The sequence below is a fragment of the Somniosus microcephalus genome, chromosome 4 (assembly GCF_052327205.1).
Source record: "Somniosus microcephalus isolate GS21.2 chromosome 4, FLI_Smic_1.0, whole genome shotgun sequence".
NCBI lineage: Eukaryota > Metazoa > Chordata > Chondrichthyes > Squaliformes > Somniosidae > Somniosus > Somniosus microcephalus.
In genome coordinates, this window is record NC_140990.1 from 98,691,009 (window position 1) to 98,760,102 (window position 69,094).

Below are 69,094 nucleotides of genomic sequence, written 5' to 3' on the forward strand. Positions count from 1 at the left end.
TGACTCTTGCTCCACTTGACCCCCTCATTCCTCAGAATCTGATTCAGCAATGCCTCCTCCCTCGTTGGGCCAGATATGTACTGATCAAGAAAGTTCTCCTCAACACACTTCTCTACCCTTTACACTATTACTATCCCAGTCTATATTAGGATAATTGAAGTCCCCTATTATCTCTACTCTATAGTTCTTGCACCTCTCTGTAATTTCCCTGCGAATTTGTTCCTCTATATCCTTCCCTTTATGAAAGGGAAATTGAGTTTAACAAATTTATTAGAGTTTTTTGAGGATGTGGCTAGTTGGGTAGATGAAGGGGAACCAGTGGATGTAGTGTATTTGGATTTCCAAAAGGCATTCGATAAGGTGCCACATAAAAGGTTGTTACGCAACATAAGGGCTCATGGGATTGGGGGTATGTATAAGCATGGATTGAGGATTGATTAATAGACAGAAAATAGAGAGTAGGAATAAACGGGTCATTTTTAGGTTGGCAGAGGCTGTAACTAGTGGGGTACCGCAAGGATCATTGTTTGGGCCTCAGCTTTTTATAATTTATATCAATGACTTAGATGAAGGGACCAAATGTAATGTATCCAAGTTTGCTGACGATACAAAGCTAGAAACATCGAAACATAGAAGATAGGAGCAGGAGTAGGCCATTCGGCCCCTCGAGCCTGCTCCGCCATTCAATGCGATCATGGCTGATCATCCAAATTCAGTACCCTGTCCCTGCTTTCTCCCCATATCCCTTGATCCCTTTAGCCTTAAGAAATATATCCAACTCCTTCTTGAATATATTTAATGAGTTGGCCTCTACTGCCTTCTGTGGTAGTGAATTCCACAGGTTCACCACTCTCTGGGTGAAGAGAATCCTCCTCATTTCTGTCCTAAATGGCTTACCCCTTATCCTTAGACTGTGACCCCTGGTTCTGGACTCCCCGACCATCGGGAACATCCTTCCTGCATCTAGTCTGTCCAGTCCTGTCAGAATGTTATAAGTTTCAATGAGATCCCCTCTCATTCTTCTAAACTCCAGCGAGTATAAGCCCAATCGACCCAATCTCTCCTCATACGTCATTCTTGCCATCCCAGGTATCAGCCTGGTGAATCTTCGCTGAACATCCTTCCTCAGATAAGGTGACCAAAACTGCACACAATACTCAAGATGTGGTCTCACCAAGGCCCTGTACAACTGCAACAAGACATCCTTGTTCCTGTACTCAAACCCTCTCGCTACGAAGGCCAACATACCATTTGCCTTCTTAACTGCCTGCTGCACCTGCATGCTTACCTTCAGCGACTGGTGCACAAGGACACCCAGGTCTCGTTGCACTTCCCCTTCTCCCAATCTATTGCCATTCAGATAATAATCTGCCTTCCTGTTTTTGACACTAAAGTGGATAACCTCTCATTTATCCACGTTATATTGCATCTGCCATGCTTCTGCCCAATCACCCAACCTGTCCAAATCATCCTGGAGTTTCTCGGCATCCTCCTCACAGCACACACGCCTACCCAGCTTTGTGTCGTCTGCAAACTTGGAGATATTACATCTAGTTCCCTTGTCTAGATCATTTATATATATTGTGAATAGCTGGGGTCCAAGGAGCGATCCCTGCAGTACCCCACTAGTCACTGCCTGCCACTTGGAAAAAGTGACCCGTTTATTCCAACTCTTTGCTTTCTGTCTGCCAACCAGTTCTCTATACAAGTCAATACCTTGCCCCCAATCCCATGTGCGTTAACTTTACACACTAATCTCTTATGCGGGATCTTATCGAAAGCCTTTTGAAAGTCCAAATACACCACATCCACTAGTTCTCCCTTATCTATTTTACCAGTTACATCCTCAAAAAATTCCAGTAGATTAGTCAAGCACGATTTACCCTTTGTAAATCCATGTTGACTTTGTCCGATCCTGTCACTGTTTTCCAAGTGTTCTGCTATTACATCTTTTATAATGGACTCTAGCATTTTCCCCACTACCGATGTCAGGCTTACCGGTCTGTAATTCCCCGTTTTCTCTCTACCACCTTTTTTGAATAGTGGGGTAACATTAGCTACCCTCCAATCCATGGGTACAGTTCCAGATTCCATCGAATGTTGGGAAAGTTAGCTGTGAGGAGGACACAAAGAGCCTGCAAAGGGATATAGACAGGTTAAGTGAGTGGGCAATAAGGTGACAGATGGTGCATAACGTGGGGAAATGTGAGGTTATTCACTTTGGTAGGAAGAATAGAAAAGCAGAATATTTTTAAAATTTTGAGAAACGATTAAATGTTGGTAACGCTGCTCACGATGCGGACTCCTCTACATTGGGGAGACCAAATGCAGATTGGGTGACTGCTTTGCGGAACACCTCCATTCAGTCCGTAAGGGTGACCCTGAGCTTCCGGTCGCCTGTCACTTTAATTCTCCGCTGCACTCTCACTCTGATCTCTCCGTCCTCGGCCTCTTGCACTGTTCCAATGAAACTCAATGTAAGCTCGAGGAACAGCACCTCATCTTTCGATTAGGCACTTTACAGCCTTCTGGACTCAACATCGAATTCAACAATTTCAGATCATAACCTCGGCCCCTATCCTTTTTTTCCCATTTATTTGATTTTATTTATTTATTTATATATATATTTTCTCTCTCCCACATGGCAGCTGTCTTTCATTCTGCCAGTGCCATTTACACTTCATCTAGAGCCATCCTTTGTTTCTTAACTTGTCCCATTACCATCTCCTTTTGCCTTGCACCATCTCTTAATGTCTCTTAACCTCTCCTGCCTTCCATCCTATCACAGACCTTCCCCTTTGTTCTTTCCTCCCCTCCCCCTACACTTGCTTAAAAACCTGTTTGATCTCCAGCTTTTTCCAGTTCTGATGAAGTGTCATCGACCTGAAACGTTAACTCTGTTTCTCTCTCCACAGATGCTGCCTGACCTGCTGAGTATTTCCAGCATTTTTTGTTTTTATTTCAGATTTCCAGCTCCGCAGTATTTTGCTTTTGTATTAAATGCTAGTGTTTAGAGAGATTTAGGTGTCCTCGTACAGGAAACAGAGAGTAGGCATGCAGGTACAGCAAGCAATAAGGAAGGCAAATGGCATGTTGGCCTTTATTGCAAGGGGGTTGGAGTATAGGAGTAAGGAAGTCTTGCTACAATTGTACAGGGCTTTGGTGCGACCACACCAGGAGTACTATGCACTGTTTTAGTCTCCTTATCTGAGAAAGGATATACTTGCCTTGGAGGCAGTGCAACAAAGGTTCACTAGATTGATTCCTGGGATGAGAGGGTTGTCTTATGAGGGGAGATTGAGTAGGTTGGGCCAATACTCTCTGGAATTTAAAATAATGAGAGGTGATCTCATTGAAACATACAAGATTCTGGGGGGATTGACAGGGTAGATGCTGAGAGGTTGTTTCCCCTGGCTGGAGTGTCTAGAACTAGGGGGCATAGTCTCAGGATAAGGGGTCGACTATTTAAGGCTGAGATGAGGAGGAATTTCTTCACTCGGGTGTGAATCGTGGAATTCTCTGCCCCAGAGGGCTGTGAATGCTGAGTCGTTGAGTATATTCAAGGCTGAGATAGATAGATTTTTGAAAACTCGGGGAATCAAATGTGGAGATCGGGCGGGATAGTGGAGTTGAGGTCGAAGATCAGCCGTGATCTTATTGAATGGCGGAGCAGGCTCGAGGGGCCGTATGGCCTACTCCTGCTACTAATTCTTTTATGTTCTTGGTCACTGACACCAATCTCCTCCTGTCTGATATAAAGCAACCCCACAGTCACAGAAACCAATCTCCTGTCTGGTATAAACGAACCCCACAGTCACTTTCTCCAATCTCCTTCTGTCTGATATAAACCAACCCCACAGTCACTTTCTCCAATCTTCTCCTTTGTTATATAAACCATACCCACAGTCACTGATCTGATTATCCTGTCTGATAAAAATCGACCTCACAGTCACTGACACCAATCTCCTCTTGTCTGATAGACACCAGCTCTACAGTCACTTTCATAATGTGGAAAACTGCCCAGTTATGTCCTGTCCACAAAAAGCAGGACAAATCCAATCTGGCCAATTACCGCCCCATCAGTCTACTCCCAATCATCAGCAAAGTGATCGAAGGGGTCATCGACAGTGCTATCAAGCGGCACTTACTCACTAATAGCCTGCTCACTGATGGCCAGTTTGAGTTCTGCCAGGACCACTCGACCCCAGACCTCATTATAGCCTTGGTCCAAACATGGACAAAGGAGCTGAATTCTAGAGGTGAGGTGAGAGTGACTGCCCTTGACATCAAGGCAGCATTTGACCGAGTGTGGCATCAAGGAGCCCTAGTAAAACGGAAGTCAATGGGAATCGGGGGGAAAACTCTCCACTGGCTGGTGTCATACCGAGCGCAAAGGAAGATGGTTGTGGTGGTTGGTGGTCAATCATCACAGCCCCAGGACATCGCTGCAGGTATTCCTCAGGGCAGTGTCTAGGCCCCACCATCTTCAACTGCTTCATCAATGACCTTCCCTCCAACATAAGGTCAGAAATGGGGATGTTTGCTGATGACCGCACAGTGTTCTGTGCCATTCACAACTCCTCAGATAATGAAGCAGTCCATGCCCGCATGCAACAAGACCTGGACGACATTCAGGCTTGGGCTGATAAGTATCAGGTAACATTCGCGCCACTCAAGTGCCAGGCAATGACTATCTCCAACAAGCGGGAATCTTAACACTGCCCCTTGACATTCAACGGTATTACCATCACCAAATGCCCCACCATCAGCATCCTGGGAGTTGCCATTGACCAGAAACTTAACTGGACCAGCCACATAAATACTGTGGCAACAAGAGCAGGTCAGAGGCTGGGTATTCTGCGGCGAGTGTCTCACCTCCTGACTCCCCAAAGCCTTTCCACCATCTACAAGGCACAAGTAAGGAGGGTGATGGAATATTCTCCACTTGCCTGGATGAGTGCAGCTCCAACAACACTCAAGAAGCTCAACACCATCCAGGACAAAGCAGCCCACTTGATTGGCACCTCATCCACCACCTTAAACATTCACTCCCTCCACCACCGGCGTACCGTGGCTGCTGTATGTACCATCTACAAGATGCACTGCAGCAACTCGCCAAGGCTTCTTCGACAGCATCTCCCAAACCCGCGACCTCTACCACCTAGAAGGACAAGGGCAGCTGGCGCATGGGAACACCATCACCTCCAAGTCCCACACCATCCTGACTTGGAAATATATCGCCATTCGTTCATCGTCGCTGGGTCAAAAACCTGGAACTCCCTCCCCAACAGCACTGTGGGAGTACCTTCACCACACGGACTGCAGTGGTTCAAGAAGGTGGCTCACCACCACCTTCTCAAAGGTAATTAGGGATGGGCAATAAATGCTGGCTTTGCCAACGACGTCCAGATCCCTAGAACGAATTTAAAAAACTGCCACAGGTTCCCCACAGTCACCAATCTCCTCCTGTCTGATATAAACCAACTCCACAGTCACTGACACCAATCTCCTCCTGTCTGATATAAACCAACTCCACAGTCACTGACACCAATCTCCTCCTGTCTGATATAAACCAACCCCACAGTCACTGACACCAATCTCCTCCTGTCCGATATAAACCAACTCCACAGTCACTGACACCAATCTCCTCCTGTCTGATATAAATCAACCCCACAGTCACCGACACCAATCTCTTGTCTGATATAAACCAACTCCACAGTCACTGACACCAATCTCCTCCTGTCTGATATAAATCAACCCCACAGTCACTGACACCAATCTCTTGTCTGATATAAACCAACTCCACAGGCACTGATACCAATCTCCTCCTGTCTGATATAAGAACATAAGAAATAAGAGCAGGAGTAGGCTATCCAGCCCCTTGAGCCTGCTCCGCCATTCAATAAGAACATGGCTGATCATCGACCTCAACCCCACTTTCCCGCCCGATCTCCATATCCCTTGATTCCCCTAGAGTCCAAAAATCCATCTATCTCAGCCTTGAATATACTCAAAGACTCAGCATCCACAGCCCTCTGGGGCAGAGAATTCCAAAGATTCACAATCCTCTGAGTGAAGAAATTCCTCCTCATCTCAGTCTTAAATGGCCGACCCCTTATCCTGAGACTATGCCCCCTATTATTTCATGATTAATATTCTGTCCAACGGTATAGCTACTGTTTGGTGGGGGTAGTATATAGGCCCCTGTGTTTTCTGCCCCTGGTTATTCATTATCTCCACCCATACTGACTCTACTTCCTAATCTTCCGAGCCGAGATCCTTTCTCTCTACTGTCCTTATGTCATCCTTTATTATCAAGGCTACACCTCCTCCTTTTCCATTCTGCCTGTCTTTTCAAAATGTCTACTACCCTGGAACATTTAGTTCCCAACTTTGGCCACCTTGAAACCCCGTTTCTGTAATGGCTATTAGATCAAACCCATTTATCCCTATCTGTGCCACTAGTTCGTCTATCTTGTTACGAAAGCTTTGTGCATTCAGATAAAGATCCTTTAATTTAAATATTTTACCATTATTCCCTGCTTTGACCTTATTCTCTGCTGCACTGTTACTGTTAAATTCTCTGCTCCTTCTTGTCAAACTCTGCATATTTTTACCAAAATCGCTACACTGTTCTATTGCCTTGACCTTTCTCTTTAGATTTCTAAATTTCACTTCACCTGACCCTTCCCCCCCCAACCTTTTTTTAGTTTAAAGCCCTATCTATAGCCCTAATTATTTGATTTGCCAGGATGCTGGTCACAGCCCGGTTTAAGTGGAGCCCGTCCCAACGGAACAGCTCACACTTTCCCCAGCACTGGTGCCAGTGCCCCATGAATTGAAACCCCTTCTTCCCACACCACTCTTTGAGCCATGCATTTACATCCTGATCCACTTGGCTCTATGCCAATTTGCGCGTGGCTCAGATAGTAATTCAGAGATTATTACCCTTGAGGTTCTGCTTATTAATTTAGACACTAGCTCCTCAGACTCCCTCAGCAGAACTTCATTCTTAGTTCTACCTATGTCGTTGGTTCCTACATGGACCGCGACAATTGGATGCTCCCCCTCCCACTCCAAGTTCTTTTCTAGCCGCAAGTAGATATCCCACAGTCAAAGACCCCAATCTCCTCCTGTCTGATATGAGCAAACCTCATAATCATTTACACCAATCTCTTCCTGTCTGGTATAAGCCTAGCCACAGTCATGGACATGAATCTCCTGTCACATACAATCCAACCCCATAGTCACTGACACCAATCTCCTCCTGACTGATATAAACCAACCCCACAGTCACTGACACCAATCTCCTCCTGTCTGATATAAACCAACCCCATAGTCACTGACGCCAATCGCCTCCTGTCTGATATAAACCAACATCACAGTCACTGACACCAATCACCTCCTGTCTGATATAATCCAGCACCACAATCACACCAATCTCATCCTGTCTCAAATAAAGGATCCCCACTGTCACTGACGTCAATCTCCTCCTGCCTGATATAAACCAACCCCACAGTCACTGACACCAATCTCCTCCTGTCTGATATAAACCAACCCCACAGTCACTGACACCAATCTCCTCCTGTCTGACATAAACCAACCCCACAGTCACTGACACCAATCTCCTCTTGTCTGATATAAACCAACCCCACAGTCACTGACACCAATCTCCTCTTGTCTGATATAAACAAATCCCACAGTCACTGACACCAATCTCCTCCCGTCTGATATAAACCAACCCCACAGTCACTGACACCAATCTCCTCCCGTCTGATATAAACCAATCCCACAGTCACTGACACCAATCTCCTCCCATCTGATATAAACTGTTACGTCCGTGTAATAATAAGAAAAGGACTGCAGAGAACGGTACAACAGGTGTTTACTCAACGTGGTTCAAACTGCAACTGAAACAACAGATTACTCCTCAGTGTTATATACAGGTGTGGTCACTGCCGGTACTACAGTATACATGAGCTGTAGAAAGTAGTTCCCCCCTTAAAGGTACATACATTACAATTCCTCCCCTTTTAGATTAACAGTACCATAACACTCATTTAACAAATAAATATCAAACTAATTACAATTAACACTTTTAACATGCAACATTAGCTGAAAATAGACTGTTTATAAATTCAGTCTTTGGGGAGGCTTCCTGATCCTTTCTGGATAGCGCCTTTCCCGAGTGTCTTGCTCTTGGTGCGGAGGCGATTCTGGCCCCCCTGTCGTCGGTTGGTTCATCAGCTTCCGATGCTACTGTTTCTAGGGTAGATGCTACCTGTACGTCGGGTTCATCACCAGGTACGTATGGGCGAGGCATGGGGTTGACTCGTTCCTGTGACTCTAGGATCTGGTCAGCACGGCGTCTCACGATGCTCTCCCCAACGCCCACTGTGTACATTAGTGGCCCCTGCCGTGTGCATATCGTTCCTGGTTGCCATTTCTCTGTTCGGTAGTCGCGGGCCAAGACTGGTTGCCCTACATTGAAGCTCCTTGTCGGCTTCTCATTGATGTGCTGGAATTGCTTACTCTCAACATCTCTTCGTACATTTGGTCTGAGCAAATCCAGACGAGATCTTAACCTTCGGTTAAAGAACATCATGGCCGGGGCCTGGTTGGTGACTGCATGTGTCGCATTTCTGTAGGCTAACAGGAAATTGTCCACCTTATGCTGCAGTGGAATGTCGTCATCGCACATGGCCTTTACTGCTTTTTTAAAGGTTTGTACGAACCTCTCAGCCAATCCATTTGTGGCTGGATGATACGGGGCGGATGTGTAATGCCTTACCCCATTCCTTTTCATAAATCTTCGAAACTCTTCGGACACAAACTGTGGTCCGTTATCAGAGCAAATCTGCTCTGGCAAGCCGTTCCTGGCAAAAATGGTCCGTAGGACTGCAATAGTTTTCTCCGTGGTGGTGGAGGACATTTTGATCACCTCAGGCCATTTCGAGTGCGCATCCATGGCTATTAAAAACATTGAGTCCATGAATGGACCAGCAAAATCAATATGCACCCGTTGCCATGGAGATGATGGCCACTCCCATGGGTGTAGAGGGGCATGTGGTGGTGCATTTTGGACCTTCTGGCATCCTGAGCAGCTCCTTGTCAGGTCCTCGATTTGCTGATCGATCCCCGGCCACCACACATAAGCCCTAGCAAGGCTTTTCATTTTCACCCCTCCCAGATGACCTTCGTGAAGCTCATTGAGCACTCTCTCCCTTAACTTGGGTGGAATTACCACTCGGGATCCACACATCAAGGTCCCCTGGCATACTGACAGCTGTTCTCTTCTGGATGAGAATGCTGGCAACAGTGAGTCACCATGTGCTGGCCATTCCTTCACCGTCAAACCATATACCCGAGACAGTGTCGGGTCATTTCGGGTCTCCTTCTCTATACCAGCGTTAGTTACTGGCAAGCATTCAATTATAGTCGAATGAAATATTTCGACAGGATCCACTGCTGGTGCTTCCTCCGCAGTAGGCAGTGGCAGGCGTGATAGCCCATCAGCGTTTCCATGCTGTTTCGTGCCCTTATACTCGATTTCATATTGGTGCGCCCCTAGAAAAAGGGACCATCTTTGTAGCCGTTGCACAGTCATCACCGGAACGCCCTTCTTTGGATTAAAGATGGAGACAAGTGGTTGGTGGTCAGTCAGCAAGGTGAACTTCTGCCCGTGCAGATAGTGATTGAACTTTTTCACTCCCCACACTAGGCTGAGGGCCTCCCTGTCAATCTGGGCGTAGTTACGCTCGGCTGAGGTTAGTGACCGAGACGCAAAGGCTACTGGCCTCTCCGAGCCGTCCGGGAATTTGTGCGACAGCACCGCTGCAATGCCATAGGGTGATGCATCACACGCCAACTGAATTGGTAGTGCTGGGTTGAAATGAGCCAACACCTCTTTTGATGTGATCAATGCTTTGCTCTTCTGGAAAGCTCGTTTACATTCGTCACTCCACTTCCATGGTACCCCCGTTTGCAGTAGGGTGTTCAGTGGGTGTAGTATGGTAGACAAATTCGGCAAGAACTTATGGTAGTAGTTCACCAGCCCGAGGAACGACCTCAGTTGTGACACATTTTCCGGTGCTGGAGCCTTGACTACTGCCTCAATCTTTTCAGGGGACTTATGTAACCCCTCTTCATCAATAACGTGGCCACAATACGAGATCTGCTTCTGGAAAAACTCGCATTTGTGGCGATTAGCTCGGAGCCCATAGTCCTTCAATCTAGTGAGCACCTGCTCCAGGTTGGCGAGGTGATCACTGTCATTTTCGCCCGTGACCAGGATGTCATCCAAATAACACTGGGTCCCTGGAATCCCTTGCAGGACTTGTTCCATTGCCCTTTGCCAAATAGCCGGAGCTGATGCTACCCCGAACACCAGCCGGTTGTATTGGTAGAGACCTTTATGAGTGTTGATCGTGAGGTACTGTTTCGAGGCTTCTTCTACCTCCATTTGCAGGTACGCCTGGGCCAGATCAATCTTAGTGAAGCGTTTCCCTCCAGATAGCGAGGCAAAAATATCTTCAATCTGTGGAAGTGGATATTGTACAGTGTGAAGGACTGGGTTCACTGTCACCTTAAAGTCCCCACAGATGCGAACCTTCTTTGGTTCCCCAGGCGCATTACTCAACGACCTCTTCATTATAGGAACGATGGGTGTAGCCCACTCGCTCCAGTCCACTTTGGACAGTACTCCTGAACGTTCCAAACCTTCCAGCTCTGCTTCGACGGCTGGGCGGATCGCATAAGGTACCGGTCTGGCCTTAAAAAACTTTGGGCTTGCATTTTCCTCTATTTTGATCGTCGCTGTTATGCCTTTTAGTGTTCCGAGTCCCTGGTGGAACACTTCTTGTGCGTCAGTTAGCATTTTTGACAGTCGTCCAGGTGTGACGTCGTCATCCTTTTTGGCATCTACAGTCAGTGCTTGTATGGAATGCCAATCTAGCTGTATCTTCCGGATCCATTCACGTCCTAGTAGTGGTGGTCCTCCATCTGGCAATACATATAGGTCCATTTTTGGTGTTTCCTTGCCGTTATATATAACGTTCACCCTTATTTTTCCTTTGGGGTAGACTTTTTGCCCCGTGTACGTCTTCAAGACAATCTTTGTATCTCTCAGGGGTATATGTGAGAATAGCTGCTTGTAGTCCCTTCGGTTTATGACTGTTAGGACTGATCCTGTGTCCAATTCCATTTTCACTTGGACTCCTGCTATCTTGAGCGTGACCCAGATAGTTTGGTGATCCTCCGTTTTGATCACATTATGTAGTTTCAGACAACCCAGCTCCTTGCTTCCGGAGTCTGTATCACTCTTCTGTTCGTCTGAACTACTCTCCGTCACCTTATGTACCTTCTTGTACTTCTCCTGTGGAGATTTCTTGCTGTTGGTTTTCTTTCCCGACCTGCAGACTCTTGCTATGTGTCCTACTTTTCCACACTGTCTGCACACTTTGTCCTTGAACCAGCAATCATTATGGTCGTGTGTTGTTCTGCCGCAGCGATAGCACTTCACTGTTCCGTATGACATTTCATTTGTGCCATATTCTTGCAGTCTCCATTGTATCTCTGCAGCGCCCCGTGCTGCTGCTTCGTGTGATACTGCAATGCTGAAAGCCTTGTCCAGCGTGAGATCCTTTTCTGATAGAAGCCGTTTCTGGGTTCCTTCACTTTGAAGCCCACACACAAACTTGTCCCTTAAAGTATCTGCTAGTCCCGTTCCAAACTGGCAGTGTTTCGATAGCTTGCGCAGTTCCGTTAAATACTCAGCATTACTTTCATCTTTATGCTGGTTCCTTTTGTGAAACTTAAATCTTTCTGCTATCAGCAGCGGTGTGGGGTTTAAGTGGTCCTGTAGGATTGACACTATGTTTTCAAAATCCTTTTCTACTGGCTTCTCTGGGGTTACTAGGTTTCGTAGTAAGCCATATGTTTTTGCACCCATTGAATTCAACGATACCAGCGCTTTCTTGTCATCTGGCACTTCATTCGCCTTGCAGTATACTTCAATGCGTTCGACATATGTTGTCCAATCTTCGACTTCATTGTCGAACGCTGTGATACTGCCACTCTTCGGCATTTTTGGGTGTGGTTAGACTGGCTTAAAATGGCGTCTCCCGCGCTTTCCTTTCTTCCCCGCTGCGGCTTAAAATGGCGTCTCCCGCGCTGCTGCCAACGCCGCTCTCGGCGGTCCTCGTGGCAAATGGCGACGCCCTGTGGGTTTCGTGCGCTGCTCCTGCGCTGCTGCCAACGCCGCTCTCGGCGGTCCTCGTGGCAAATGGCGACGCCCTGTGGGTTTCGTGCACTGCTCCTGCGCTGCTGCCAACGCCGCTCTCTGCGGTCCTCGTGGCAATGGCAGCGCCTCACGTTTTCCTGCGCGCCTCTCTCCCCCGTTGACGTTGCTCGGCCCTTGACCACCGGCTGCGCTCTGCTCTCTCTCGCCTCTCTCCCCCGTTGACGCTGCTCGGTCCTGAACACCGGCTGCACCCTGTGCGCTCTGCCCTCTCTCTCTCCCCCGTCGACGCTGCTCGGCCTTTTTCTGTGCTGCTCGGTCGGGCTCTAGCCCATCGCTGTCCGGGAAAGGTCTGCGCAGTACCTGTTGCCAGCCCGTTTCGCTGGACCACCGTGACTGGAAAACCAAGCCTGGCTCTCGACAGCCTCCCTGCGATGCTCAAATCTCCGCTGGATGACGGGGCGGTTGCCCGTGGTCGACGCCCGTGCTTCTGGACTTGACCTTCTTCCACTGTTCTCCAGCAGCGAATCCCTGGGAGGTGATGCAGAGTTGCAGGTAGGTTCGAACTTGCTCGTCGCCACTGTTATGTCTGTGTAATAATAAAAAAAGGACTGCAGAGAACGGTACAACAGGTGTTTACTCAATGTGGTTCCAACTGCAACTGAAACAACAGATTACTACTCAGCGTTATATACAGGTGTGGTCACTGCCGGTACTACAGTATACATGAGCTGTAGAAAGTAGTTCCCCCCTTAAAGGTACATACATTACATAAACCAACCCCACAGTCACTGACACCAATCACTTCCCGTCTGATATAAACCAATCTCACAGTCACTGACACCAATCTCCTCCTGTCTGATAAAAACCAACCCCACAGTCACTGACACCAATCTCCTCCTGTCTGATATAAACCAATCTCACAGTCACTGACATCAATCTCCTCCTGTCTGATATAATCCAATCCCACAGTCACTGACACCAATCTCCTCCTGTCTGATATAAACAAGCCCCACACTCACTGACATCAATCTCCTCCTGCCTGATATAATCTAATCCCACAGTCACTGGCACCAATCTCCTGTCTGATATAAACCAATCCCACAGTCACTGACACCAATCATCGCCTGTCTGATACAAACCAACCCCACAGTCACTGACACCAATCTCCTCGTGTCTGATATAAACCAGCCCCACAGTCACTGACACCAATTTCCTCCTCTGTAATATACAGGAAACTTTCTGGTATCCGGCACTGATGGGACCGAGCTGGTGCCGTACCATCAAAACTGCCGTAGAAACCAGCGCTAATGTTAAAACATACGGAGCTTTGGAGCTCCGTGTGAATCAACAAACCCCGTTGCTTAGCAACAGGTTCAAAACAGTCGGCCGGAGCTTAAAAGCGTCTCTGTAGCTAAGCAACAGCTTCAGCTAGACCTTGCAGAGCCTGACTGGAAAAAAAAACCATCGAGTAGTTAAAAGACTTACAGGAAACAGCTCCTGAATTTTGCCGATAGATAGAGCTTTCTGGACATTTAACCTCTGGTTAAACGAAAGTTTCCTGTAATCGAATCCCACAGTCACTGACACCAATCTCCTCTTGTCTGACAGAAACCAGCCCCACTGTCACTAACACCAATCTCTTCCTGTCTGATATAAACCAACTCCACAGTCACTGACACCAATCTCCTTCTGTCTGATATAAAAATAAACCACAGTCACTGAAACCACCCACAGTCACTGAAACCAATCGCCTCCTGTCTGGTATAAACCAACGCCACAGTCACTTTCTTCAATCTCCTTCTGTCTGACATAAACCAATCCCACAGTCACTGACGCCAATCTCCTCCTGTCTGATATAAACCAACCCCACAGTCACTGACACCAATCTCCTCCTGTCTGATATAAACCAACCCCACAGTCACTGACACCAATCTCCTCCTGTCTGATATAAACCAACTCCACAGTCACTGACACCAATCTCCTCCTGTCTGGTACAAACCAACGCCACAGTCACTTTCTTCAATCTCCTTCTGTCTGATATAAATCAATCCCACAGTCACTGACACCAATCTCCTCCTGTCTGATATAAACCAACCCCACAGTCACTGACACCAATCTCCTCCTGTCTGATATAAACCAACACCACAGTCACTAACACCAATCTCCTCCTGTCTGATATAAACCAACTCCACAGTCACTGACACCAATCTCCTCCTGTCTGATATAAACCAACCCCACAGTCACTGACACCAATCTCCTCCTGTCTGATATAAACCAACACCACAGTCACTAACACCAATCTCCTCCTGTCTGATATAAACCAACTCCACAGTCACTGACACCAATCTCCTCCTGTCTGATATAAACCAACCCCACAGTCACTGACACCAATCTCCTCCTGTCTGATATAAACCAACCCTACAGTCACTGACACCAATCTCCTCCTGTCCGATATAAACCAGTCACACAGTCACTGACACCAATCTCCTCCTGTCTGATATTAAAAAAACCACAGTCACTGACCGCAATCTCCTCCTGTCTGATATAAACCAATCCCTCAGTGGCGGACACCAATCACCTGTGACATAAACCAACCCCACAGTCACTGACACCAATCTCCTCCTGTCTGATATAAACCAACCCCACAGTCACTGACACCAATCTCCTCCTGTCTGATATAAACCAACACCACAGTCACTAACACCAATCTCCTCCTGTCTGATATAAACCAACTCCACAGTCACTGACACCAATCTCCTCCTGTCTGATATAAACCAACCCCACAGTCACTGACACCAATCTACTCCTGTCTGATATAAACCAACCCCATATTCCTTGTCAGTAATCTCCTCCTGTCTGATATAAACCACCCCTATAGTCCTTGTCAGCAATCTCCTCCTGTCTGATATAAACCAACCCCATAGTCCTTGTCAGCAATCTCCTACTGTCTGATATAAACCAACCCCACAGTCACTGAAACCAAACTCCTACCATCTGATATAAACCAACCCCATAGTCACTGACACCAATCTACTCCTGTCTCATAGAAACCAACCCCAGTCACTGAAACCAAACTCCTCCTGTCTGATATAAACCAACCCCACAGTCACTGACACCAATTTCCTCCTGTCTGACATAAGCCAACCCCACAGTCACTGACACCAACCTGTTTCTGTCTGATACAAACCAACCCCACAGTTCCTGAAACCAAACTCCTCCCATCTGATATGAACCAACCCCACAGTCACTGAGAGCAATCTGCTCCTGTCTAATATAAACCAATCCCACATTCAGTGACACCAACACCTCCTGTCTAATATAAACCAATCCCACAGTCACTAACACCAATCTCCTCCTCTGTGACATAAACCAACCCCACAGTCACTGCCACCAATCTCTTCCTGTCTGATATAAACCAACCCCACAGTCACTGACACCAATCTCCGTCTGTCTGATATAAACCAGCCCCACTGTCACTGCCACCAATCTCTTCCTGTCTGATATAAACCAACCCCACAGTCACTGACACCTATCTCCTCCAGTCACATACAATCCAACCCCACAGTCTCTGGCACCAATCTCCTCCTGTCTGATATAAACCAACCCCACAGTCACTGACCACCAATCTCCGTCTGTCTGATATAAACCAGCCCCACTGTCACTGCCACCAATCTCTTCCTGTCTGATATAAACCAACCCCACAGTCACTGACACCTATCTCCTCCAGTCACATACAATCCAACCCCACAGTCTCTGGCACCAATCTCCTCCTGTCTGATATAAACCAACTCCACAGTCACTAACACCAATCTCCTCCTGTCTGATATAAACCAACCCCACAGTCACTGACACCAATCTCCTCCTGTCTGATATAAATGAACCCCACAGTCACTTACTCCAATCTCCTCCTGTCTGATATAAACCAACCCCACAGTCCTTGACACCAATCTCCTCCTGTCTAATATAAACCAACTCCACAGTCACTGAAACCAAACTCCGCCTGTCTGATATAAACCAACCCCACAGTCACTGACACCAATCTCCTCCTGTCTGATATAAACCAACACCACAGTCACTAACACCAATCTCCTCCTGTCTGATATAAACCAACTCCACAGTCACTGACACCAATCTCCTCCTGTCTGATATAAACCAACCCCACAGTCACTGACACCAATCTCCTCCTGTCTGATATAAACCAACCACCCCGTCACTGACACCAATCTCCTCCTGTCTGATATAAACCAACTCCACAGTCACTGACACCAATCTCCTCCTGTCTGATATAAACCAACCCTACAGTCACTGACACCAATCTCCTCCTGTCCGATATAAACCAGTCACACAGTCACTGACACCAATCTCCTCCTGTCTGATATAAACCAACCCCACAGTCACTGACACCAATCTCCACCTGTCTGATATAAACCAACCCCACAGTCACTGAAACTAAACACCTCCTGTCTGATATAAACCAACCCCACAGTCACTGACACCAATCTCTTGCTGTCTGATATAAACCAACTTCACAGTCACTGACACCAATCTCCTCCTGACTGATAGAAATCAAGACCACAGTGACTGACACCAATCTCCTCCTGTCTGATATAAACGAACCCCACAGTCACTGAAACCAAACTCCTCCTGTCTGATATAAACCAACCCCACAGTCACTGACACCAATCTCCTCCTGTCTAATATAAACCAATCCCAAATTCACTGACACCAATCATCTCCTGTCTAATATAAAGCAATCCCAAAGTCACTGATACCAATCTCCGTCTGCCTGATATAAACAAGCCCCACAGTCACTGACACCAAACTCATCCTGTCTGATATAAACCAATCCCACAGTCACTGACACCAATCTCCTCCTGTCTGATATAAACAAACCCCACAGTCACTGACACCAATCTCCTCCTGTCTGATATAAACTAGCCCCACAATCACTGACACCAATCTCATCCTGTCTGATATAAACCAATCCCACAGTCAATGACAACAATCTCATCCTGTCTGATATAAACCAACCCCCCAGTCACTAACACCAATCTCCTCCTGTCTGATATAAACAAAATCCACAGTCACTAACACCAATCTCCTCCTGTCTGATATAAACAAAATCCACAGTCACTGACACCAATCTCCTCCTGTCTGATATAAACCAACCCCATAGTCCTTGTCAGCAATCTCCTCCTGTCTGATATAAACCAACCCCATAGTCCTTGTCAGCAATCTCCTACTGTCTGATATAAACCAACCCCACAGTCACTGAAACCAAACTCCTACCATCTGATATAAACCAACCCCATAGTCACTGACACCAATCTACTCCTGTCTCATAGAAACCAACCCCAGTCACTGAAACCAAACTCCTCCTGTCTGATATAAACCAACCCCACAGTCACTGACACCAATTTCCTCCTGTCTGACATAAGCCAACCCCACAGTCACTGACACCAACCTGTTTCTGTCTGATACAAACCAACCCCACAGTTCCTGAAACCAAACTCCTCCCATCTGATATGAACCAACCCCACAGTCACTGAGAGCAATCTGCTCCTGTCTAATATAAACCAATCCCACATTCAGTGACACCAACACCTCCTGTCTAATATAAACCAATCCCACAGTCACTAACACCAATCTCCTCCTGTCTGATAGAAACCAATCCCAAAGTCACTGACCACCAATCTCCGTCTGTCTGATATAAACCAATCCCAAAGTCACTAACACCAATCTCCTCCTCTGTGACATAAACCAGCCCCACAGTCACTGACACCAATCTCCTCCTGTCTGATAGAAACCAATCCCAAAGTCACTGACCACCAATCTCCGTCTGTCTGATATAAACCAGCCCCACTGTCACTGCCACCAATCTCTTCCTGTCTGATACAAACCAACCCCACAGTCACTGACACCTATCTCCTCCAGTCACATACAATCCAACCCCACAGTCTCTGGCACCAATCTCCTCCTGTCTGATATAAACCAACCCCACAGTCACTGACACCAATCTCCTCCTGTCTGATATAAATGAACCCCACAGTCACTTACTCCAATCTCCTCCTGTCTGATATAAACCAACCCCACAGTCCTTGACACCAATCTCCTCCTGTCTGATATAAACCAACTCCACAGTCACTGAAACCAAACTCCGCCTGTCTGATATAAACCAACCCCACAGTCACTGACACCAATCTCCTCCTGTCTAATATAAACCAACTCCACAGTCACTGAAACCAAACTCCGCCTGTCTGATATAAACCAACCCCACAGTCACTGACACCAATCTACTCCTGTCTGATATAAACCAAACACCCCGTCACTGACACCAATCTCCTCCTGTCTGATATAAACCAACTCCACAGTCACTGACACCAATCTCCTCCTGTCTGATATAAACCAACCCTACAGTCACTGACACCAATCTCCTCCTGTCCGATATAAACCAGTCACACAGTCACTGACACCAATCTCCTCCTGTCTGATATAAACCAACCCCACAGTCACTGACACCAATCTCCACCTGTCTGATATAAACCAACCCCACAGTCACTGAAACTGAACACCTCCTGTCTGATATAAACCAACCCCACAGTCACTGATACCAATCTCTTGCTGTCTGATATAAACCAACTTCACAGTCGCTGACACCAATCTCCTCCTGACTGATAGAAATCAAGACCACAGTGACTGACACCAATCTCCTCCTGTCTGATATAAACGAACCCCACAGTCACTGAAACCAAACTCCTCCTGTCTGATATAAACCAACACCACAGTCACTGACACCAATCTCCTCCTGTCTAATATAAACCAATCCCAAATTCACTGACACCAATCATCTCCTGTCTAATATAAACCAATCCCAAAGTCACTGATACCAATCTCCGTCTGCCTGATATAAACCAGCCCCACTGTCATTGACACCAATCTCATCCTGTCTGATATAAACCAATCCCACAGTCACGGACACCAATCTCCTCCTGTCTGATATAAACAAACCCCACAGTCACTGACACCAATCTCCTCCTGTCTGATATAAACCAATCCCACAGTCACTGACACCAATCTCATCCTGTCTGATATAAACCAACCCCACAGTCACTAACACCAATCTCCTCCTGTCTCATAGAAACCAACCCCAGTCACTGAAACCAAACTCCTCCTGTCTGATATAAACCAACCCCACAGTCACTGACACCAATTTCCTCCTGTCTGATATAAACAAGCCCCACAGTCACTGACACCAATCTCATCCTGTCTGATATAAACCAACCCCCCAGTCACTAACACCAATCTCCTCCTGTCTGATATAAACAAAATCCACAGTCACTGACACCAATCTCCTCCTGTCTGATATAAACCAACCCCGCAGTCACGGACACCAATCTCCTCCTGTCTGATATAAACCAACCCCCCAGTCACTAACACCAATCTCCTCCTGTCTGATATAAACCAACCCCAAAGTCACTGACACCAATCTCCGTATGTCTGATATAAACCAACCCCATATTCCTTGTCAGTAATCTCCTCCTGTCTGATATAAACCAACCCCATAGTCCTTGTCAGCAATCTCCTACTGTCTGATATAAACCAACCCCACAGTCACTGAAACCAAACTCCTACCATCTGATATAAACCAACCCCATAGTCACTGACACCAATCTACTCCTGTCTCATAGAAACCAACCCCAGTCACTGAAACCAAACTCCTCCTGTCTGATATAAACCAACCCCACAGTCACTGACACCAACCTGTTTCTGTCTGATACAAACCAACCTCACAGTTCCTGAAACCAAACTCCTCCCATCTGATATGAACCAACCCCACAGTCACTGAGAGCAATCTGCTCCTGTCTAATATAAACCAATCCCACATTCAGTGACACCAATCTCCTCCTGTCTGATAGAAACCAATCCCAAAGTCACTGACCACCAATCTCCGTCTGTCTGATATAAACCAGCCCCACTGTCACTGCCACCAATCTCTTCCTGTCTGATATGAACCAACCCCACAGTCACTGACACCAATCTCCTCCTGTCTGATATAAACCAACTCCACAGTCACTGAAACCAAACTCCGCCTGTCTGATATAAACCAACCCCACAGTCACTGACACCAATCTCCTCCTGTCTGATATAAACCAACCCCACAGTCACTGACACCAATCTCCTCCTGTCTGATATAAACCATCCCCAGAGTCACTGACACCAATCTCCTCCTGTCTGATATAAACCATCCCCAGAGTCACTGACACCAATCTCCTCCTGTCTGACATAAACCAACCCCACAGTCACTGACACCAATCTCTTCCTGTCTGATATAAACCATCCCCAGAGTCACTGACACCAATCTCCTCCTGTCTGACATAAACCAGCCCCACAGTCACTGAAACCAAGCTATTTCTGCCTGATATGAACCAACCCCACAGTCACTGACACCAATCTCCTCCTGTCTGATATAAACCAATCCCACAGTCACTGACACCAATCTCCTCCTGTCTGATATAAACCAATCCCACAGTCACTGACTCCAATCTCCTCCTGCCTGATATAAACTGTGATAAATCCATGTAGTGAGACAAGGAACTCGAAGAGGTGAGGTACTGGATTAATATGAGTACTTTATTAAACGACTGTGAAACAACCAGGCATGCCTGCATCCAGGCATTGCACCCTTGCTGACCTTAGGAGGAAGCTAACCCCTGACCTTAACAGGAAGCAAACCCCTGACCTTAGCAGCAGCATTGGCTACAGCACCATCTGGTGGATAACCTTAATCATAACATCCCAGATTACGATATCCCTCCCCCCTTAAGATTTCAGTATGAATTTCTTAACAAACAACCATTCGTAAGGGTCACATAAGAAGTCTCCATTCACCATGTTCCATACTTGACGAATCTAACAGGTCAGTATCAATCTCTCTGGTGGCTTGTGAGACCTTTGTGAACGTCTAGCAGTAAAGTCCCTGCTTGTTTGTGGTGAAGCCACCAGCTGCTCCTGAGCAGTGCTCGGAGTATCTGACTCTGCAACGATGGTTTCCTCTTGACGAATGGGTTCCTGTGGAATTGTCTCTGTCCCTGGTGGTGGCACCACAGATGCACTTGGATAACTGGGGGCAAACCTGTCCTCAGCCATTGCATCTGAAACCTTCGTTTCAATTTCCCCTTGTCTGGTAAGTATCTGACCTACATGTCTGCGTACTACCCTACCATCACCCAACAGGACCTTTGTGATAAACCACTGTTATGGTTGTTCACCGTTGATGTTGTTGTTGCACACTGTTGTACCTATGCATGCCTCAGCATGTCTCTGCTGGCTCCGCCCCTGGCTCCACCCACAGGCCCAGGTATAAAGGTGACCGCTCTGCAGCCCCCTGCCTTCTTGGAACCCAGTCAACCACGAGAGGCATGCTCTGTTCTTTGCTAATAAAAGCCTTTAGTTACTCTCCTAACTCTCCGTCTTTTATGAGTAATTGATAGCGCATCAATTTTATTAGCAAAAACAAAATGTCGACAACAAACGCTGAGCAGCAGGCTGCTGCACGAAACGCTGAGCAGCAGGAGCTGCTGCGAGCCCTCAGACCAACATGCCTGGACCTAGACCCCCAAGAAGCGGGTTCGGCTACCAAATTCGCGCATTGGCTGCGTTGCTTCGAGGCCTACCTGCAAGCCTCAACTGTGACCCTGGACGAAAACAAGTTGGAAATCCTGGCCTCAAAGGTGAGCCACCAAGTTTATACAATAATCCAGGACGCGACGACCTACGCGGCGGCTATCGATCTGCTAAAAGGGCAATACGCACGCCCGGTAAATACGGTCTATGCCCGGCACCTCTTAAGATCCCGCAGACAGTAGCCCGGGGAATCGGTGGAGGCCTTCCTACGGGCACTACGGATACTCGGCCGAGGCTGCGATTGCAAAGAAGTATCAGCCGCAGCACACACGGAGGGACTGATCCGAGATGCTTTCGTTGCGGGTCTAAGGTCCGACTACTCCCGGCAGAGACTGTTGGAAAAGGGAGAAATGGACCTGAGAAAGGCAGTGTCCCTCGCGCTGTCGCTCGACGCGGCCCACAGGAATATGGACACCTTCTCCCCTAACCGCTCTGCAACGTGGACGCCACAACCTTGGGTCATGGGACCACCACCTTCAACTGCTGCTGCGATGTCCAAGGCACAGAAATGTTATTTTTGTGGCCAGGCAAAACACCCCAGAGCACGCTGCCCGGCGAGAAACGCTACCTGCTCCGGCTGCGGGAAGAAAGGACACTATGTCAGCGCCTGCAAAGGTAAAACCGCTAACGCCAGCAGCGCCGCGTGCGAACCGTGGGGGCAGCCATCTTGTCCGCCAGCTTGGGCTCCCCCAGCCACGTGGGGATCGGGATCACGGGCGCCGCCATTTTGTCCGCCATCTTGGACGTCTCCAACTTCAACCACGGGGGACCCGGACTCAACCACCGCCTCATCCGACGACCACATCGACTCGCTCGACCATACGCTGGCCTCCATGACGCTGGACTAATCTCTCCCTCATCAACTGTCCAGGTCCATGATGGACATTACGGTAAACAGCCACGCCACTACCTGCCTTTTTGACAGCGGGAGCACGGAGAGCTTTATCCACCCCGACACGGTGCGCAGTTACTCTCTCCCGGTCCTGCCGACGCGCCATCGGATCTCTTTGGCTTCCAAAGCCCAGTCAGCGGACGTCGGTGGCTACTGTGTAGTGACCCTTTCAGTAAGGGGCACAGAATACAAAAAATTTAAACTCCTGGTCCTGCCCCATCTCTGCGCTGCCGTTCTACTGCGGTTGGATTTTCAGTGCCACCTTAAAAGTGTCACATTAGCGTACGACAGACCCCTCCCCCCACTCACAGTCTGCAGCCAGCAGCTTTTAAATCGCCCGCCGCGCACCATTTGCAGCCTCTCCACCCTTAAAGTCCCCCCCCCCTCCTTGTTCGCTAACCTCACCCGCGACTGTAAGCCCATCGCTACCAAAAGCAGGCGTTACAGTGCCGGGGATAGGAGCTTCATTAAATCCGAGGTAGCGAGACTCCTGAAGGAAGGGATTATTGAAAGTAGCACCAGCCCATGGCGAGCACAAGTGGTGGTAGTGAAGACTGGCGAAAAACAGCGCCTAGTTATTGACTACAGCCAGACGATCAATCGCTACACCCAGCTAGATGCATACCCACTCCCCCGCATATCTGACATGGTCAATCAGATAGCACAATACCGGGTGTTCTCGACGATTGATCTGAAGTCGGCATACCACCAGCTCCCCATCAGGGCTGAGGACCGCCAGTACACAGCTTTTGAAGCTGACGGTCGTCTCTACCACTTCCTCAGAGTTCCCTTCGGCGTCACCAACGGGGTTTCAGTCTTCCAACGGGAGATGGACCGGATGGTTGACCAGAACGCGCTCCAGGCCACTTTCCCCTATCTAGACAACGTCACCATCTGCGGCCACGACCAGCAGGACCATGATGTTAATCTAGAGAAATTCCTCCGTACGGCCCAGCGGCTGAACCTAACATACAACAAGGACAAATGTATGTTTCGTACCAAGCGCCTTGCCATTCTTGGCTGTGTAGTGGAGAACGGAGTTATCGGCTCCGACCCCGACAGGATGCGCCCCCTTATGGAGCTCCCCCGCCCCCACTGTCAAAAAGCACTGAAGAGATGCCTAGGGTTTTTCTCGTACTATGCTCAGTGGGTGCCCAACTATGCGGACAAAGCCAGACCCCTCATCAAGTCCACCTCCTTCCCCCTGACAGCAGAGGCCTGTGCAGCCTTCACTCTCATAAAAAGAGATATTGCGAGGGCCACGATGCACGCAGTGGATGAGTCCATCACTTTCCAAGTGGAGAGCGACGCATCCGACTTTGCCCTAGCTGCAACCCTTAACCAGGCGGGGAGACCCGTGGCCTTTTTCTCAAGGACCCTCCAGGGCCCCGAGATTCGACACTCCTCTGTCGAAAAGGAGGCCCAGGCCATTGTGGAAGCTGTGCGACATTGGAGGCGTTACCTGGCCGGAAAACGATTTACCCTGCTCACTGACCAGCGTTCAGTAGCTTTTATGTTTAATAATAAGCAGAGGGGCAAAATCAAGAATGACAAGATCTTGAGGTGAAGAATCGAACTCGCCACCTACAATTACGATATCTTGTACCGGCCCGGGAAACTCAATGAGCCCCCAGATGCCCTATCACGTGGTACATGCGCCAACGCGCAGGTTGATAGACTGAAGACCCTCCACAATGACCTCTGCCACCCGGGGGTCACCAGGTTTTTTCACTTCATCAAATCCCGTAACCTGCCCTACTCCATTGAGGAGGTCAGGACCATGACCAGGAACTGCCAAATCTGTGCCGAGTGCAAACTGCATTTTTATAGGCCAGACAGAGCAAGCCTGATCAAAGCCACGCGCCCCTTTGAACGGCTGAGCATCGATTTTAAAGGGCCCCTCCCCTCCTCTGACCGCAATGTGTACTTCCTCAACATAATTGACGAGTACTCCCGTTTCCCGTTTGCCATCCCTTGCTCAGACATGACCAGTACCACGGTCATTAAATGTCTGAATGACCTCTTCGCCTTGTTCGGTTTCCCTAGCTATATTCATAGCGACAGGGGCTCATCCTTTATGAGCGATGAACTTCGTCAGTACCTGCTCGCGAGAAGTATTGCTACAAGCAGGACCACCAGCTACAACCCCCGGGGGAATGGCCAGGTGGAAAGGGAGAATGCGACGGTCTGGAACGCAGTCCTTTTAAACTTGAAATCTAAGGGCCTTCCGACCTCTCGCTGGCAGGAGGTCCTCCCTGCGGCGCTCCATTCCATTCGGTCACTGCTCTGTACAGCCACCAATGCCACCCCTCATGAGAGAATGTTCTCCTTCCCCAGGAAGTCCACATCGGGGATCTCGTTACCAACATGGCTGACTTCTCCAGGACCCGTCCTACTGCGGAAGCACGTGAGGTCCCATAAGACGGACCCCCTGGTCGAGAGGGTGAGCCTCCTCCATGCCAACCCTCAGTATGCTTACGTGGTGTACCCGGACGGGCGGGAGGACACAGTCTCCATACGAGACCTCGCACCTTCGGGTGCTCCCGAAACACCTCCTTCGCCACCCACCACTACCCACGCCTACCCCCAGTATGCTTACGTAGCGTACCCGGACGGGCGGGAGGACACAGCCTCCACACGAGATCTCGCACCTTCGGGTGCCCCTGAAACACTACCATTGCAATCCACCACTACCCACAACCCAACCCCGCTAGACGGCATGCCGCAGCCCCAGGACCCGTCATTGACCACCCAACCACTCAATGAGGCGCCTGATTCAACGTTGGATGCTGCACCATCACCGCCGCCACCACGACGATCAGGACGGCATACAAGGCCACCTGATAGACTTACTTACATGAACCTTTAGTACACTTCACCCCGCCGGACTCAATTTTAAACAAGGGGTGAATGTGATAAACCACTGTTATGGTTGTTCACCGTTGATGTTGTTGTTGCACACTGTTGTACCTATGCATGCCTCAGCATGTCTCTGCTGGCTCCGCCCCTGGCTCCACCCACAGGCCCAGGTATAAAGGTGACCGCTCTGCAGCCCCCTGCCTTCTTGGAACCCAGTCAACCACGAGAGGCATGCTCTGTTCTTTGCTAATAAAAGCCTTTAGTTACTCTCCTAACTCTCCGTCTTTTATGAGTAATTGATAGCGCATCAACCTTGTAGGATACGGGACCGGTCATTGAGTCTATGAAGCCAGGAATCCACTTGGGTCCACAACTGAAATTCCTGGTAAGGACCGCAACTCCTTCTCCAAAACTTCGGCTCTTTGTTCTTTTGTCATGGTTCTCTTTTTGTTTGTTTTGTCTGTTTTCCATTTTCCTTTTTAGGTCTGGGTGGACAAGGTCAAGAGTGGAGCGTAGTCTACGACCTAATAACATCTCAGCAGGAGAGAGTCCTGTGGTGGATTGAGGTGTTATTCTGTAGCTGAACAGAACCCGTGACACTTTGGCTGCTAAACTCCCTTCTGCACTTTTTTTCATCATCTCTTTAAATGTTTGTACGGCTCTCTCCGCAAGTCCATTTGAGGACGGATGATATGGAGCCGAGGTCACCTGCACTATGCCATTTTTTCTCAAGAACTCTTTTGTCTCTGTACTCACAAAACAAGTGGCATTGTCACTTACCACAATCTCCGGTAGCCCTTGATTACTGAAGCTCTGATGCAGGCAGTCTATAGTAGTAGTGGCGGAAGCAGAATTTACAGGATAAACATCCATCCATTTGGAATGTGCATCAATGATTATGAGGAACATCTTCCCCATGAATGGACCCGCATAATCTAAGTGCAATCTTCTCCATGGTTTATCCGGCCACTCCCAGGGGTGGAGAGGAGCCGCTGCTGGTGCCTTCCGGTGTTCCTGACAAGTGCTGCATGTCTTGACTAGATTTTCTATCTCCTCATCTAGCTTTGGCCACCACAAGTAACTCCTAGCCAAGGCTTTCATACGCGAGACCCCAGGATGACACTGATGTCGCATTGAGTTTAAGCAGACTTTGGTAAGTGGCAGAAAAAGTCTTTTAAGTGCATTTACTGAATTTTAGTGAGTAAAAAAGTGAATTATTTGAAGTAAGTTAAATTTTTTAGAGTAAATTAAGCTGTTGGGGAGTTTAAACCGGAAGTAGAATCCGGGTATAAAAAGGGGCGGGCTTAGTGCGGTAGCGCTGAATGCGGTCGCATTGAGTGTAAGTAGAGTTTGGTAAGTGTGAGAGTTCGGGCAAGTGGGAGGTGAGGGGGTGCTTTTTGCTCTGTTTTGCTTCCCTCTCTCAGGCTAATCCAACACTGAGGACGTGGAGCAGCGAGACAATTCAACCGGACAGGTCCCCCAGACAGCATTCACGAGGGAGGTTGGTGATCAGCTGGTTGGTAGGTCCTCTTCCTTCTCTTCTATACCTTTAAGTTGGTAAGTCCTATTAAATAGTGGTGTAATATTATCATCTATATCGGGGCAGAGGGTCTTCATAACTAATAAGAAGAAATTTAATTAATTACACAGATATGGGTGAACAGGTGATGTGTCACTGTTGCGAAATGTGGGAGCTGGTGGACCCCATTGAGGCTCACGGTGATTACATTTGCGATAAGTGTTTGCTGCTGGAGGAACTCAAGCTCCATGTTAAAGAGCTTGAGACCGAGCTTCAGACACTGCGATACATCAGGGAGGGGGAGAAGTTCCTGGACTCTATGTTTCAGGAGGTGGTCACACCTATGAAATTAATTACTGCAGATGTAGTCCGTGGTCAGGGACAGGACGGTGTGACTACGAGTGAGGAAAGTACAGGGATCCAGGATGTAGTGTTGAAGGAGCCGCAGCCCTTGCTCTTGTCAAGCAGGATCGAGGTTCTTACTCCCTGTGAGGGCGGGAGCGGGGACTGCAGGGAGGATGAGCAACCTGGCCACAGCACCGTGGTAAAGGGGGCCATTCAAGTGGAGGGAGTAAAAAGAAATGTTGTAGTGGTAGGGGATAGTATCATTAGGGGGATAGATAGGGTTCTCTGCAGTCAAGAGCGGGAGTCCCGAAGGCTGTGTTGCCTGCCAGGGTTAAGGACATCTCTTCTGGGCTGGAAAGAAACTTGGAGTGGGAGGGGGAGGATCCAGTTGTCGTGGTCCATGTTGGTACAAATGACGCAGATAGGACAAGGAAGAAGGTTCTGTTAAAGGAGTATGAGCAGCTAGGGGTCAAATTAAAAAACAGAACCTCAAGTGTAATAATCTCTGGATTATTACCTGAGCCACGAGCAAATTTGGCTAGGATAAATAAAATTAAAGAGTTAAATGCGTGGCTCAAAGACTGATGTGGGAGAAACGGGTTTTGCTTCTTGGGACACTGGCACCAGTACTGGGACAGGAGGGAGCTGTTCCGTTGGGATGGACTCCACTTGGCCAATGCTGGGACTAGAGTCCTGGCGAATCATATAACTAGGGCTGTAGAGAAGGCTTTAAACTAATTAGTGGGGGGGAGGTTTCCAGAGAGCAAATAACAGAAATGACAACGGAGAAGGTCATAGACTTAGGTAGCAGTGGGGAAATTAAAAAACAGAACGTGTCAGGAAGGGACAGAAGGTATGGAGTAAAAGGTAAAGTAGTAAAAGGGGAAAAAACAGGAACTAAGTGTCACAAAACATATTTGAAAGTTCTTTATCTGAATGCACGTAGCATTCGTAACAAAATGAATGAGTTAATGGCACAAATAACTACATATGGGTATGATCTTGTGGCCATTACAGAAACATGGCTGCAGGGTGACCATGACTGGGAATTAAACATACCAGGTTATTTAACAATCAGGAAGGACAGGCAGGCAGGAAGGGAGGGGAGGTGGGGTGGCTATGTTAATAAAGGAAGGAATCACTATAATACAGAGAAATGATATTGGGTCAAAGGAGCAGGGTAGTGAAACAGTTTGGGTGAAGATAAGGAATAATTAGGGGAAAAAAACACGAGTGGGCGTAGTCTATAGGCCTCCGAACAGTTGCAACTCTGTTGGACGGAGTATTAATCAGGACATAGTTGAGGCTTGTAATAAGGGAACAGCTATAATTATGGGGGATTTTAACTATCATATTAACTGGACAAATCAAATTGGGCAGAGCAGCCTTGAGGATGAGTTCATTGAGTGTATTAGGGATGGGTTTCTTGAGCAGTATGTAACTGAACCGACCAGGGGGCAAGCAACCTTAGATTTGGTCCTGTGTAATGAGACAGGATTAATTAAAAATGACCTAGTAAAGGATCCCCTTGGAATGAGTGACCATAACATGGTTGAATTCCATATTCAAGTAGAGGGTGAGAAGGTTGGATCTCAAACAAGCGTGCTGATCTTGAATAAAGGAGACTATGAAGGTATGAGAGCGGAATTGATTAGAGTGGACTGGGAAAATAGATTAAAGGGTAAGACGGTACATGATCAGTGGTGTACATTTAAGGAGTTATTTTACAACTTCCAAAAAATATATATTCCACTGAGGAAAAAAGGGTGCAAAAGAAAAGATAGCCATCCGTGGCTAAGTAAAGTAATTAAGGATAGTATCCGACTAAAAACAAGGGCATATAAGGTAGCCAAAAGTCTTTAAAAGACAGCAAAAAATAACTCAAAGATTGATTAAGAAAGGGAAGATAGATTATGAAAGTAAATTAGCAAAAAATATAAAAACAGATAGCAAAAGTTTCTATAGTTATATAAAAAGAAAAAGGGTGGCTAAAGTAAATGTTGGTCCCTTAGAGGATGAGACCGGGAAATTAATGGTGGGAAACATGGAGATGGCAAAAACCCTGAACAAATATTTTGTACCAGTCTTTACGGTAGAGGACACTAAGAATATCCCAACACTGGACAAACAGGGGGCTCTAGGGGGAGAGGAGCTAAATACGATTAAAATCACTAAGGAAGTGGTACTTGGTAAAATAATGGGACTCAAGCCGGATAAATCCCCTGGACCTGATGGCTTACATCCTAGAGTCTTGAGGGAAGTGGCGGTAGGGATTGTGGATGCATTGGTAATAATTTTCCAAAACTCCCTGGACTCAGCAAAGGTCCCGGCAGATTGGAAAACTGCTAATGTAACAGCCTTATTTAAAAAGGGTAGTAGGCAGAAGGCTGGAAACTATAGAGCTGTTAGCCTAACATCTGTGGTTGGTAAAATGTTAGCGTTCATTATTAAGGAGACAGTAACGGGACATTTGGATAAACATAATTTAATAGGACAAACTCAGCATGGTTTCATGAAGGGGAAGTCATGTTTGACAAATTTGCTTGAGTTCTTTGAGGAAGTAACATACAGGGTGGATAAAGGAGAACCAGTGGACGTAGTGTATTTAGACTTCCAAAAGGCATTTGACAAGGTGCCACACAAAAGATTATTGCTCAAGATAAAAAATCACGGGATTGGGGGTAATATTCTGGCGTGGGTGGAGGATTGGCTCTCAAACAGAAAGCAGAGAGTTGGGATAAATGGTTCATTCTCAGACTGGCAATCAGTAAGTAGTGGTGTTCCGCAGGGGTCAATGCTGGGTCCCCAACTCTTTACAATCTATATTAACGATTTGGAGGAGGGGACCGAGTGTAACATATCAAAGTTTGCAGATGATACAAAGATGGGAGGGAAAGTAGTGAGTGAGGAGGACATAAAAAACCTGCAAAGTGACATAGACAGGCTAAGTAAGTGGGCAGAGATTTGGCAGATGGAATACAATACTGGAAAGTGTGAGGTTATGCACTTTGGCAGGAAAAATCATAGAGCAAGTTATTATCTTAATGGCAAGAAACTGGAAAGTACTGTAGTACAAAAGGATCTGGGGGTCCTGGTGCACGAAACTCAAAAAGTTAGTATGCAGGTGCAGCAAGTGATCAAGAAGGCCAATGGAATGTTGGCTTTTATTGCTAGGGGGATAGAATATAAAAACAGGGAAGTCTTGCTGCAGTTATACAAGGTATTGGTGAGACCGCACCTGGAATACTGCATACAGTTTTGGTGTCCATACTTAAGAAAAGACATTCTTGCTCTCGAGTCAGTACAAAGAAGGTTCACTCGGTTAATCCCGGGGATGAGGGGGTGGTCATATGAGGAGAGGTTGAGTAGATTGGGACTCTACTCATTGGAGTTCAGAAGAGTGAGAGGCGATCTTATTGAAACATATAAGATTGTGAAGGGGCTTGATCGGGTGGATGCGGTGAGGATGTTCCTAATGATGGGTGAAACTAGAACTAGGGGGCATAATCTTAGAATAAGGGGCTGCTCTTTCAAAACTGAGATGAGGAGGAACTACTTCACTCAGAGGGTGGTAGGTTTGTGGAATTTGCTGCCCCAGAAAGCTGTGGAAGCTACATCATTAAATAAATTTAAAACAGAAATAGATAGTTTCCTAGAAGTAAAGGGAATTAAGGGTTACGGGGAGCGGGCAGGAAATTGGACATGAGTCTAGGTTCGGAATGGTCATGGCCCAGTGGGTAGTGGAGCGGGCCCAGGGGCCGTGTAGCCTGGTTCTGCTCCTACTTCTTGTGTTCTAATTCTGTGTTAGATTTCAGGAGATGGTTTTATTCCTGTTCCTGGCTGGGGTGGAGATCGCCTTTAGAGAAGGTAAGTACTGTAGAAAATATAGGGACAGAGTGATCTCCTGGACGAGTTTCGATCGCCTAGATGGGTCGGAGAGGAATTTCCCAGATTTTTTCTCCCAAATTGGCCATTGGGTTTTTAATCTGGTTTTTCGCCTCTCCCAGGAGATCACATGGGTTCTGGTGGGATGGAGAGTGATAGAAGATTTGAGGTTAGGATCAGATCAGCCATGATCTTATTGAATGGTGGAGCAGGCTCGAGGGGCCGATTGGCCTACTCCTGCTCCTATTTCTTATGTTCTTATGTTCTTATATGTAGTTGCTCTAGGATAGACTGTCGTGCTGGCTGTGGAATAATCACTCTTGCTCCCCACAACACGCAACCATCCTGCACACTCAGCTCTGTTTTCCTGACACTGTAGGGTGTGAAGTCAGCCCCTTCTGGATGCTGTGGCCATCCCCTCACCACATATTCTCGAACTCTAGACAGTACTGGATCTTGACCTGTCCATTTTCTTACTTGCTCTGCAGTCACAAGTGCCGTGTCAGTGTCCTCCAACATCAACACTCTGTCCTCTGGAGCTGCACGGATAGGTGTGCCTGGCAGTGGAAGACGGCTCAAGGCATCTGCGTTCCCATGGTACTTGCCCGCCTTGTAGACAGTGACATACTCATATGCCCTCAACATCACGGCCCACCTCTGGATCCGGGGTGACACCATCTGTGGAACTGCTTTCATTTCATTGAAAAGAGAGAGAAGAGGTTTATGATCGGTGCATATGGTGAACTTCCTGTGGTGTATGTGCCTTTAAGAGCCCCTGTGTACTGTAATGCCGGTAGTGGCCACTCGGGCTATATAAGCCTGTATAGTGTCTTGTATCTTTTAGTTCACCTCCAGACTTTGTTCAGTGAACACCTGTTAAACCAACTCCTGCATTCCGTGTCTCCATTAACACACGGATACAACAGTGGCGACGAATTGGAAACGGACTTACCTGCAATTCGGCAGCACCTCAAGGAGATCGATTCCTCAGACGAAAGTCTAAGAAAAGAAAAGGAAAAAACTGTGGTTTCACCAGCTAGCCGGGCTGGTGGCAGGTACTGCAATAATCCTTCCTGGGCGGCGGGCTGGGGCTCGATCGGCTGTCTCTGCAGCGGGGCCGAGCAGCGAAGGCAGAGGCAAACAGAGACGGAGGGTGGAGCACTCGGGAGACGGCCAGCGCTGCAAAGCAGGTCGGCGTTCGGACCAAGCAGAGGGAGGGGAAAGTCCCAGAGAGTCCGACGGGAACGAGTCTCCAACTATTAAAAATATCTGTATAAATAAAAACCGCGGAGAACAGCGTTGTCAGCAGTGGCAGCGGCGGGAAAGCGCGGGAGGCGCCATTTTTTCTCGGCAGGGAAGAAAGGAAAGCGCGGGAGGCGCCATTTTTTTTGTCAGGATGCCTAAGACTGGCAATATTACTGCTTTCGATAGTGATGTAGAGGATTGGACCACATATGTGGAAAGAGTGGAGGTATATTGCACAGCGAATGAAATAGAGGATGATAAAAAGGCATCAGTACTTCTAAATCTAATGGGCGCAAGGACATACGGGCTGTTACGAAACTTAATCACTCCAGCCAAACCGATGGACAAGAATTTTAAGGAGATTGTTGATACCCTACAGGAGCACTTAAACCCAACACCGCTGCTGATAGCGGAACGATTCAAATTCTTCAGGATGAATCAGCACAAGAATGAAAGTAACGCTGATTACCTCACCGAATTAAGGAAGCTGTCAAAGCACTGCCAATTCGGGGCAGGACTGGCAGATTCTCTTCGAGACAAATTCGTCTGCGGTCTCCTAAGTGAAGGAACACAGAAAAGGCTACTTTCTGAGAAAGATTTAACACTGGACAAGGCTTTCAGTATAGCTGTATCATACGAAGCAGCAGCAAGAGGAGCTGCAGAGATACAGCAAAAGCCACAGGACTTCGGCACCCATGAAATGACACAGGGTTTCAAGAGATGTTATCGCTGCGGCAGATCCACCCATGACCAGAGGGACTGCTGGTTTAAGGACAAAGCATGCAGGCAATGCGGAAAGATGGGACACATTGCACGTGTATGCCGATCTGGAAACAAAAAATCCACTGACAGAAAAAAAATCAATAAGGAAAAGTACAGAAAGGTACAAATGATGACGGACAGTAGCTCCGAAGACCAGAAGAGCGATAGCGACTCCGGAAACAAGAGACTAAGCTGTCTCAAATTACATAATGTAATTGCCAAAGAAGATTACCAGACCATTTGGGTTACCCTCACGATAGCGGGGTCCCCAGTTAAAATGGAGCTAGATACAGGATCAGCTCTGACCGTCATAAGTCGACGGGATTACGAGCGGCTATTTCCGCATATACCTTTGAAAGACACATCCATTATCTTGAAAACATATATGGGGCAGAAAGTATACCCCAGAGGGAAAATAAGGATGCCTGTTGTATACAATGGCAAGGAAATACAGAAGTTGTATTTATACGTTCTGCAAGATGGTGGTCCACCGCTGTTGGGACGTGAATGGATCAGGAAGATACGTTTAGACTGGCACTCCATTCAGGCACTGACGGTGACCAGTAAGAAAAAAAATGATGATGACGTCATACCTGAACGATTAAAAGACATCTTGGCCAACGCCAAAGAAGTGTTTCAACAGGAACTAGGAACCTTGAAAGGCGTCACCGCCTCAATAAAAGTGGAAGATGCGGCAATTCCCAAGTTTTTTAAGGCAAGGCTGGTGCCATACACAATTCGTCCAGCAGTCGAGGCAGAGCTGGAGAATTTGGAAAAGGCAGGCGTGTTATCCAAGATAGATTGGAGCGAGTGGGCAATGCCCATCGTCCCGGTCATGAAGAAAACATTGAATAATGATAAATCTGAAGAACAGAGAAAAATTCGCATCTGTGGGGACTTCAAGGTGACTGTAAACCCGGTCCTTCACACGGTACAGTATCCTCTTCCGAGGATAGAAGATATTTTCGCCTCACTATCCGGAGGGAAACGTTTCACCAAAATTGACTTGGCACAGGCATATCTACAGATGGAGGTTGAGGAGGCCTCTAAAAAGTATCTCACGATAAACACACACAAAGGCCTGTACCAGTACAATCGACTGGTTTTCGGAGTAGCATCAGCTCCAGCTATCTGGCAAAGAGCTATGGAGCAAGTCCTGCAAGGGCTTCCGGGGACTCAATGCTACCTAGACGACATCCTTGTAACAGGAGAAAACGACAACGAGCACCTTGCCAATTTGGAGCAGGTGCTCACTAGGCTGAGAGAACGGGGCCTACGAGCAAATCGCCCCAAGTGCGAATTTTTCCAGAAACAAATATATTGTGGCCACATAATTAACGAAGAAGGGTTGCGTAAGTCACCTGAAAAAATTGAAGCGATCATAAAAGCCCCAGCACCTGAAAATGTCTCACAATTAAGGTCGTTCCTGGGATTGATAAATTACTATCATAAATTTTTACCGAACTTGTCAACTGTTCTGCACCCTCTTAACGAACTGCTACAAACGGGAGTAATTTGGAAATGGAGCGAAGACTGTAAACGTGCCTTCCATAAATGCAAAGGCTTGATCACGTCCAAGGAAGTTTTGGCTCATTACAACCCATCACTGCCAATCAGACTGGCGTGCGATGCATCCCCTTACGGCGTAGGAGCGGTATTATCGCATAGATTCCCTGATGGCTTGGAGCGGCCGATAGCTTTTGCGTCACGCTCATTGAACTCAGCTGAGCGTAACTATGCCCAGATCGACAGGGAAGCACTCAGCCTGATATGGGGAGTGAAGAAATTCAACCATTACCTACACGGACAAAAATTTACCTTGTTGACTGACCATCAACCCCTCGTCTCCATATTCAACCCTAAAAAGGGCGTTCCCATTATGACAGCGCAAAGGCTACAGAGGTGGTCCCTTTTCCTAGGGGCACACCAATATGACATAGAATACAAAGGATCAAAACAGCATGGAAATGCTGACGGTTTATCGCGTCTACCGTTGCCAATGGTAGAAGAGGCACCTACAGTGGACCCAGTGGAGATGTTCCACTCAACCATAGTGGAATGTCTACCAGTAACAAATTCTACCATTGAAAAGGAAACAAGAAATGACCCGACTCTCTCACGAGTCTACGATTTAACGGTGAAGGGATGGCCAGCACATGGCGAACCACTGTTGCCAGCATTCTCGCAAAGAAGAGAACAGCTGTCAGTGTGCCGAGGAACCTTGATGTGTGGATCCAGAGTGGTGATTCCACCCAAACTCCAGGATAAAGTGCTAAAGGAGCTTCACGAGGGGCATCTGGGTGGAGTGAAAATGAAGAACCTAGCCAGAGCGTTTGTGTGGTGGCCAGGTATCGATGGAGACATCGAAGAAATTACCAAGGGCTGTCTAGGATGCCAGAAGGTCCAAAACGCCCCACCACAAGCCCCTCTACATCCATGGGAGTGGCCCTCATCTCCATGGCAAAGGGTACACATCGACTTTGCTGGTCCATTTATGGACTCAATGTTCTTAATCGCGGTTGATGCACACTCCAAGTGGCCGGAGGTAATAAAGATGTCCTCCACCACCACGGAAAAAACCATCACAGTATTAAGGACCATATTTGCCAGGAATGGGCTGCCTGAACAGATCTGTTCTGATAATGGACCGCAATTTGTGTCCGAAGAATTCAGGAAGTTCTTAAAAAACAATGGGGTTAAGCACTACACGTCCGCCCCATACCATCCCGCCACCAATGGATTGGCTGAAAGGTTTGTCCAGACCTTCAAGAAGGCCATAAAGGCCATGGGTAATGAAGACATAAAAATACAGCATAAGGTAGATAACTTCTTGTTTGCATACAGGAATGCAACACATGTGGTTACAAACCAAACTCCCGCCATGATGTTTTTCAATAGAAGACTAAGATGCCGGCTGGATTTGATCAAGCTAAACATCAGACGGGACGTAGAGAACCGGCAATTTCAAGGCATGAATGAAAGGCCAACTAGAACCTTCCAGATAGGTCAACAAGTTTTGGCCCGGGACTACCGTACCGAGAAACGGCAGCCTGGAACTATTTGCACACGACTAGGACCGCTGATGTATACCGTGGACATTGGAGAAAGCATAATAAGGTGCCATGCTGACCAGATCATAGAGTCATCTGAAAAGGGACAACCTACACCACAACTCTATACGCCTAATGATGAAGCAGAGATACCCATAGGATCTACCTCCGATCCGGTGATACTGGAACCAGATGAACCCGACACTGGCATTCAAGCCGAATCGACCTTGCCAAAAGAACCTACTACACCACCGAAAACTACTACACCACCGAGGCGTTATCCGGACCGAGTCAGGAAGCCTCCAGAGAGACTAACTTATAATTGATTAACTGCAGCAAATGTGTAGATTATTGTTCTTGTAAACATGTTAATTAATGATTACTTAAAAATGTTATGTACTGGTTGTCTAGAAGGGGAGGAATTGTGGTGTATGTGCCTTTAAGAGCCCCTGTGTACTGTAATGCCGGTAGTGGCCACTCGAGCTGTATAAGCCTGTATAGTGTCTTGTATCTTTTAGTTCACCTCCAGACTTTGTTCAGTAAACACCTGTTAAACCAACTCCTGCATTCCGTGTCTCCATTAACACACGGATACAACACTTCCTGCCATATATGTACTTGTGGAACCTCTGTAACCCAAACATTACTGCTAACCCCTCTTTGTCTAACTGGGAATCGTTTTTTTACGCTGGTGTTAGAGTTCAGGACATAAACCCTATTGGTCTTTCAGTTCCATCTTCCATGCAGTGTGAAAGAACTGCCCCCACCCCGTAAGGTGAAGTGTCACAAGAGAGAATGATGTCTTTCTCTGCATTGTAGTGAACCAGCACATCCGACGACAGCATCAGTTTCTTGGACTGTTCAAATGAAACCCCCTGCTCCTCTCCCCACTGCCACTGTGCCTCCTTGCGCAGTAGTTTGTGAAGAGGTGCTAACAAAGTTGCCAAGTTTGGTAAAAACCTGTTATAATAATTCAACAGTCCCAGGTAAGCTTTTAACTCAGCCACATTTGTAGGAGCAGGGGCGTCCTGCAGCGCTTGTACCTTCTCCTTGAGTGGATGGAGCCCGGTGGCGTCCACTCTGTGTCCCAGGAACACTGCCTCATTCCCCAGGAAAGTGCACTTACTCCTCTTGAGCCGGAACCCTGCCCTCTCCAACCTCTGTAGTACCCCTCTCAGAGTGCTCAGATGCTCCTGGTCAGTTCTTCCCGTCACCAAAATGTCATCCAGATAGATGGAAACATGTGGAATCCCTTGCAGTACACCTTCGATTGTCCTCTGGAAGATAGCTGGACTAGATGAGACACCAAACGGTAAGCGGTTATATGTTAACAAGCCCTTGTGTGTATTTATGGTGACATACTTCTTTGATTCGTCATCCAGTGTAATCTGCAAGTAGGCATGACTCATATCCAACTTTGTGAATTTCTTTCCTCCAGCCAGGTTTGCAAAGAGATCCTCTGTTTTGGGAATAGGATACTGCTCTAGTTTGGACACCCGATTGACTGTCAATTTATAGTCTCCACAGAGTCTTACCGAATTGTCCGGTTTTAAAACAGGTACTATGGGAGCTGCCCATTCCGAACATTTCACTGGCACCAGTATGTTCTCTCTCAATAGACGGTCAAGCTCAGCCTCTACCTTTGGCTTCATGGCATAAGGTCGTTGTTTAAAAAACCTTGGCGGCGCCTCCTTGTCTACATAAATCTTAGCTGGGGCCATTAAATGTGCCAAGTTCCTCCTTGAACACATTCGCATGTTCACTCAACACTTCTTGCAAAGTCAACTGTTTGCCCGCATCTATTTGATGTACTGCTCCCCAGTCTAATTTAAGTTCTTTTATCCAGCCCCGACCTAACAGGTTTGGTCCGGTACCTGATACTATAACTACAGGTAGCTGTTCCACTGTGTCCCTGTGTTGCACAGTTACCTTAGCCGTACCTAATGTTGCTACTCGTTCACCTGTATATGTTTTAAGATGCAGGGAGCAAGGCTTTAACTCTGGAACTTTTGCACAGTTCCACAATTTGTTCATTATGGTCACGCTGCACCCTGTATCCACTTCAAAGTTCACCATAGAGTCATTTACTGTCAGTTGCAATGTGATAGGAGCCACTTTTGGAATGTTCTCTAACATGCTATACATTATGAACATGTCCTCTTCTTCCTCAGCTTCCCCGCTGATGTGGTGTGCTCCATGTTTTTTCACTTCTCTCCCTTGGTTTTGCTGTCCTCCTCCTTTTGGTTTGGATTCCTCCACAGGCGATTTCACCCTGCAAGCTCGTTTTATGTATCCATGTTTCCCACACTTGTAGCACTTTTCCTCCAGAAACCGGCATTCACTCGCCAGGTGATCGCCCTTGCATCTATAACATGCCTTCCCATGCTCACGTTGTGGTTTTTGACGCATGTTCAACTTGTGCACAACAACCGGACCTGCAAATTGCTTAGCATTAGCCCTGTCTGAACCCTGTATTTCTTTTACATCTCGGTTCGCTGTCTCTATGGCTAGAGCAAGTTCCAATGCTTTTTCATAAGTAAGCCCAGTCTCGGATAATAATCTCCGCTGCATTCGGTTGTCCATTATTCCGCAAACTAGCCTATCTCGCAGCATTTCCTTCAGGTTGTTCCCATAATTGCAATCTTGTGCCAATTTACGCAACACTGCTACATAGTCCATTACACTCTTCCTCTTTTCTGTTCCTTGAATTAAACTTGAACCGCTGTACAATCTCACTAGGCTTAGGGTTGAAATGTTCTTTTAGCAAGGCCACTAATTCAACAAATGATTTGTCTCCAGGCTTTTCAGGACTGAGCAGGTTCTTCATCAAACTGTAGGTTTGGCTTCCCACTGAACAAAGCAGAATGGCTTTCCTTTTTCCGGCATCATTTATTTCATTTGCTTCGAAAAAATAACCCAACACTTCACAGTATTCCTCCCAAGTTTGTGCTTAATTATCAAAAGCGGAGACCATTCCTACCATGGCAGCCATGCTCTCTTCCAACTGGTAGCTAACTGCAGCTCGTGATTTTGTTGTTTAAACGTCCTGGCAGACTTCTCTTCTTTAGTCAGGGTCCTGTTTTACCTCGACGCCAAATGTGATAAATCCATGTAGTGAGACAAGGAACTCGAAGAGGCGAGGTATTAGGATTAATACGAGTACTTTATTAAACGACTGCGAAACAACCAGGCAGGCCTGCATCCAGGCATTGCACCCTTGCTGACCTTAGCAGGAAGCTAACCCCTGACCTTAACAGGAAGCAAACCCCTGACCTTAGCAGCAGCATTGGCTACAGCACCACCTGGTGGATAACCTTAATCATAACATCCCAGATTACTATATAAACCAACCTCACAGTCACTCACACCAATCACCGCCTGTCTAATACAAACCAATCCTACAGTCACTGACACCAATCTCCTCCTGTCTGATAGAAACCAATCCCAGACTCACTGACACCAATCTCCTCCTGTCTAATATAAACCAGCCCCACAGTCACTGACACCAATCTCTTGCTGTCTGATATAAACCAAACCCACAGTCACTGTTTGCAATCTCCTCCTGTTTGGTGTCAGTGACTGTGGGGTTGGTTTATATCAAACAGGAGGAGATTTCTGTCAGTGACTGTGGGGTTGGTTTATATCAGACAAGAGGAGATTGGTGTCAGTGACTGTGAGGTTAGTTTATATCACAGAACCGATGTCCTAGGGGGAGTGTTTTCTAGTGCTCTGGGGGAGGGTTTAAACTAAAATGGCAGGGGGTTGGAACCTGAGCAGGGAGACAGAGGAAAGGGAAACAAGGATAAAAGCAAAAGATAGGAAGGAGAAAAACAAAAGTGGCAGTCAGAGAAATCAACGGTTTAAATCAAACATGGCCACAGTAAATAATAATTCTAATAGGTCTAAGAGCGTTAAAAAAACAAACCTGAAGGCTTTGTGTCTTAATGCGAGGAGCATTCATAATAAGGTGGATGAATTAGCTGCGCAAATAGAGGTAAACGAATATGATTTGATTGGGATTACGGAAACATGGCTCCAGGGTGGCCAAGGCTGGGAACTCAACATCCAGGGGTATTCAATATTCAGGAAAGACAGGCAAAAAGGAAAGGGAGGTGGGGTAGCATTGCTGGTTAAAGAAGGGATTAACACAATTGAAAGGAACGCTACTAGTTCTGATGATGTGGAATCTGTATGGGTAGAACTGAGAAATACCATGGGGCAGAAAACATTAGTGGGAGTGGTATATAGACCTCCAAACAGTAATGCGGAGGTTGGGGATGGCATTAAAAAGGAAATTAGAGAAGCGTGCATTAAGGGCACAGCAGTTATCATGGGTGACTTTAATCTACATATAGATTGGGCTAACCAAATTAGTAACAATACTGTGGAGGAGGAATTCCTGGAGTGTTTACGGGATGGTTTTCTGGACCAATATGTCGAGGAACCAACCAGAGATCAGGCCATCTTAGATTGGGTATTATGTAATGAGAAAGGATTCATTAGCAATCTTGTTGTATGAGGCCCCTTGGGTCGGAGCGATCATAATATGATAGAATTCTTCATTAAAATGGAGAATGAAGGAGTTGACTCAGAGAGTAGGGTCCTGAATTTAAATAAAGGAAACTATGATGGTCTGAGGCGCGGGTTGGGTAGGATTGATTGGGGAATGTCACTCAAAGGGTTGACGGTGGATAGGCAATGGCAAACATTCAAAGACCGCATGGAGGAACTACAGAATTTGTTCATCCCAGTTTGGCATAAAAATAAAACAAAAAAGGTGACTCAACCGTGGCTAACAAGGGAAATTAGGGATAGCATAAGATCCAAGGAGAGGACATATAAATTGGCCAGAAAAAGCTGTAAACCTGAGGATTGGGAGCAGTTTAGGATTCAACAAAGGAGGACAAAGGGACTAATTAAGAAGGGGAAAATAGAATATGAGAGTAAGCTTGCAGGGAACATAAAAACTGACTGTAAAAGCTTTTATAGATATGTGAAGAGAAAAAATTGGTGAAGTCAAGAGTAGGTCCCTTGCAGTCAGATTCAGGGGAATTTATAATGGGGAACAAAGAAATGGCAGACCAATTAAATACATATTTTGGTTCTGTCTTCACAAAGGAGGACACAAATAACCTCCCAGAGATGTCGGGGAACATAGGGTCTGATGAAAGGGAGGAACTGAAAGAAATCAGTATTTGTAGGAAAATGGTATTAGGGAAATTGACGGGATTGAAGGCCGATAAATCCCCAGGGCCTGATAATCTACATCCTAGGGTACTTAAGGAAGTGGCCCTAGAAATAGTAGATGCATTGCTGATCATCTTCCAACATTCGATGGAATCTGGAACAGTACCCATGGATTGGAGGGTAGCTAATGTTACCCCACTATTCAAAAAAGGTAGTAGAGAGAAAACGGGGAATTACAGACCGGTAAGCCTGACATCGGTAGTGGGGAAAATGCTAGAGTCCATAATAAAAGATGTAATAGCAGAGCACTTGGAAAACAGGGACAGGATCGGACAAAGCCAACATGGATTTACAAAAGGTAAATCGTGCTTGACTAATCTACTGGAATTTTTTGAGGATGTAACTGGTAAAATAGATAAGGGAGAACCAGTAGATGTGGTGTATTTGGACTTTCAGAAGGCTTTCGATAAGGTCCTGTAAAAGAGATTAGCATGTAAAGTTAAGGCACTTGGGATTGGGGGCAAGGTATTGACTTGGATAGAGAACTGGTTGGCAGACAGAAAGCAAAGAGTTGGAATAAATGGGTCTTTTTCCGAGTGGCAGGCAGTGACTAGTGGGGTACCGCAGGGATCGGTCCTTGGACCCCAGCTATTCACAATATATATTAATGACCTAGACAAGGGAACTAGATGTAATATCTCCAAAATTTGCAGATGACACAAAGCGTGTGTGCTGTGAGGAGGAGGCCGAGAAACTCCAGGATGATTTGGACAGGTTGGGTGATTGGGCAGAAGCATGGCAAATGCAATATAACGTGGATAAATGAGAGGTTATCCACTTTGGTGGCAAAAACAGGAAGGCAGATTATTATCTGAATGGCAATAGATTGGGAGAAGGGGAAGTGCAACGAGACCTGGGTGTCCTTGTGCACCAGTTTCTGAAGGTAAGCATGCAGGTGCAGCAGGCGGTTAAGAAGGCAAATGGTATGTTGGCCTTTGTAGTGAGAGGGTTTGAGTACAGGAACAAGGATGTCTTGCTGCAGTTGTACAGGGCCTTGGTGAGACCACATCTTGAGTATTATGTGCAGTTTTGGTCGCCTTATCTGAGGAAGGATGTACTTGCCGTGGAAGGAGTTCAGCGAAGATTCACTAGGCTGATACCTGGGATGGCAGGAATGACGTATGAGGAGTGATCGGGTCGATTGGGCTTATACTTGCTGGAGTTTAGAAGAATGAGAGGGGATCTCATTGAAACTTACAAAATTCTGACAGGACTGGACAGACTAGATGCAGGAAGGATATTCCCGATGGCCGGGGAGTCCAGAACCAGGGGTCACAGTCTAAGGATAAGGAGTAAGCCATTTAGGACTGAGATGAGGAGGAATTTCTTCACCCAGAGAGTGGTGAACCTGTGGAATTCTCTACCACAGAAGGCAGTAGAGGCCAATTCATTAAATATATTCAAGAAGGAGTTGGATATCTTTCTTAAGGCTAAAGGGATCAAGGGGTATAGGGAGAAAGCAGGGACAGGGTACTGAATTTGAATGATCAGCCATGATCGCATTGAATGGCGGAGCAGGCTCGAGGGGCTGAATGGCCTACTCCTGCTTCTATCTTCTATGTTTCTATCAGACAGTGGGAGATAGGTGTCAGTGACTGTGGAGTTGTTTTATATCAGACAGGAAGAGAATGGTGTCAGTGACTGTGGGGCTGGTTTATATCAGACAGGAGGAGATTGGTGTCAGTGACTGTGGGGCTGGTTTATATCAGACAGGAGGAGATTGGTGTCAGTGACTGTGGGGCTGGTTTATATCAGACAGGAGGAGATTGGTGTCAGTGACTGTGGGGCTGGTTTATATCAGACAGGAGGAGATTGGTGTCAGTGACTGTGGGGCTGGTTTATATCAGACAGGAGGAGATTGGTGTCAGTGACTGTGGGGCTGGTTTATATCAGACAGGAGGAGATTGGTGTCAGTGACTGTGGGGCTGGTTTATATCAGACAGGAGGAGATTGGTGTCAGTGACTGTGGGGCTGGTTTATATCAGACAGGAGGAGATTGGTGTCAGTGACTGTGGGGCTGGTTTATATCAGACAGGAGGAGATTGGTGTCAGTGACTGTGGGGCTGGTTTATATCAGACAGGAGGAGATTGGTGTCAGTGACTGGGCGGTTGGTTTATATCAGACAGGAGGAGATTGGTGTCAGTGACTGGGCGGTTGGTTTATATCAGACAGGAGGAGATTGGTGTCAGTGACTGTGGGGCTGGTTTATATCGGACAGGAGGAGATTGGTGTCAGTGACTGGGGCTGGTTTATATCAGACAGGAGGAGATTGGTGTCAGTGACTGTGGGGTTGGTTTATATCAGACAGGAGGGTATTGGTGTCAGTGACTGTGGAGTTGGTTTATATCAGACAGGAGGAGATTGGTGTCAGTGACTGTGGGGCTGGTTTATATCAGACGGGAGGAGATTGGTGTCAGTGACTGTGGGGTTGGTTTATATCAGACAGGAGGAGATTGGTGTCAGTGACTGTGGGGCTGGTTTATATCAGACAGGAGGAGATTGGTGTCAGTGACTGTGGGGCTGGTTTATATCAGACAGGAGGTGATTGATATAAACCAACCCCACAGTCTATATCACGATCTTCTGCACCCACAGATCGTGACGTCAGTTGAGCGCGCAACGTCCCGGTAGCGCCCCGGACCGGATACTGAGTGGTGCCCCCTGCCATTCCGCCTGCCGCTAGCAATGACAGGTTGAGGGGAGCTTTTTGCAGTCGAGAAGGGACTGGGGGAGCGCTATTTAAAGGCGGCCGCTTTCTGCCTTTTTTTGTCGGCGACATTTTTGCACCACGCATTCTGAGAGAGGGACTTCTGGAAAGATTCAAAGCTGTGTTGAGGAGTTTTAGATACTGAGCAGCACGTTGCAGGTTCATTTTGATTTGACCTTCCTTGCATCGATTTAGAAGAGACTGTGGGGGTTGCAGTCTGAGCTCTTTCCCTGGGCATCTCCATTGTTCTTTCCAGCAGAATTGATGCACAGGTCTCTCCAGGCCTAGATTCAAGGCTGCAATGAGCAGGGTGTGGATGGAGAGCAAGACCGACCCTCCCCTTTAAGAACTGGCCGGCGACAGTGTGTCTGTGTTCCATTGCTGACTGACATCACATGAGCTTCACCAGCGCTCTTAAGGTAGCGCCTCGCTCCTCTGCATTAGCGCCTTAATAGAGGTGTGTAGCGCCTGATTTAGCGCTCCAATCACCTCCAGGGGCGATAGAAGCCAAGTTTGCAGTCAGAGGCGCTAATTAGCGGCAGGCGCTAATCTTTGCGCCCGGCCAATAATTGCGCCCCAAACGGGGCGATACTGAATTTCTCCCCCTTTATCTTTAATCCCAATTCTCTTCCTTTTCTCCATATCCCTTAAATCTCCCATTTATTAAGTCCTTATCTGTTTCCCTCTTAATCACTTCAATTGTTTGCGTTCTACAGCCCTCGGTGTGAACATTTTTTTTCCCATTTCCTTTTAACCGTTTTGAGTTCAAATTTTTAGATTCCCTGGCTGAGTTCACGAGTAAATCCAAAGCTTTGCTGCCCATGTCCTAACACGCACTAACACCCGTTCACCCATCGCCCCTGTGCTCGCTGTCCTACATTGGCTCCCGGTCCGGCAACACCTCGAATTTCAAATTCTCATCCTCAGTATTGCTAACTCATCACCTCACAAATCAGGAGACAAACTCTTAACAATCAGGAGATTTGGTATAGAAATCATGAGTTGCTATTTTTTTCCCCCCGAAGTGACCCGATCCCTCGCTGACCTTTACATAGAAACATAGAAGATAGGAGCAGGAGTAGGCCATTCGGCCCCTCGAGCCTGCTCCACCATTCAATGAGATCATAGCTGATCATCCAAGTTCAGTACCCTGTCCCTGCCTTCTCCCCATATCCCTTGATCCCTTTAGCCTTAAGAAATATATCTAACTCCTTCTTGAATATATTTAATGAATTGGCCTCTACTGCCTTCTGTGGTAGAGAATTCCACAGGTTCACCACTCTCTGGGTGAAGAAATTCCTCCTCATCTCTGTCCTAAATGGCTTACCCCTTATCCTTTGACTGTGACCCCTGGTTCTGGACTCCCCCGCCATCGGGAACATCCTTCCTGCATCTAGTCTGTCTAGTCCTGTTAGAATTTTATAAGTTTCAATGTGAAAGTTTATAAGTTTACTCCCTGACAGGAAGCGCATTCGGCCACCATTAATAGGAGCAAGATCAGGTGGATTGGGTGGCCCCGCTGTCACCTCACTCGCAGGCCGGCCTCACTCAGCTGATCACCGTTATTCTTCCCGGAACATAACCTCCTCCAGCCCTACAACACCCCCCCCCCCCGCACCGAGATCCTGCACTCCTCCAATCTGGCCTCTTGCACATCCCCGATTTTAATCGCTCCACCATTGGCGGCTGTGCCTTCAGCTGCCTGGGTGCTCAGCTCTGGAATTTGCTCCCCAAACCTCTCTCGCCTCCTTTAAGATGCGGGGTGGGGCCTATTAGCGACAAAGAAGGTGATATATGCTTAGAGGCGCAGGGCAAGGCTAGAATACTCAGTACATTGTATTGGTGTTTACTAAGGAGGTGGGTGCTGGCAAAATATCGGTAGCAGTGGAAAAGGTAGAAGCAATGGATGGGGTGAAAATTGATAGACAGGATGTACTAGAAAGGCTGGGTATGCTTAGAGTGGATAAGTCGCCTGGTCCAGATGGCTTGAATCCCAAATTGCTAAAGGCATTGGGGGAGGAGATAGCGGAAGGGCTTGCCATAATTTTACAATCTTCTCTAGATGCGGGGGAGGTGCCTGAGGATTGCAAAGTGGCAAATGTGACCCCATTGTTCAAGAAAGTGTGTAAGGACAATCCTAGTAACTACAGGCTGGTCAGTTTAACATCAGTGGTGGGTAAAGTTTTAGAAACAATAATGAAGGAAAAAATTAACGGGCACTTGGAGAGGTTTAAGCTAATTAAGGAGAGCCAACATGGATTTGTAAAAGACAGATCATGTTTGACTAATCTAATTGAATTTTTTGATGCAGCAACAGGGAGGATCGATGAAGGGAATGCAATGGATGTTGTCTACATGGATTTTAGGAAGGCGTTTCACAAAGTACCACATAGAAGGCTGGTTAACAAAATTGAGGCTCTTGGAATAGGTGGGTCAGTGGTAGCTTGGATAAGGAATTGGCTTAAGATCAGAAAACAGCAAGTTGTGGTAAATGGCTGTTTTTCAGACTGGAGGATGGTGGACGGTGGTGTTCCCCAAGGGTCAGTGCTGGGGCCACTGCATTCTTTGATATATAGGCGTTCGATCACGAGTGCTGCTTCATTTCACTCCGAAATGGCGTCTCTTGCGATGGATTCGCGAGAGTAGGCAATACTGCATCCTGCTGTTCACATCCCTCCATGGCCTCATCCCTCCCTATCTCTCCAACCTCCTGCAGCCCTACAACCCTCCGAGAACAGAACCCTGCTTTCCTCCAACTCTGGCCACTTGCGCCTCCCCCATTTCCGTCGTCCCGCCATTGGCATTGAAAGGTTTGGAACAGATTTTTTTGTTAAAAGTGTTACTGCAGCTTTAATCTGTGTCGCACACTGTAAAAGTTCTGAATTACAATGTTTTAGTGTGCTATTTTAGAAATGCTGAACCCATTAAAATGGACAGGATTACAGCCATATTCTAGGGGAAAGTGTTTTTGAGTATTTTAAACCAACACTCGACACAAGGTTTTAGATCGATAGTCAAGTTGTTTTATTGCACCGGTGGGGAAACAGTCTGCTCTGTTTTAGCCAGACTTCTCCAAATTGTTACAGCAAACACTACATTTTTATACAGTAAAATACACATGACTGGTTCCTGCACAATTCACTCCTGCCACTTGATTGGATCTTGGCCCGCATGCACCCTCACGGATTGGTTACAAATCTTAATGTAAACACGTGTAAGCTGCCTCCTCAATCAATCACTCAAACTGCTGAATGCTGATCAAAAGATACCTTGGAATGTGACCTGAGTAATAAAGATAAGGGCAGTTGAAATGTTGGACATTCTGTCTCCACTTAATTGACCTTTGGAGAGAAATAAAACAGCTATCTTGACCGTGTCTTTATAGATGTGGCCTTTCATGTTAGCACCTGTCTTTCTTACACCATTCAGTGAAACTGCCAGCGATGTCATTTTAACTCTTTCCCCACTGCAGAAGAATTGAAAAGCAGAGAAGTTAGTTAAACTTGGTACCGAATCTAGGTTAGTTCCCCACTTGGAGCACTGTGCACAGTTCTGATCTCCATATAGCAAAAAGGATATAGAGGCACTGGAGAAAGTCCAAAAAAGATTTGCAAGGTTGATACCAGAACTGAGAGGTTAGAATTATCAGGAAAGGTTGAACCAGTCATGGGGCTTTTTTTCTCTAGAAAAGAGAAGGCTGAGGGATGAACTAATAGAGGTCTTTAAAATATGAAGAAGTTCGATAGGGTAGACATAGAGAAAATGTTTCCAGGAAGGGGTTTGATAGAGTAAATAGGGAGAAATGGTTTCCAGTAGCAGAAAGATCAGTAACCAGAGGACACAATTGGTATGATCCTCACTGTTTGCCCCCCCCCCCCAAGTTTGGGGTCATCGGCAAATTTAGAAATTCTACTTTGTATTCCAATATCCAGGTCATTTATATATATATATATCAAAATAAGCAGTGTCAAAGGACTGGAGGGAACACGAGGAACATTTTTCTTACACAGCGACTTGATACGACCTGGAATGCACTGCCTCAAAGGGTGGTTGAAGCAGATTCAATAACAACTTTCAAAAGGGAATCGGATAAATACTTGAAGGGGAGAAATTTGCAGAGCTGTGGGGAAAGAGCAGGGGAGTGGTATTCATTCGATAGAGCCAGTACAGGCACGATGGGCCGAATGGCCTCCTTCTGTGCTGTATCAATTCATGATTCTATGATACATGAGGGAGAAAGGAACAGAAGGATACATTGATAAGGTTAGATGATGTAGGGTAGGAAGAGGCTCGTGTGGAGCATTAACACCAGCATAGGCCAAAAGACCTGTTTCTGTGCTGTAAATTTTATGTAATTTAAACTGAGTACAGAATCGATCCATTACAAAGACTCAGCTACAATCTGCAGGCCAAGATACTACAGACCAGTGACTCACTGTCCATTTTAACTGGAAAAACACTCAGATGCAGACACTCCCTTTCAAGGAACATCAAATATTTAATATACACAGAAAAGGCAATTTAGAGTGTGATTTAAATATTGTCAGCCACAGTTAAGCAGAGACACTGTTCCTTTAGTGTTTGGAATGTGTAACTCGCTACCACATAGAGTGATTGAGGCAAATAGCACACAGATGCATTTAAGGAGAAGCTAGATAAGCCCATGAGGGTGAAAGGATAGGATATGCTGATAAGGTGGGAGGTGGCTCGCGTGGAGCATAAACAGCGGTAGAGACCAGTTGGGCCGAATAGCCTGTTTCTGTGCTGTAATTTCTGTGTAATTCTGTAATTTAAAAAGGGAGACCCAATGTTTGCCTCTTTAACAGTTTACACAAAAATTACACCAGACAAAGCTCTGACTCCCTCTCATTTTTTCGGTGAGTGACTGAAGCTAGTACTAAAACCCCACTAAAGTAATACATTTGATCCCAGACTCTGGATTTATTTCAATCCATTACAGAATCTTCCAGATTTTTCCCTAAACTGAAATAGCCCTTCTCGCTATTGATTGCAATCCCCTCCTGCTACAAATGCTTTGACAGAAATAGAAATAGGAACAAAGGTTCAACAGCCACCCCTCCCCGGGGCCTCGAACATCCGCTTGACCCAGCCAGGCAGCAGTGCCCGACCCTTCCTCCTTCCCCCATTGGCTGCAGGACCACCGCCCGCTCGGTCCTCCGAGCTGCTGCTCTCTCCTCCTATCGGTGCAAATGTCACGTCAGTCAGGCCGCGCCGCAATGACTCCTCTCCGCCCCCCCCCCCGTCACCTTCAGCAAACACTTTGAGGCCCTGTGAGCTTGGATCCGAGAGCCGGGCCCGAACTGCAGTCACAAAACTCACAACAACAAAAATCCAATTTATCGATTCAAATACAATAAATTTTAAAAAAATGAATGTTAAAAAAAAATGGCAATGTCGGGGTAACGGTGCACGGAATGCCCTGCTAGGTGTCCCCAACCCCCGACTTTCTGATTTCTCTCTCCTGGATTGCCGACTCGGACTTTCCCTCTTCGCTTCTCCCGGCTCCTGCTGTGATGTGTTTCCGGATCCCGGCCGTTAATGGCGACTGTTCCGACCCAGAATGCCCCGCGCGCTGGAATACGCCCTATCCGTTGTTGGCGGAGGCTGGTGCGCAGCCGTAGAAGGCGAGTGAGTGCGGCGCGGGGGGAGCTGCCTGAAGCAGCTCCGGTGATGGAAGGAGAGCGGCCCGGAACAGGTTAGAGACGGCCGCGGGCTTTAGATTTAAACTCAGGAGCCTGCAAAAACGGCGTGCTGAGGTTGGGGTGGGGGCGGGGAGAAGAAAGAAGGAGCCGCAAGGCCCCCCCCTCCACTCCGTAAATGGGCGTGGCTCCACAGGACCCACCCCTGAGGCGGGGCTTCCGCGGGCTCTGGAGCGGTGGGTGGGCGGGGCCTTCGGGGGCGTCGTCGGACTCCGCCGTCACAATGGGCCCTTTGTCCGGCTCGGCTCCTCCCCTTCCGACAGCTGACCAATCAGTGAGCCTGCTTCGGGTCACCTCTGACCCCTCTGAGTGCCAGCCGTGGCTCAGTGAGGGTCACCTTCGCCCCCGAGTCAGAAGGATGTGGGTTCGAGTCCCACCCCAGAGACTGGAGCACAAAAATCTCCAGTGCCAGTACTGAAGGAGTGCTGCACTGTCAGGGGTGCCTTTCATGGCCGCCGGACGTCCCAGAGCGCTTTACAGCCAATCAAGTGCTTTACTTGAAGTGCAGTCACTGTTGTAATGTAGGAGATGCGGCAGCCAATTTGTGCACAGCAAGCTCCCACAAACAGCAATGTGATAATGGCCAGATCATTTGTTTTTGTGATGTTGATTGAGGGATAAATATTGGCCAGGGCACCGGGGATAACTCCCCTGCTGTTCAAAATAGTGCCAAAGGATCTTTTTTGTCCACCTGAAACAGTAGACGGGACCTTAGTTTAACGTCTCATCTGAAAGGCGGCACATCGGACAGTGCTGCACTCCCTCAGCACTGTGTCAGCCTATATTTTTGTGCTCAAGTCTCTGAAGGGGGACTTGAACCCACAACCTTCTGACTCAGAGGCGAGGGGCCTACCAACTGAGCCACTGGCTCAGATGGGACGTTAAACCGAGGCCCCGACTGTTCTCTCAGGTGGATGTAAAAGTTCCCATTGCACTGTTTCAAAGAAAATGTCCTGGCCAATATTTATCTTACAATCAACATCACTTAAAAAAACACAGATTATCTGGTCATTGTTTGTGGGAGCTTGCTGTGTGCAAATTGGCTGCCGGGTTTCCTACATTACAACACCGACTACACTTGAAAAAGTACTTCATTGGCTGTAAAACGTTTGGCTCACCTGGTAGTCTTTCTTTATTTAACCCAGGGGCTGGAATTCTGTCACACTCTCCTTAATGACTCTCCCCGGTCCCACCATCTCCCCAAACTGCACCACCCTCTGTGCCGCAGCTCTGCTTCCATGCCGGGACCCCAGCCTCCGCCCCCAGCAACCTATGCAAATACTCCCTGATCCCCAGTCTATCCATCATCCCCACACCTCCACTGTCCCACCTGTTACAGCGGTACCGGCAGCTCAAAGGGTCACAGAAGCGCTTCTTCTACAATATAAAGGGCAGAACTTTTTTATTCATTCATTGTCCTCCACCTCGCCGCTGGGGTCAGAACTGCAGCAAATTGCAACTCGCACTGATCACAAATCCTCTTCAGCAACAAACGCCTAACAGCACATTCCCACCCTCACACTGATCAGGGACAGACATGGAGAATGGGACAGGAGGGGAATCAGGGACTATGGAACTGTAACCCCAGCATCATCGACACCGTGAGGGGAGGGGACTCGGGGACTATGGAACTGTAACTCCAGCATCATCAGCACCTTTAGGGGTGGAGGAAGAAAAGATGCGGTTAAGAAGGCAAATGGTATGTTGGCCTTCGTAGCGAGAGGGTTCGAGTACAGGACCAAGGATGTCTTGCTGCAGTTGTACAGGGCCTTGGTGAGACCACACCTTGAGTATTGTGTGCAGCTTTGGTCGCCTTATCTGAGGAAGGATGTTCTTGCCATGGAGGGAGTGCAGCGAAGATTCACCAGGCTGATACCTGGGATGGCAGGAATGACGTATGAGGAGAGATTGGGTCGCTTGGACTTATATTCGCTAGAGTTTAGAAGAATGAGAGAGGATCTCATTGAAACTTATAAAATTCTAACAGGACTAGACAGACTAGATGCAGGAAGGATGTTTCTGATGGCCAGGGAGTCCAGAACCAGGGGTCACAGTCTAAGGATAAGGGGTAAGCCATTTAGGACTGAGATGAGGAGGAATTTCTTCACCCAGAGAGTGGTGAACCTGTGGAATTCTCTACCACAGAAGGCAGTTGAGGCCAACTTATTAAATGTATTCAAGAAGGAGTTAGATATATTTCTTAAGGCTAAAGGAATCAAGGGATATGGGGAGAAGGCAGGAACATGGTACTGAATTTGGATGATCAGCCATGATCTCATTGAACGGCGGAGCAGGCTCGAGGGGCCGAATGGCCTACTCCTGCTCCTAACTTCTATGTTTGTGGTGAATTTAGATTTTAACACAGCGAGGACATGCAGAGATGGGAGGTGCACAAGAGGAAAGGATGTTCTGTAGAATTTACAATTGACTGTTCTGAATATCCATCCTGAACTCGGTGTTGACTCGTTTTACAGGTGACTATGAGGAGGTATTCGATCACCCGTCCCAACTGGATATTCATCACCACAGCGACGCCGGGGAGAGGCCGTTCACCTGCTCCGTGTGTGGGAAGGGATTCCGCTATTCATCCAACCTGCTGCAACACCAGCGAGTTCACACCGGAGAGCGGCCGTTCACCTGCTCCGTGTGCGGGAGGGGATTCACTCAGTCGCCCAACCTGCGGAAACACCAGCGCGCTCATGCTGGAGAAAGGCCGTTTGAATGCTCTGTGTGTGGAAAGAGGTTCACTGAGTCATCCAACCTGCTGAGACACCAGCGAGTTCACACCGGGGAGAGACCATTCACCTGCTGCGTGTGCGGGAAGGGATTCACTTGGTCGGCTGACCTCCTCGAGCACCAGAGGGCTCACACCGGGGAGCGGCCGTTCACCTGCTCCCTGTGCGGGAAGGGGTTCACTCGCTCATCCATCCTCCTCGAACACCAGCGGGTTCACACCGGGGAGAGGCCATTCACCTGCCCCGTGTGCGGGAAAGGGTTCGCATGTTCCTCCAACCTGCTGCAGCACCGGCACACTCACACCGGGGAGAGGCCGTTCACCTGCTCTGTGTGTGGGAAGGGATTCGCTCGCTCATCCCACCTCCTGACACACCAGCGAATTCACACTGACGCGAGACCGTTCACTTGCTCTCACTGCGGGAAAAGCTTTAAATTGTCAGCCCACTTACTGAGACACCAGCGAGGTCACAAGTGACTGCAGGGGATGCATTCTGCCGTTAATCACATCCAGGACTGAACCGTGTCCATTCTGGCAGTTGGGGTTTGTTTCTGCTGCTGTTAAGCTCCTGGTTACAGGGGTGATTAATATTCTGGAATATAATGTCAAATAAATCAGCTTCGTTTTAAGTTCAATGAGCGTTGATGTCTCCTTAAGATAAGAGGAGAGCTGGTTGGTGACTTGTCGGGGCTGCAGTGTCTCTTTAAGTTCTTAAATCCTGTCACAGAATCACATTAATTTGTAAATGTATGCACAAATAAAGAGCAATTTCTGATACTTCAAAATGCTTGTGTTCCATTTTTAAAAAGGCCCTTGTAGAGGTGGGTGGGGCTCCCACGGGCTCTTCTCTGTAGTTCTTCTTCTTCTTCTTAGGCAGTCCCTCGGAACTAAGGATGACTTGCTTCCACATTAAAAATGAGTTCTCAGGTGACTGATGAGTCCAATGCGGGACCTACAGTTGCTGTCACAGGTGGGGCGGACGGTGGTTGAAGGGGTGGGTGGGTGGGGTGCTTGGGTTGACGTGCGCTCCTTCTGTTGCTTGCGCTTCGCTTCCGCTTGCTCCTGGCAAAGAGACTCGAGGTGTTCGGCGCCTTCCCGGATACTTCTCCACTTTGTGCGGTCTTGAGCCAGGGATTCCCAGGTGTCAGTGGGGATGTTGCACTTTTTCAAGGAGGCTTTGAGGGTGTCCTTTAAGCGTTTCCTCTGCCCACTTGGGGCTCTCTTGCCGTGTCAGAGTTCCGAGTAGAGTGCTTGTTTTGGGAGTCTCGTATCGGGCATGCGGATGATGTGGCCCGTCCATCGGAGCTGATCGAGCATGGTCAAAGCTTCAATGCGCCTATCCTACCAATGGATTTGCAGGATGTTGCGGAGGCAGCGTTGGTGGTACCTCTCCAGTGCTTAGAGGTGCTTGCTGTACATGGTCCATGTCTCTGGAGCATACAGGAGGGTGGGTATCATTACTGCTCTGTAGACCATGAGCTTGGTGCTGGGTTTGAGGTCCTGGTCTTCAAACACTCTCTTCCTCAGGCGACCGAAGACTGCACTGGCACACTGAAGGCGGTGTTGGACTTTGTTGTCGACGTCTGCCCTTGTTGACAGTAGGCTCCCGAGGTATGGAAAGTGTTCCACGTTGTCCAAGGCCTCGTCATGGATTTTGATAATTGGGGAGCAGTACTGTGTGGTGGGAGCAGGTTGGCAGAGGACCTTTGTCTTACGGATGTTTAGTGTAAGGCCCTTGCTCTCGTATGCTTCGGTGAAGGTGTTGATGATGGTTTAGAGTTCGGCCTCAGAGTGTGCACAGACGCAAGCATTGTCTGCATACTGTAATTCGATGACAGAGGATGGGACGACCTTGGATCTGGACTGGAGGCGACGGAGGTTGAACAGTTTCCCGTTTGTTCTGTAGGTTAACTCCACTCCAGTGGGGAGCTTACTGAGGGTGAGATGGAGCATTACAGCCAGGAAGATCGAGAAAAGTGTTGGTGCATGTGGTAAACCAGTTATTGTTGTTCACCGTTGTTGTTGTTGCACACTGTTGTATCTATGCATGCCTCAGCATGCCTCTGCTGGCTCCGCCCCTGGCTCCACCCACATGCCCAGGTATAAAGGTGACTGCTCTGCAGCCCCCTGCCTTCTTGGAACCCAGTCAACCACGAGAGGCATGCTCTGTTCTTTGCTAATAAAAGCCTTTTAGTTACTCTCCTAACTCTCCGTCTTTTATGAGTAATTGATAGCGCATCAATTTTATTAGCAAAAACAAAATGTTGGCACCAAACGCTGAGCAGCAGGCTGCTGCACCAAACGCTGAGCAGCAGGCACTGCAGCAAAGGACGGCAGCAAACGCTGAGCAGCAGGCGCTGCTGCATGCCCTCAGACCAACATGCCTGGACCTAGACCCTCAAGAGGCGGGTTCGTCTACCAAGTTCGCACAATGGCTGCGTTGCTTCGAAGCTTACCTGGAAGCCTCAGCCGTGACACTAGATGGAAACAAACTAAAAATCCTGGCCTCCAAGGTGGGCCACCAAGTCTACACGCTCATCCAGGACGCGACTACCTACGCGGCGGCTATCGATCTGCTAAAAGGACAATACACACGCCCGGTAAATACGGTTTATGCCAGACACCTCCTGAGATCCTGCAAACAGCAGTCCGGGGAATCAGTGGAGGCATTCCTACGGGCACTACAGATACTCGGCCGAGCCTGCGATTGTAAAGAGGTATCGGCCGCGACACACGCGGAGGGACTTATCCGAGATGCCTTCGTTGCGGACCTCAAATCCGACTACTCCCGGCAGAGACTGCTGGAGAAGGGCGAAATCGACCTGAAGAAGGCAGTGTCCCTCGCCCTCTCGCTAGACGCGGCCCACCGGAATATGGACGCATTCTCCCCTAACCGCTCCGCACCGTGGACGCCGCAACCTTGGGTCATGGGACCACCACCCCCGGCACCAACTGCTGCAGCGATGTCCAAGGGCCCGAAATGTTACTTTTGTGGCCAGGCAAAATACCCCAGAGCACGCTGCCCGGCGAAAAACGCTACCTGCTCTGGCTGCGGGAAGAAAGGACACTACATCAGCGCCTTCAAAGGTAAAACCGCTAACGCCAGCAGCGCCGCGTGTGAACCGTGGGGGCAGCCATCTTGTCCGCCATCTTGGACACCTCCAGCCGCGTGGGGATCGAGATCATGGGCGCAGCCATTTTGTCCACCATCTTGGACGCCTCCAACTCCAATCGCGGGTGACCCGGACTCAACCACCGCCTCGTCTGACGACCACAGCGACTCGCTCGACCATACGCTGGCCTCCGTGACGCTGGACCAATCTCTCCCTCACCAACTGTCCAGGTCCATGATGGACATTACGGTAAACGGCCGCGCCACTACCTGCCTTTTCGACAGCGGGAGCACGGAGAGCTTTATCCACCCCGACACGGTGCGCAGTTACTCTCTCCCGGTCCTGCCAACGCGCCATCGGATCTCTATGGCTTCCAAATCCCATTCAGCAGACGTCGGTGGCTACTGTGTAGTGATCCTTTTAGTAAGGGGCACAGAATACAAACAATTTAAACTTCTTGTCCTGCCCCATCTCTGCGCTGCCGTTCTACTGGGGTTGGATTTTCAGTGCTACCTTAAAAGTGTCACATTAGCGTACAGTGGACCCCTCCCCCCACTCACAGTCTGCAGCCAGCAGCTTTTAAATCGCCCGCCGCGCACCATTTGCAGCCTCTCCACGCTTAAAGTCTCCCCCCCCGCCTTGTTCGCTAACCTCACCCGCGACTGTAAGCCCATCGCTACCAAAAGCAAGCGGTACAGTGCCAGGGATAGGAGCTTCATTAAATCCGAAGTAGCAAGACTCCTGAAGGAAGGGATTATTGAGGGTAGCACCAGCCCATGGCGAGCACAAGTGGTGGTAGTGAAGACTGGCGAAAAACAGCGCCTAGTTATTGACTACAGCCAGACGATCAATCGCTACACCCAGTTAGATGCATACCCACTCCCCCGCATATCTGACATGGTCAATCAGATAGCACAATACCGGGTGTTCTCGACGATTGATCTGAAGTCGGCATACCACCAGCTCCCCATCAGGGCTGAGGACCGCCAGTACACAGCTTTTGAAGCTGACGGTCGTCTCTACCACTTCCTCCGAGTCCCCTTCGGCGTCACCAACGGGGTTTCGGTCTTCCAAAGGGAGATGGACCGAATGGTTGACCAGAATGCGCTGCAGGCCACCTTCCCCTATCTAGACAATGTCACCATCTGCGGCCACGACCAGCAGGACCATGACGTTAACCAAGAGAAATTCCTCCGTACGGCCCAGCGGCTGAATCTAACATACAACAAGGACAAATGTATGTTTCGCATCACGCGCCTCGCCATTCTTGGCTGCGTAGTGGAGAACGGAGTCATCGGCCCCGACCCCGACAGAATGCGCCCCCTTATGGAGCTCCCCCTCCCCCACTGCCAAAAAGCACTGAAGAGATGCCTAGGGTTTTTCTCTTACTATGCTCAGTGGGTGCCCAACTATGCGGACAAAGCCAGACCCCTCATCAAGTCCACCTCCTTCCCCCTGACAGCAGAGGCATGTGCAGCCTTCACTTTCATAATAAAAGATATTGCGAAGGCCACAATGCACGCAGTGGATGAGTCCATCCCTTTCCAAGTGGAGAGCGATGCATCCGACTTCGCCCTAGCTGCAACCCTTAACCAGGCGGGGAGACCCGTGGCCTTTTTCTCAAGGACCCTTCAGGGCCCCGAGATTCGACACTCCTCTGTCGAAAAGGAGGCCCAGGCCATTGTGGAAGCAGTGCGACATTGGAGGCATTACCTGGCCGGAAAACGATTTACCCTGCTCACTGGCCAGCGTTCAGTAGCTTTTATGTTTAATAATAATCAGAGGGGCAAAATCAAGAACGACAAGATCTTGAGGTGGAGAATTGAACTCTCCACCTACAATTACGATATCTTGTACCGGCCCGGGAAACTCAATGAGCCCCCAGATGCCCTATCACGTGGTACATGCGCCAACGCGCAGGTCGAGAGACTGCAGACCCTCCACAATGACCTCTGCCACCCGGGGGTCACCAGGTTCTTCCATTTCATCAAATCCCGTAACCTGCCCTACTCCATCGAGGAGGTCAGGACCATGACCAGGAACTGCCAAATCTGTGCTGAGTGCAAACCGCATTTTTATAGGCCAGACAGAGCAAGCCTGATCAAGGCCACTCGCCCCTTCGAGCGCCTGAGCGTCGATTTTAAAGGGCCCCTCCCCTCCTCTGACCGCAACGTGTACTTCCTCAACATAATTGATGAGTACTCCCGTTTCCCGTTTGCCATGCCGTGCCCGGACATGACCAGTACCACGGTCATTAAATGTCTGAATGACCTTTTCGCCTTGTTCGGCTTCCCTAGCTATATCCATAGCGACCGGGGCTCATCCTTTATGAGCGACGAACTCCGTCAGTACCTGCTCACGAGAGGTATTGCTACAAGCAGAACCACCAGCTACAACCCCCGGGGGAACGGCCAGGTGGAAAGAGAGAACGCGACGGTTTGTAAGGCCGTCCTCTTAAACTTAAAATCTAAGGGCCTTCCGACCTCTCGCTGGCAGGAGGTCCTCCCTGCGGCGCTCCACTCCATTCGGTCACTGCTTTGTACAGCCACCAATGCCACCCCCCATGAAAAAATGTTCACTTTCCCCAGGAAGTCTGTAGTGTATGTAACTGTTCTACCTTTAAGAGAACTATCGTATGTAACCGTTCACCTTTAAGAGAACTATTTTAGGTGTGGCACTACTTTATCTTGGCTGCTGTATACTGTAATACCGACGGTGACCACACCAGTATATAAGTGCTGTGTCAGGATTTATTGGGCAGATTCGCCCTGACCTTCGAATGGTAAAGTCCTGTTTAAGTTACTCTTGTAGTCTGTGTATTACTTCGCTATACAACCCACAGATTTTACAGTGGCGACGAGTTTGATCTTACCCTGCGGCAACAATACTTCTGAAGAAGTAAACGAGCGTCGAGAAGAGGCACCCGCCCTCGTCGTTTTGCTGAGAGAAAACTCGAGTCTGCAGACCAAGAAAGGAGGAAGATTTCAAACACGAAGTCTTCCATCAGCAACAGGCACAGATTGTCCCTTCTGCCACGGTGGTGAGTGAGCCGATCAACACGAGAAGCGAGTCGGCCACGGTGACTGTGAGTAAAGGGAAAATAGAAACAAATAAACGGAGGATAAGGGCGGTGCACTCGACCACGGTCGAGGGGGAAAGGAGCCGGACAGAAGTCGGGCCCAGAGGCGCTGAGACTGGGGCAGCGTGGAGCAGAAGCCGCGGTACAAGCGGGCTGGGGAGCGTCGTGAGACGGCTAGACCGCGACGGCGAAAAAGGCCGGACAACTACCGCGACCACGAGGCGCTGCGACCGGGATCGTAAGGCGCGGGAAGATATAAAAATAAATAAGCCACAGAGAACTCAGCCGCAGCCGGGGAGGAAAGCACCGGACTGCGAGAAGCTGGGAGGCGCGATTGGGGTGAAAAAGACCAGACAGTGATTGAGGCCACGAAGCGCTGCGACCGGATCGTAAGGCGCGGGACGATATAAAATAAATAAACCGCGGAGAACATAGCCGCAGCCGGGGAGGGAAGCACCGGACTGCGAGAGGGCTGGAGGCGCGATTGGGAGCCCGAGCGAGCGGGAGAGACAGAGCCCGAGCGAGGAAGGCTGAGCGAGATCCAGCCCAGCGGCTGAAACTGTTCGCCGCCAACGGGTTGTACCCAGCACCGGCTGCCCTGCCGAGAGAAGGGAACGCGCTGAAGCCGACGCGCAGGCTGCAAACCCGAAAGCCAGCGGCCGTCGCCCGAGGGAAGCTTACCCCTCCTGCCAGGGGAAGAAACGCGGGAAGCCGCCAGTAGGCGGGGAAGAAGACAGAAGCGGGAACTGCCATTTTTAAAGTGGGCGGGGAAAGAAGAGAAGCGCGGGAAACTGCGGGAAGCCGCCAGTAGGCGGAGAAAAAGACAGAAGCGGGAACCGCCATTTTGAAAGGGGCGGGGAAAGAAGATAAGCGCGGGAAACCGCCATCTGGAAAAAAAAAAGTTAAAGAATATTGTTGTTGTTTCTCAGGAAGAGTGTGAAGATGCCTAAGCATAGTAACAGCAACGGTTTCAATGCCGAGGTGGAAGACTGGCCCACGTATGTAGAACGCATCGAGATATATTGTACGGCTAATAAGATAGCAAATTATGAAAAAGCTCTAACCTTATTAAACTCAATGGGTGCTGTTGTGTATGTAACCTGTTCCACCTTAAGAGATGTACTACTTTCTCAGGCTGCTGTAGACGTAATACCGGGGGTGAACACACCGGTATATAAGCACTGTGCAGTAATCTTGTATTCAGTATAGTCCCTACCTCCAACCAGTAAAGACCTGTTTTTATTGTTACTCGTTAGTTTGTGTCTTAATTAACTAAATAATTCACAGACTTAACACTGGCGACGAGTCAGGTTCTTACCCTGCGGCAGTTATTCCACGGCGGTTGAAGAGAGGTTTCAAACCTCACCACTCACCACCCCACTGGAAGCGACAGGCATTAGGACCCTGAAGCCTCCATCAGTTTGTGAACCGGAGTAGAAGACAGGACTGGGGAAGAGAGAGGTACAGGGCGATAGCGATCGGCAGATAAGGGCCGGGCCGCTTTCAAGTGCGAGGCGCAGCCGGGCCATCGATTGCATCCACTGATAAGGGCCGCACTCGGGCGATCGCGGCGAAGATAAGGGCCGCACTCGGGGGCTGAAGGGAGACGGCGTCGGGGGACGGGTGAAGACCGCCAAGCGCGGGAAAACCGCCATTTTGTGGGCGGAGGACGACGGCAAGAGCGGGAAGCCGCCATCTTGGATAGCAGTAAAAAAAAAAAAAATCTGAGAAATTGCAAATCTGATAAAGTACTACAATGCCTAAACACGGGAATATTAGCAACTTTGATAGTGACATCGAAGATTGGGCCATATATGTTGAACGAGTTAAAAATTATTGTAAGGCCAATAAAATTCGTGAGGCTGATAAAGCACTAACATTATTAAATTTAATGGGTGCGAAGACATACGGGCAATTGAAACACCTGTTATCACCAGATGAACCGGCGGATAAGACGTTCGATGAGATTGTTACTGTCCTGAAAGATCATCTAAACCCCACGCCGCTGATGCTAGCGGAACGATTTAAATTTTATGATAGAAGGCAGCTACAGCATGAAAGCAATGCTGAATATTTGCTGGAATTGCGTAAATTAGCGAAATATTGCCAGTTTGGAACGGGACTGACAGATGCACTACGAGACAAATTTGTGTGTGGTTTATTTAAACAGGATACACAAAAGCGACTGCTCGAGGAGAATGAGCTGACGCTTGAGAAGGCGGTCACTATGGCAGCAGCACACGAAGCCGCAGCGAGAGGCACGGCAGTAATGCAGCTACGGTCACCGGAGCTCAGTGCACACAAATTGGGTGTGAGTTCTGGCAAATGTCATCGTTGTGGAAAGACAACGCATGATCAGAACCAGTGTTGGTTTAAAAACCAAGAATGTAGAACTTGTGGTAGGCTTGGACATATAGCTAGAGTATGCAGGTCAGGGAAGAAGACCAGCAACAAGAAGTCACCGCAAGGAAAATACGCAAAAGTACACAAGGTGGCCGAACAGGAGTCTGATTCAGACGCTAGCAGTAATGAACTGGCTGGCTTAAGCAGTATTGAACTGGCTAGCTTAAGGGTACTCAACGTTGGTAAGGGTGCAGACCTCCAGACAATTTGGGGTACTCTTCAGATAGAAGGAGTCCAAGTAAAAATGGAATTGGACACTGGATCGGCATTGTCGGTCATGAATAAGAAAGATTACAGAAGGTTATTCCAACATATTCCCCTACAGGATACGGAGATTATATTGACAACCTACACGGGGCAGAGAGTGTACCCCATCGGGACAATAAAGGTTGCAGTGGCCAATAAGGGCGAAGGAAGTCAAATAATGAACTTATATGTGCTACCGGAGGGAGGTCCACCACTACTAGGCCGGGAGTGGTTTAGAAACATAAATATGGACTGGCATTCGCTAAAAGCCATAAAGAGTGAGAACTCGGTGCAGATAATCAGCCCAGACTCTAGAACTGATGATGGTAAGACCAACCCATGTGCAAAAGACAAAGTTTCAGCACAGAATTCCACTGAGCAACAACAACATAGTTTAACAGAGAATTCTGAGTCTGTCAAGTCTACTGATATGCACATTTTTGAGGGACACTGGGCTCGAACTCAACTCCATTTCAAACTACAACAGCAATTAGAACAAATGATTCGCCGTTTTGAGCAAGAGATGAATGAAATAAAAAAGTTCTTTGTTACAGAGTGGAAGAATCTGGAAAGGCAACAGAAGCAACTGATGGAGAAAATGGAGCAGGAGCACACCAACCATCTGCGCGAGGAGGCCGAACGAATCAAAGCTGATTCAGGTTCTGAAGGTGCGTGCCATAATCTGGTGTCAGAAGAGTTAACGGTCAGCCAACTCCTTCATATGCTGAGGGACAAGACTCTGAAATGGGAAAAACTTGAACACGAGCTGCGATCTTCAAAGGAAAAGGGTTCGGAGCTCTCAAAAGTCATTGAGATGGCTGATGTGACGACACAGACTGAAACGACTGCAACAGAGCAGCCATTGGATGCCAAAAGTACGCTGACTCACGTCAATGTAGAACAACAGACCGCTGAAACAGCTGCTCCGGTAGAGGGATTGCATAGTCCGATCAATCAATCTCCAAAGGAAGTTGAAGTATTAAAATCACAAATGAGGTCACTAGTAAACGACTTGCTGAAAGCCCAGAAAAAGCTGGATGCAGAGGTACACATGAAGAAGTCTCTTCAGGAAAGATGTCTGGATTTGGAACAAGAGCTGGCTAACGTCCAGCTGGGTATGGAGGAAATAGACGACCCTCTCACTGGTCTAGCTCAGGACGACACCGAATATTACTATGACCTGGTGGACGACACCGAATATTACGATGTCCTGTCCTGCCCAGCTTGTAACTTCGACTCCCAAAGTGCAGAAATCATGGAGGAGCACCAAAAGTCTACGGAACATCGGGAGAAGCTGGCTCTACGACGGAAACAGGGGGAAGAGAAGGAGGAACTGCGCATGCAGCTGGCAGCTGTGGCAGCTGACAATGGAGCCCAGAGAGTCTCCAAGAAGCAGAAAAGGAAAAGTAAAAACAGAAGATGACCCATCTGAACCATTATCACCTCTACCAGATCACACACGTGGTCCCTCCGAACGGAGCCAAATCAGTTCGGAAGTTCAAGCTGTTAAATCCATGAAAGGACTATTGAATGAGTAACGTGAACCGACTACACCACAGAGATTGAATCTGTGAACTGTTTTCCGCAGAGACTGAATCTGTGATATGTTACATTAAACATGAAGTTATATATGTATATATGTTATTACGTTATGTTAAATGGGGGGGATGACTATAAAGCTAAGAAGGGAGGAGTGTTGTGTATGTAACTTGTTCCACCTTAAGAGAGCTTAAGCCTGTTCCACCTTAAGAGATGTACTACTTTCTCAGGCTGCTGTAGACGTAATACCGGGGGTGAACACACCGGTATATAAGCACTGTGCAGTAATCTTGTATTCAGTATAGTCCCTACCTCCAACCAGTAAAGACCTGTTTTATTGTTACTGATTAAGTCTGAGTATTAATTACTTGAACAACTCACAGACTTAACAGGTGCAAGGACATACAGGTTATTGAAGCATCTCCTATCACCAGCTAAACCGGCGGATCAGTCTTTCGATAATATTGTTGCTGTCCTGAAGGATCATTTTAACCCCGCACCGCTGATGTTAGTGGAACGATCTAAATTTTACGGGAGAACACAATGAAAAGAGGAAAGCAACGCGGAGTACTTGGTCGAGCTGCGTAGACTAGCGAAATACTGCCAGTTTAGAGGAAATCTGACAGAGGCATTGCGAGACAAGTTCGTGTGTGGATTGTCAAAGGAAGGAACGCAAAAACGACTACTCGAAGAGAATGATCTTACACTTGATAAGGCTGTCCTTATTGCAGCATCGCACGAAGCCGCAGCGAGAGGCACGGCGGAAATGCAGTGGAAGACAGCGGTACTCAGTGTGGATCAAATGACTTCGGGTACAACGAAATGTTCTCATTGTGGGAAGACAACACACGACCAGAACCAATGCTGGGTTAAAAACCAGGACTGTAGGAAATGTGGCAAGCTTGGCCACATAGCTAAGGTATGCCGGTCAGGAAAGAAGAACAACAATAATAAGTCACCGTAGAAGAAGTACAGAAAGGTACATGAGGTGACTGGGAAGAGTCCAGATGAACAGAATTCGGACTCAGACTCCAACAGCAAGGCACTGGGTAGTCTGAGGATTCATAATGTGAGTAAAGAAGCTGACCGACAAACTATCTGGATCACACTACAGATTGCAAAAGTCCAAGTGAAGATGGAAGTGGACACCGGATCGGCATTGACGGTCATGAATAAGCATGATTACAAAAAGCTATTCAAACATATTCCCCTACGGGATACGGAGATAGTATTGCAGACATACACGGGGCACAAAATATACCCCATCGGAAAGATAGAAGTCAAGGTGAGATACAAAGACAAAGATCACCAAAGGATGGACTTGTATGTGCTGCCCGAGGGAGGTCCACCACTTCTGGGACGGGAGTGGATCAGGAAAATAAAGATAGACTGGCATTCACTAAACACAATGACGGTAGATTCCGGGAAGGAAGAGGTCAAACCTGAACAGTTGTCCAGAATATTGGACGAAGCTAAAGAGGTATTCCAGCAAGGACTGGGAACACTGAGAGGAATTAAAGCAAAAATCAAGATTGCAGAACATGCAAGCCCAAAATTTTTCAAAGCCAGATCGGTACCTTACGCGATACGACCTGCTGTGGAGGCAGAACTGGAAGAGCTTGAACGTTCAGGGGTACTGTCTAAGGTGGACTGGAGTGAGTGGGCCACGCCCATTGTTCCCGTCATGAAGTCTTCATCAAGTAACAAGCCAGGGGGACTGGGGAAGGTCCGCATCTGCGGAGATTTCAAGATCACAGTTAATCCGGTGCTTCACACGGTACAATACCCGCTTCCGCGGATTGAGGATATCTTTGCTTCATTGTCTGGCGGGCAACACTTCACCAAGATAGACCTGGCACAGGCATACTTACAAATGGAAGTCGAGGAAGAGTCGCGCCAGTATCTCACAATCAACACGCACAGAGGCTTGTATCGTTATAATAGACTGGTTTTTGGAGTAGCTTCGGCTCCAGCAATTTGGCAGAGGGCAATGGAGCAGGTCTTACAAGGTGTTCCAAGCACGCAGTGTTACTTGGACGATATCCTGATTACGGGAGAAGACGAGGAGGAACACCTCACAAATTTGAAACTGGTGCTCACCAGGTTGAAAGAATATGGCCTTCGAGTTAATCGCCAGAAATGTGAGTTCTTCCAGAAACGGATCTCGTACTGCGGTCATGTCATTGACCAAGAGGGGCTGCACAAGTCGCCTGACAAGATAGAAGCTGTCGTGAAGGCCCCCGCTCCGGAAAACGTTTCACAGTTGAGATCGTTTCTGGGGTTGATTAATTATTATCACAAGTTTCTGCCAAATTTATCCACGGTGCTACATCCGCTGAATGCTCTGTTACGGAAAGAAGTGCCATGGAAGTGGAGCGAGGACTGTAAAAAGGCCTTTCGCAGAAGCAAGGCGTTGATTACCTCTGAGGAAGTGTTGGCTCATTTCAACCCAACGTTACCTCTTCGTCTAGCTTGTGATGCTTCCCCTTATGGAATTGGAGCAGTACTTTCACACAAGTTACCAAATGGCTCGGAAAGGCCAGTCGCATTTGCGTCCCGATCATTGACCTCCACGGAGCGAAATTACGCTCAGATAGACAGGGAGGCCCTCAGCCTTGTGTGGGGAGTAAAGAAATTCAATCATTACCTGCAGGGCAAGAAGTTCACATTACTGACAGACCACCAGCCATTGGTGTCCATATTCAACCCTAACAAGGCCGTTTCCACTATGACAGCGCAAAGGTTACAGAGGTGGTCCATGTTACTTGGGGCACACCAATATGACATTGAATACAAGAGCTCCAAACAGCATGGAAATGCTGATGGGTTATCGCGCCTACCGTTGCCGGTAGTAGAAGAGGCGGCTACAATGGACCCGGTAGAAATGTTCCACTCATCCATAGTAGAATGTCTACCAGTAACCAATTCGATGATCGAGAATGAAACAAGAAATGACCCGACTCTCTCACGGGTCTACGATCTAACAGTGGAGGGATGGCCAGCACATGACGAACCAACACTGCCAGCATTTTCGCAACGGAAAGAACAGCTGTCAGTGTGCCGAGGAACCTTGATGTGTGGATCGAGAGTGGTGATTCCACCCAAACTTCAGCATAAGGTGCTAAAGGAACTTCACGAGGGGCATCTGGGTGGAGTGAAAATGAAGAACCTAGCAAGAGCGTTTGTGTGGTGGCCAGGTATTGATGCAGACATCGAGGAAATAACCAAGAGTTGTCTAGGATGCCAGAAGGTCCAAAACGCGCCACCACAAGCTCCTCTGCATCCATGGGAGTGGCCCTCATCTCCTTGGCAAAGGGTACACATCGATTTTGCTGGTCCATTTATGGACTCAATGTTTCTAATAGCGGTGGATGCACACTCCAAGTGGCCGGAGGTAATAAAGATGTCCTCCACCACCACGGAAAAAACCATCACAGTATTAAGGACCATGTTTGCCAGGAATGGGCTGCCGGAACAGGTCTGTTCTGATAATGGACCACAATTTGTGTCCGAAGAATTCAGGAAGTTCTTAAAAAGCAATGGGGTCAAGCACTACACGTCAGCCCCATACCATCCCGCCACCAATGGCTTAGCTGAAAGGTTTGTCCAGACCTTCAAGAAGGCCATAAAGGCCATGGGTAATGAGAACATCAACTTACAACATAAGGTAGATAACTTCTTGTTGGCATACAGGAATGCAACACATGCGGTCACAAATCAAACTCCCGCCATGATGTTTTTCAATAGAAGAGTAAGATGCCGGCTGGATTTGATTAAGCCAAACGTCAGAAGGGACGTAGAGAACCGGCAATTCCAGGGCATGAATGAAAGGCCAACTAGATCTTTTCAGACAGGTCAACAAGTTTTGGCCCGGGACTACCGTACCGAGAAATGGCAGCCTGGAACTATTGTAAAAAGGCTAGGGCCGCTGCTGTATACAGTGGACATTGGTGACAGCATAATAAGGCGCCATGTTGACCAGATCATAGGGTCATCCACAAAGAGCCAACCTACTCCACAACCTTACACGGCTAATGTAGAAACAGAGATACCCAGAGCACCTACCTCCGATCTGGTAATACTGGAATCAGATGATCCTGACACTGTCCTTCAAGCTGAATCGGCCTTGCCGGAAGAACCTACTACCCCGCCGAAAACTACTACACCACCGAGACGTTATCCGGACAGAGTCAGGAGACCTCCAGAGAGACTGAATCTGTGAACTGTTTTACATAATTTGTATATATGTTCTAATGATATGGTTAATGGGGAATAAGTATGTTGTAAGCTAAAAAGGGAGGATTGTAGTGTATGTAACTGTTCTACCTTTAAGAGAACTATCGTATGTAACCGTTCACCTTTAAGAGAACTATTTTAGGTGTGGCACTACTTTATCTTGGCTGCTGTATACTGTAATACCGACGGTGACCACACCAGTATATAAGTGCTGTGTCAGGATTTATTGGGCAGATTCGCCCTGACCTTCGAATGGTAAAGTCCTGTTTAAGTTACTCTTGTAGTCTGTGTATTACTTCGCTATACAACCCACAGACTTTACAAAGTCCACATCGGGGACCTCGCTACCAACATGGCTGACGTCTCCAGGACCCGTCCTACTGCGGAAGCATGTGAGGTCCCATAAAACGGACCCCCTGGTCGAGAGGGTGAGCCTCCTCCACGCCAACCCTCAGTATGCATACGTGGCGTACCCGGACGGGCGGGAGGACACAGTCTCCATACGAGACCTCGCACCTTCGGGTGCCCCTGAAACACTACCATTGCCATCCACCACTACCCACAACCCAACCCCGGTAGAAGGCATGCCGCAGCCCCAGGACCCGTCATTGACCACTAAACCACTCAATGAGACGCCAGATTCAACGTTGGATGCTGCACCATCACCGCCGCCACCACGACGATCAGGATGGCATACAAGGCCACCTGATAGACTTACTTACACGAACCTTTAGTACACTTCACCCCGCCGGACTCAATTTTAAACAAGGGGTGAATGTGGTAAACCACTGTTATTGTTGTTCACCGTTGTTGTTGTTGTTGCGCACTGTTGTATCTATGCATGCCTCAGCATGCCTCTGCTGGCTCCGCCCCTGGCTCCACCCACAGGCCCAGGTATAAAGGTGACTGCTCTGCAGCCCCCTGCCTTCTTGGAACCCAGTCAACCACGAGAGGCATGCTCTGTTCTTTGCTAATAAAAGCCTTTTAGTTACTCTCCTAACTCTCCGTCTTTTATGAGTAATTGATAGTGCATCAGTGCAATAACACAGCCTTGCTTGACCCCAGTCCATACGTGAATTGGGTCTGTGGTGGATCCGTTGGTCAGGATCACGGCTTGCATGTCATCGTGAAGCAGGCAGAGGATGGTGACAAACTTTTGAGGGCAGCCGAATTTGAGGAGGACACTCCATAAACCCTCATGGTTGACAGTGTAGAAGGCCTTTGTGAGGTCAAAGAAGGCCATGTACAGCAGTTGGTATTTGTAGTGTCCGAGTATAAATAATACACGGACTGCAGGAGAACAATAATAACAGGTATTTACTGAACAGAGGGTAACTTAAGACTGAAGTACAGAAGCCTGCTATGGCTTTATATACAGGGGTGGTCACTGTATAGAATCAGTTCTTCTCTTAAAGGTACATACACAACAATTCCTCCCCTTTTAGATAAACAGTACATAACATTCATTTAACAACTAAATAATAACTAATTACAATTACAATTTTCTCTGTACTATATACATCAACTGAAATAATCATTTATAAGTTCAGTCTTTGAGGAGGCTTCCTGATCCTGACTGAATAGCGC

The 69,094-nt window shown here is 47.9% G+C and overlaps 1 protein-coding gene across 2 annotated transcripts; it reads left to right on the forward strand.

The window, feature by feature from the left end:
* The first annotated feature begins 23,651 nt into the window (after nucleotides 1-23,651).
* Nucleotides 23,652-53,676, forward strand: LOC147119569 (uncharacterized). Of its 2 annotated transcripts, none has more exons than XR_015078040.1 (2): nucleotides 23,652-26,829; nucleotides 52,632-52,704. XR_015078040.1 is itself a non-coding variant. In XM_085985138.1 (2 exons), exons 1-2 carry the CDS (start codon nucleotides 50,129-50,131, stop codon nucleotides 53,366-53,368), a joined length of 762 nt encoding a protein of 253 aa, XP_085841264.1. In that variant the 5' UTR covers nucleotides 50,023-50,128; the 3' UTR covers nucleotides 53,369-53,676. The 2 variants fall into 2 exon arrangements, 1 of the variants encoding a protein (XP_085841264.1); XM_085985138.1 differs by lacking the exon at nucleotides 23,652-26,829 and adding an exon at nucleotides 50,023-50,153 and having other exon boundaries at nucleotides 52,632-53,676.
* The last annotated feature ends 15,418 nt before the right edge of the window (nucleotides 53,677-69,094 follow it).

Coding starts and splice junctions, on each gene's coding strand:
- LOC147119569 (XM_085985138.1), top strand. CDS start 50,129: ATGGAAGGAGAGCGGCCCGGAACAG. Junction 50,154..52,631: donor AGGAGAGCGGCCCGGAACAG/GTTAGAGACGGC, acceptor CTCGTTTTACAG/GTGACTATGAGGAGGTATTC.